This window comes from Dama dama, chromosome X (assembly GCF_033118175.1).
Source record: "Dama dama isolate Ldn47 chromosome X, ASM3311817v1, whole genome shotgun sequence".
NCBI lineage: Eukaryota > Metazoa > Chordata > Mammalia > Artiodactyla > Cervidae > Dama > Dama dama.
Genome location: NC_083714.1, coordinates 32715818 through 32787739, shown reverse-complemented (window position 1 = coordinate 32787739; position 71922 = coordinate 32715818). Strand labels below are relative to the sequence as shown.

At 43.7% G+C, this 71922-nt stretch overlaps 2 protein-coding genes across 2 annotated transcripts; both read right to left on the bottom strand.

The window, feature by feature from the left end:
* Positions 1–21896: 21896 nt before the first annotated feature.
* UTP14A (UTP14A small subunit processome component) lies at positions 21897–39320 on the bottom strand. Its single transcript, XM_061137886.1, has 15 exons — positions 39172–39320; positions 38180–38258; positions 37280–37350; positions 36736–36800; positions 35136–35278; positions 34679–34834; positions 30145–30264; positions 29952–30046; positions 29193–29316; positions 29033–29110; positions 28175–28565; positions 25061–25458; positions 24135–24328; positions 23906–24005; positions 21897–22333 (listed from the first exon to the last, which is right to left on the bottom strand). Exons 1-15 carry the CDS (start codon positions 39195–39197, stop codon positions 22061–22063), a joined length of 2313 nt encoding a protein of 770 aa, XP_060993869.1. The 5' UTR covers positions 39198–39320; the 3' UTR covers positions 21897–22060.
* Positions 39321–68442: 29122 nt separating this feature from the next.
* CCDC169 (coiled-coil domain containing 169) lies at positions 68443–69084 on the bottom strand. Its single transcript, XM_061136422.1, has one exon. The coding sequence runs from the start codon at positions 69082–69084 to the stop codon at positions 68443–68445; it is 642 nt and encodes a 213-aa protein (XP_060992405.1).
* Positions 69085–71922: the final 2838 nt, after the last annotated feature.

Here is a 71922-nt window from a genome sequence, read left to right as displayed (position 1 = left end):
GTTTCTGTCACCCATGCTATGCTGGACTATGAGTGTCTCAGTGACAGGGTCTTGATATGTATTATGTTATATGTTATCTCAGTGCCTAATAAAGTGCCTGGCACGTGGACATCATTCAATAAATGTTACTTTCTTGAACAGTAGAAATCAGGAGTCCAGACTCCCAGCTCTTTTCGAGTCAAAATGCTCTCTTATCTACCCATCTACCTGGCTTAGAAGTACTCCTTAAGGGGTAAGATCTTTCTATTGTCACATACCCCTGATGCTGGAGTCTGCACTTAGAGGGGCTTTCAAGAGTAGACACAGAGGGTGAGGGGCCGTCTTGGGCTGGCTGGTTAGCTCACCTCGTCAGGGGCAGGCTCAAGCTGCCCAGTTACAAATCTGTTATGTATGTTCTGTACTCTGGTGCCCTTCTCCCGAACCAAAATATAGCAGGCAGTGCAAACATTTATGCAAATGAGCCAAGAGCCCTGCTGCTTTCAAAAATAAATGATGGAGCCCATATCAGTAGTTGCAGTGTGTCTTGGCAGGGCTCGGAAGGGGCCCTGCCCGCCCCTCGCTAGTTCTCTCGGGAAGCCGGCACAGTGAGAAGCAGTGTCCCCTACCCACGTAGTTTCCCCCTGCTTTCCAAAACTACAAACAGCCACAAACCACATGGCCCACAAGCAACAGAGATTTGTGGCCTTTGGAACCTCCCAGGGCAGGGGTCAGTCAGGAGGTCAAAGGGGGTGTAGGCATCACACAGTCCAGAGTCATTACTCTAATGCCCTCTGGGAGAGTTTCAAATCAATGGACCTATTTGTCCTCCCTCCAGGGAGGGCTGGGGGTAGGGCAGTGGGGGTCCATTATCATGCCCACCCCACCCCCCATAACACTGCCTTCAAGAAGCTCACTCCAGGCCTGGTATCCTGCAAATCTCCCCACTACCAGAAAAAGCAGAAACCGGAAGTCGGACGATTTCTGTGGGGATGGGCAGGCAGGATGCGTTCTTTGGATTCTAGGTTTTAGGAATCTAGGAGTCTGGACTTTTATTTGGGAGTCTGTGGCATTTGAAACGGCAGTGGGGTAACCTATGGGCCACTGTTAACCCGCCACATTTTTGTAGCCAGCCAATTTCCAGCAAGACTGTGCCCTGGCCCATGATTATCCCTGTTCCTTTTGGGAGAGTTTTAGAATCACTCCCTGTGGGAAAGAGGTGAGATAGTACAGTGAATGGATGAGGTCCTGAACTTGGGCGTTGGCCAGACCTGGATTCCAAACCCAGTTCTGCCACTAACCAGCTGTGTGGCCTCTTCAAGTTACCTTCTCTGAGCCATAGTTTCCTTATCTGTTCAAACAGGATAATAATAGTACTCACCATAGGAGACTGTTATTGGGTTAAATATGATGTGTACTGGGCTTCCTCAGAGGATAAAGAATCCACCTGTAGTGTGGGAGACCTGGGTTCAATCCCTGGGTTGGGAAGATCCCCTGGGGGAGGGCCTGGCAACCCCCCCCCCCCAGTATTCTTGCTTGGAGAATCCTATGGACAGAGGAGCCTGATGGGCTACAATCCATGGAGCCGAAATGAGTCGGACACGACTGAGCGACTAAACACAGCACAGCACATGATGTGTACTATGCACTTGGCAATTTCTTTTTTTAAACAAAATTACTTATTTTACTTTTGGCTGTGCTGGGTCTTGGTTGCTGTGCAGGCTTTTCTCTAGTTGCGGCACGTGGGCTCAGTAGTTGTGGCACACAGGCTTAGTTACTATTCAACATGGGATCTTCCTAGACCAGGGATCGAACCCCTGTATCCTGCGCTGGCACAGGGATTCTACCACTGAGTCACCAGGGGAGCCCTTGGCGCTTTCTTAAATGCTCATTAAGTTGTAGCTGTGGTGACCATTCTTATTTAGTGTTGTTGTAAGTAAGTAATGTTCTGCCTGTTACCTATCAAACCTGGGGCATTTCTCAAGTCACTCCCTAAGATCCTGGAGAGATGGAATTGCTCCAGGCGCCCCTCCCTTTCCAGCATTTGGGTAATCATTATCAGGATTGACTTGGGAAGTACCTAAGATGCTGCAAGGATGGCGTTGGCCACAGGTAGTATCCTCTGAGGGAATTTAGCTTTGTTGACTAAAATGGTTTTAAGTGGTCGGCTGGGGGCTTAGGGGAACTGTCCCTCCCTGGGCTCTAAAACACAGGCTGGCGATTTCTAAGGCCAGGCTAGTACCGTGGCTCTAGGCACTAGCTAGGTGTGTATTTACAATAAGGCAGCTTTGAAAATGTTTTGCCTGATTTACTTGATAACTTCGATCTTTAAATGGCCTTTGTTTAAAAATTTACCCTGGTGTGGAATGAGAGAGAGAGAGAGAGAGAGAGAGTTCACTTTTAATTTCAAATTTTGGAGGCGGGCACTAGCAGGCCGGGGAGCAGCGGCTCCCTCCGTGCTGGCCAAGATGGGCAGGGACACACAATCTGGTTCTGCCAGAAGTTCACGAATATGTAGCTCCAGCGCTGCTTTTGCAGGGCACTTTCATGACACTTTTGGATTCATCCTTTTTTTTTTTTTGGTGAGTTTGTACTGCAAAGGGGAGGGAGGCTGAGTCCCACCAGCCTCTAGCTTCCTGAGGTTGGAGACCTTGTCATCACCCCCCATAGGACCAGGAGCTTTCCGATGGCGGGGTCCTAGTCTCCCCAGTTAGGCTGGCGGTTCCCCAGAGTGGGAACCGAGAGCGCAGCCTCGGTCCTCGGAGCATCTTCCCCCACCGGCGTCCGGTGCACTCGTTGGTATTCGAGGCGCCCGGAGGCTCAGCACCCGCGGCAGAGCAATTGGCGCGAACGAGGCCCGGAAAGGATGATGCCTCGGGGGCCCTAACTCCCCAGACCTCTGCTGGGGAGGGGAGAGGGGAGCCGCACGCCGCCCGCGGAGGGAGGGGCCACGTGGTGGGAAGCTGCAGAGGGGACGCCCCCGGAGTCCGTCCAAGACCTTTTGTCTGTCCCCCGCGCAGAAGCCCCCTCCCCAAAGAGGGATGGCACCGGGGAAAGAGCGAGGCAAGGCGGTGGCGGGGTGGGGGGGAGGCGGGGGCGAGAGGGGAGGGGAGAGGAGCGGGAGGGAGCACCATGGGGGCTGGGAGAGGCTGGAGGGGTGGAGGGCCGGAGGCCGAGCCGAGAGGAGCGGCCGGAGCTGCCCCAGAAGGCGAGGAGGAAAAAGCGGAGGAAGGAAACCCATCCTGCCCCCAACCCCCGAGTGTCTCCTGTTACCAACCGAAAGGTGCTGCCTCAGGAAGAGGTGATCGGAGCCGTTGAGAGCAGTCGGTCACGTGAACCGAGCCGAGAGAGAGCGAGAGGGCTGGAGAGCCAGTGCGAGAGCGAGTCGACAGACCGACCGACCGACAGACAAAGAGCCCGAGAGGGAGGCCGGCGGGGACCGCGAGAGGAGGAGGAGCCGGAGGAAGGGCAGCGCGGCCCCGGGCCTCCCCCTCCCCTTCCCTCTCCCCCTCTGCAGCCTCAACTCTCCGGTCTCCCACTTGGGGAGCCCAGTGATCGAGGGAGGCAGCCCTTTATTCCCCTCGCTGTCTCAGTCTGCCCGTGCAGCTGGGCTTGACGCTTCCCGTTCCCGGAGCGACAAAATCAGCTGTAACTGGGCCTGGTAAATACTCCTTTCTAGATTGCAAACAAAATAAGGGCAACTCCCTGTTATCCGCAGGGGGGCTTCCCAGGGGATCTGGGAATCCGGAATCTTCTAGACCTCAGAGCTACCCCTGTCTCCCGGAAAGTCCGTTGGGACCCCGCGGGGTAGGCACTGTTGTCCATCGGCAACGAGAAAGGAGGCTTGGTGAGGAATCCACGGGGTCAGGCACTGTGCTGGGTCCGGGGGGCCGCTGAGATGGAGAAGGCTGTGCCTTCCCTTCTGGGAGCCTCCACTCTGGAAGAAGAGGGGCTCACAGTGGGACAGTCAGAGCTGACCCTGAAAGGGGCTCTACCCAGAGCTAGCAAAGAGCTAGAGGGAGTATGGAGGAAGAAGTGACCGAGGAACTGCAAAGCTTCTTGGAGGAAGGATTTGAACATGGCCTTGAAGGCCAAGGAGGGGTTTGGGGGATGTAGGTACAGGTGGAGGGATTATTCTGAGCAGAAGGGCTGGAGCCAGGCTGGGTCCTTCTAGCAGGAACATGCACTGGTTCATAATTATAAAGGTAAATCTGCTGTTTTAAAACAAATTGGATTGTAAACATTGCTATTTTTCTTTATCTAATTGCAGGCCCTACTGCTGGCCCCTTGTTCATGCTGATTACGGGGAACTGGCTATAATTTTACAAAGTGCTACCAGTTCAATGAAAACTTTCCTCAGCCCGCTTTTTCCATCGGGGAAGCACGGCTAGGAGGAAATGAAGTCAGTATCCTGTTCCCTGTCCCCCTTCCCCACAGGGCTCGGAGGTGGCCACCCACTGACAAGTCTGGACCAAGGGCACAGAGAGATCTGCCTTGGCCTGCCCTCCCCTCTCACTGCCCACTGGGCCTCACCACTGGACTCACTGGGCAGGGATTCCAGGTCCCTCCGAGCAGCTCTGGCGTTCCTTGGCTATCCTGGGCCTTTCTTATTGGTATATTAATCATGTAAATTCCTTTAGCTTTGTTTTTTAGCTTGCAACATGCAGTCAACTCGCTGTTATTCTCAGGGTCTTCCAGGATGCTCTGAGATTCCAGTATCTCCCTGACCTTAGACCCCCTCCCAGGTCCAGCCCGCTAGGAGCTGGGGCCTAAAAAAATACAGGGGTGTTTTAGTGGAAGGAAAGACATGGTAGCTGCAAGCCTTGGGTGGCAGGCCCTGTACATGGAATTCCCAGGATTAAGTATATGACTTGAGATATGGCTGACTGGGTTGCTCAAGGCAAGGGGACCCAAGTCACATAGGAAGGCTATGGTCCTAATGGCACCCTCCTCAACATTCTGGTGAAAAGGCTGTCCCTTCCCCAAGCATTTTGCAGACACAGGGCATTTACATCATCAGCATGATGAACTTTTTCATGACGGTTACTCATTTGTTCCTTCATTCAGTGCTTTATTCCACAAACATCTCTTCAGCATCTGTGTGCTCCTCTGTGTTCAGGGCTGGGGATCAAGTCCCTCCCCACCAGGAACTTCTGCTCTCCTGACAGAGAGATCACAAATTCTGAGAACAGGAGAGACTGTCCCTTTGTTCCTGATCCAAGAAGGATTAATTAGTCGAAGAAAAGGACAGTTGGGGAAAGGGGAAAGGTAGAAAGCACATTTGTAAAAATTTGTAAAAAAAAAAAAATTTGTAAAAAAATTTGGAAAATAGAGAAAAGAAGAAACATCATTTTTATTTTTTAAATACATTAATTAATTAATTTATTTATTTATTTTTGGCTGTGCTGGGTCTTCCTTGCTACACGGGCTTTTCTCTGATTGCAGTGAACGGGCCTACTCTCTGTGGTGTGACCCGCTCATCGTGGGGGCTTCTCTTGCTCTAGGGCACGTGGGCTTCAGCAAGCTGCAGCACGTGGGGCCAGGAGTTATGGCTCCTGGGCTCTGGAGTGCAGTAGTTGTGGCACACGGACTTAGTTGCTCTGTGGCATGTGGGATCTTCCCAGACCAGGGATCGAACTGGTGTCTCCTGCACTGGCAGGCAGATTCTTTACCACTGAGCCACCAGGGAAGCCCAGAAACATAATTCTTAGCCAATCATTTTGTTATACTACTCCTGAGCTGTATGGCATTGAGTCTCTGGGAGACTAAATTTTCTCACCTGTAAAGTAGGAGTAAATGCCTCACAGGGTTGTTGTGTAAAGACATGTGATAATTTATCTAAGTAGAATGCCAAGCCCAGGCCTGATATTTAATAGGTCCTTGATAGTTTGCCTGTACCTAGTATTGTTTTTTAATATTCATTTTTATTTATGTATTTATTTGGCTGTGCCGGGTCTTAGTTGCGGCATGGGGGATCTAGTTTCCTGTGTGTTTGTGCTAAGTCGCTTCAGTCGTGTCTAACTCTTTGCACCCCTATGAACTGTAGCCCGCCAGGCTCCTCGGTTCATGGGATTCTCCAGGCAAGAGTACTGGAGTGGATTGCATTTCCTTCTCCAGGGGATCTCCCCGACCCAGGGATGGAACCTGGGTCTCCTGCACTGCAAGCAGATTCTTTACCACCGAGCCACCAGGGAAGTCCCATTGTTAAATAACTACTATCCGAAGACAGTTAACTGTGGTTAACATTTTGGTGCATTTTCTTCTAGTCTTTTTAAAAATTCATAGTTTTCCCACACAGTTAGTGTCAACTCAATATACCACTTTATAGCTGGCCTTTTTTTACTTTTACTTAAAATTATAAGAATTTCCTCATGTTATTAAAAAGTCCTTGTAAACATCATTTTAGTGGCCATGTAAGAGCCCATTGTGTCATCCTGTTGCTTTTTAAAAGCTACCAGGTTATGTGTCAATTATTTTCAATAAAGCTGGGAAAGAGAAAATAAAGAAAATAAATGAAAGTTCCCAGGCCTACTGTCTCCTTTCTCCTTTACCCATGACTAGCCCAGCAGCACTGTGTCTTTGCTGAAGACAATTAGGAACCACCTGTTTCCCACCCCTCACACTCAGACTGTTACTTCCTGTGACAGGTATTGGTCCTTCCACAAGTATTTATCCTTCCACACACTCATTGGCAACCAGACATTCTCAGGCCTTGTGGTACCATTTTGTCAGTCAACACAGTCTCTACCTCAGATGACCCTATCTTCCCCGTCACCACCTTTGCCTCCCAACTCGCAACTCTTTGGATGTCAATTCTATTTTCACCCTTCCAGCCAAAGATGGCACCTTCACTGCATTACAACCTCAGTTTCAGGTTATTTTGTGTGTTTTTTGCTTTTTAATTTAATTTTATTTATTTTTTGTGGCCACATGTCACAGCTTGCAGGATCTCAGTTTCCTAACCAGGGATTGAAACCTAGCCACAGAAAGCCCAGAATCCTCACCACTGTGATACCAGGAAACTCCTTACAACCTCAGTTTTGATGTCACCAAGAAAGTAGGCCAGGAGGCAAGCACTGTAGCCACTGGTCCCCTTCTCTCCTGGGCTGTGCTGGAAAACAATTATACAGAATAAGGAGCCAGTGGTTGGGGGGTGGGTGTGGAGTGGGGAGTTGGTGCTTGTTTTGGGCCATTTATTTTTTCATTACATAAGGTCCTCTAACCCCTCTGAGTTTCTCCAAATTGGGGCTGGAATCATCAAATTGATGGCTTGCTGTGGGGAGACCTAAAGTCAGCAGATGTGTTTCTTAATGCAGTCCTCCAGCTTAAAAAGAGGGACATTCTTAGATATCCAGAGTATTTAGTATAAAGCAGGCAGTATGGGGTTCTAAAACAGGAGACTTCCCTTGGGGAGAAGAGAATGAAAAACTCTCTGGGGTTCTAGGAGAGACAAGGAGTTGTAGTCAATGAGAGAGTTTCAAGGGCAAGGGCTCACTCAGTGAAACATCTCAGGCATTTCAAATTGGTGGGAAGAGAATGGATTATTTAGCAAATGATTTGTGGATATCTGATTGTTCGGGGGGGGGATGTTAGCACCTCATGCCATCTGCCAATGTAAATTTCATAGTTAAATTGTAGTAGCCTGATGAGTCAGGTTCTTGGTTGCAAACCACAGAATCTGATTCGAACTGGCTGAAGCAGGAAAGGAGTTTGTTGGAAGGCTGTTGGGAATCTCACCGTGACTATGTTAAAGAATTAGCCTCGAACAGCATTGAAACAAACAAGTATACTATCAAGGGTGAAACAGATCACCAGCCCAGGTTGGATGCATGAGACAAGTGCTCAGGACTGGTGCACTGGGAAGACCCAGAGGGATGGGATGGAGAGGGAGGCAGGAGGGGGGATTGGGATGGGGAACACATGTAAATCCATGGCTGATTCATGCCAATGTATGGCAAAAACCACTACAATATTATAAAGTAATTAGCCTCCAACTAATAAAAATAAATGCAAAAAAAAAAAAATGAAGTTAAAAAAAAAAAGCCTCAGGAAAAGGGTGGGAAGCAGGTGAGGCAGGCCCGGTCGGGATCATGCCACAGGACAGGCTTGCTCAGGATGCTGTGACCGCATGGTCTCCTCCGAGGCTTGCTGCTCTTCTGGATGTCTGGGTGCTGAGACCTCCAGGAATAATTGCTGTTCTCCCCTGCAGTGCTGTATGCTCAAGTTCCAAAGTCCAAAGGGAGAGAAGGCATCTGACTGGCAGATCTTGGGCTGCATCCCTGCTACCTAGCTGCCAGCGGGTAGAGAGACGGAGTATCTCCCTTCATGTGTCTTAGAATTTGCTTCAAACCATTAGTGCTTGTATACTGAGCAGCTCAAAATAAAAAAAAAAATGTCCAAATACAGTTGCTGATGTTGCTTGAGCATTGTCAATTTGCTATACATATTCCCCTCACCATCTTTGCCTCTCCCCACTCTCTAACCTTCCCCCTGAGCCTGGGATGGGGGTTCTTTAAGGACTCTGGATGCCAGTCTCATTTCCATTCTTCCAGCCAGAGATGATACTCTCATTGCTCTACAAATTATTTACATATATTATTTCATTTAATCCTGAAAACCACCCTGTAAGTTGGAAACTATTATTATCCTCACTTTATAGTGGAGGAAGCTGAATATGCCCTTGGTTACAGGGCTAGTAAGTTGATTTTGGTTCCAGCTCCATCTGACTCCTGAGTCAATGCTTGCACTACCGACTCTGCTCCAGAGTGGAAAAGAATGGCGAACAATAAGACCATAAGAAACCTAGAAGAAAACAGGGGAATATTCTTCTGGTCTTGAGAATAAGGAAAGTCTTTCTAGGCATAAAGGTAAACGAAGATACAATAAAGGATGTGAAAATATATTGTTATGTAAAAATATAAAACTTCTGTATTAAAAAACTAATAACACCACAAGGGCTTCCCTTGTAGCTCAGTCAGTAAAGAATCTGCCTGCAATGCAGGAGACCTGGGTTCGAGTCCTGGGTCAGGAAGATCCCCTGGAGAAGGAAATGGCAACCTACTTCAGTATTCTTGCCTGGAGAATACCATGGACAGAGGAGCCTGGCAGGCTACAATCCATGGGGGTCACAAGAGTCGGATACGACTTACCAACACCACAAGCGAAATTACAAGGCAAAGAGTATTTACAATATATGACAAAGTTTAAGAATCTTTGGTGGAGAAGGAAAAAAACCCACTCCAGTGTTCTTGCCTGGGAAATCCCACAGACAGAGGAGCCTGGCAGGCTACAGTCCATGGAGTCATAAGAGTCAGACACGACTGAGCGACTGAGCACAAGAATCTTTGGTGTATAAAGAAGTCTTACAAATCCACATGAAAAACACAAATACCTAGTTAGAAAACTAGGCAGAGGACATGAAGTGGCAATTTGCAAAACAAGAAATACTATTGGCCTATAAACTAGGAAAAATATTTAATATTGCTGAAAAAATGCAAATTCAAGTTCAAATCCTGGTATATCAACATAGAATATTTTACCCATATAAATGTTTACATTTTACTTTATTTTAATAATATTTGTTTAAATAATACACTGCTGGTAAGAGTTAAGGGAAGCATGTTTTAAAAATCTGCCTGATTGAAGGATAATTAGCTACAATTAATGTCCATTTAAATTGTGTAATTTATTGAGTTTCAGTATATATCCTGACCCTGAAAATCGCTCAGTTGTGTCCGACTATTTGCAACCCCATGGACTGTATAGTCTGTGGAATTCTCTAGGCCAGAATCCTGGAGTGGGTAGCCTTTCCCTTCTCCAGGGGATCTTTCCAACCCAGGGATGGAATCCAGGTCTCCCGCATTGCAGGTAGGTTCTTTGCCAGCTGAGCCACTAGGGAATCCCACTAGGGAATCCCGAGAATACTGGAGTGGGTAGCCTATTCCTTCTCCAGAGAATCTTCCTGATCCAGGAATTGAACCGGAGTCTCCTGCATTGCAGGCGGATTCTTTACCAACTGAGCTATCAGGGAAGCCCTATCAGTATATATACCTACCGATAAAACCAGTGCCACAATCAAGATACAAAACATATCCATGGCCCCCCAAATTTTGCTTTTTATAGTCCATCTCTTCCCATACCTCTCTCCCCTGCTTTATGTCACTATAGTTTTGTTTGTATTTTCTGGAATTTCATATAATTACATTATACAGTATGTAGTATTTTAGTCTGATTTCTCTCACTCAGAATAAATGTTTTTGAAGTTCATCCACATTGTTACCTGTATTTGGATTTATTCCTTTGCATTGCTGAGTGGTATTCCATTGTAATAAATATACCATTAAAAAATTATTCACCTGGTGATAGTTATTTGGGTTGTTTCCAGTTTGCAGTGACTGTGTTATTATGAATAAAGCTTGTCTGAACATTCTGGTGGGAGCCTAAACTAGTAAAATCTTTTAATAGCTCAATATGGCTCTGTATGTCAAAATATTAAAAATACACCTACCAAAATTACATGATGTACAAGATTTGCTTCTAAATAATTTCCATTGGCAGGAAGAAATAAGAAATAAGTAGGTGAAAAACTATTGGTCGTCACTTGATAATTATTGAAAAGAGGAGATGAGTACATGGGGTTTGTTAAACTACTTAACTTTTACACATGTTCCAGTCATAAAATTTTAACATGCATACCTCTTGATCTAGTTTTTTGTAAAGTCACATATGCACAAAGAATGTTCATAAGAGATTATATTTATTTAATAGAAAAAGCTAAACAATCTGTACACCTAACAAAAGAGTGGGTAAATAAATTATGGCACACTCACTGAACAGAATACTATGAAGTCTTTAAAAATCATGTTTTCAAAAAATATTTAATGACATTGAAAAATATAATATACATTTTATATAAAAATATAGGTTACAGACCAATTGTATATAGCATGATTCTGTTTTGTTTAAATAAAATATACTGTAAAATACAAAAACTGAAATGTTAGCAATAGTAGGCTATGTGGTAGGATTATGAATTTTTTTATGATCTTTACAGTTTCCTGTATTTTATTTATTTTTTATTTATTTTTTTTTTTAGTTTCCTGTATTTTAAAAATTTCTACAATGAGGTGTGATACTTTCATAAAGTTTTTAATGGAAGAAGAATAGTATTTCATTTTTCTCTTTTATTTTGCATTCCTTCCAATTCTTTTCCCCTTCATTGTCTTCTTTTTAACTCTACAAGATCAATGGTGGTAGTTTAGTTGCTAAGTTGTGTCCGACTCTTGCGACCCCATGGACTGTAGCCTGCTGGCTCCTCTGTCTATGGATTCTCCAGGCAAGAATACTGGAGTGGGTTGCTATTTCCTTCTCCAGGGCATCTTCCCAACACAGGAATCGAACCTGGGTCTCCTGCATTACAGGTGGATTCTTTACCCACTGAGCTATGAGGGAAGCCCAGAAAATTGATAGAACAATTTTTTTTAATACTCCCACAGGCTGGAAGTAGTACATTCTCAGAACTAGGTGGAATGTTAGAGACTAAGACCGATTCCATTTTTTTAGATGAAGAAATTGAAGGTTAAAGAAGGGAAGTGGCTTGTTTAAGGCCAGCCACACAGAAAGTGGGTATCAGAACCAGGACTAGAAATCAAACCTCCTGAGGCCAACTCTAGGGACTTTTCTTTCACTGCCTCCTCAAGGAAAGGGTCCCAGTTAAACCCAGCTGCTGGCAGAGCAGGACTAGGCATTCTTTAATAGGAGGCTCTAAATAGGAGACACTTGCTCTGATTTCTAATCCTGGCCCTACTGCTGGCCACAGACAACCCTCCCCCATTATTCCAGGCCTCAATGGACCTCCCAGCTCCACACACTGACCAATCCCCGCAGCCCTGGCCAGAGGCTAAATTAGGATCTGTGCTGCAGGAGGAGACTTTTGTTCACTCCCATCTCCCAGATCCGTCTGATGGAAAGGCGGACAGGGGCAGAATAGGGGTGAATCCAGAGACCGTCCTCCCTTCAAGGGTCAAGGGCAGCACTTTCCACATAGGCAGTCAGGCAGGCACCTTTTCACTAGAAAGACAAGGGCAAGTCCAGGGCTCCAATGGAGGATACTCAGAGTCGGCGTTCTAACCAGGGGCGAGTCTGGCTTCTCTTGAGACATCTCTCCTATCAGCCTGCGTGGTTCTTTGGGGCCCTCAGCCTGCTGGATCAGTAGGGCCAGGCCTGGAGGTCCTCCTGGGGTCCCCGAGTTAGCTTAGGGAAGGGAGTGGCCCAGTGTAGGGTGGTTCTTGAAAGGCCTTTGGGAAACAGGGGCGGGGCGCCGGGCGCAGGGAGTGTTGAGAGCTGCTGGAGGAGAGCCAGAAAAGATCGAGATGCCACCCGTGACCCCCGGTTAAAGGAATTGGAGCGACAGGAAGGAATGGACCATCCTCTCTCCACCTTCATTCCTGGAAGCTCTGTCAGAACTCCTCCGTGCTGGGAACCCCAGCGGAGAGGACGGGGACTCCCTCAGGATTAAGAGGGGGTCCCCAAAGCTGAAAAGGAATTTCTCTTCCTGTGAGATAATTGGACTTGTCCTGTCTCCCTCGGCGCCTCAGTTCCCCCTTTCTGTAAGATGGAGCAGCAATAGCCTTCCTGGCCGCACCTCCTTGGGGAGAGAAGTGAGAATGCGTGAGAATCAGGTACAGCATTGTCGAAGCATCTCTGGTTTCAGGCTCAGCACGGAGGGAGGGAGGCGTCACACTAAGAGAGTTACAGCCCATTTTGGTACTTTTACTGACAGGTACTGCAAGGCTGGGCATTTAGCTCTGGGCTTTTTCAAGACTAGGACATTCTTCAACACCTTCACTCTTAAATTTCCAGGGTTGTTTTGGGAGAAAGGGAGGGGGCTCAAAACTTGCCTCTCCACCCTCCCTGGCCCAGTAGGGGGAACTTGCTCAAAGATGAAAGTGATCCCTCAGTGCTCAGCATCTTTCCAAGTGGAAAGAATTCCTTTGGTGGCATGAGGGGACCCTGTCTCTAAGTCTGTGGAACATTGTCCCAACCTTCCTTGCTTGGAGTTCCTGAGATCTGGAAAATGAGCTGTCTCTTTCTAGCTGTAATACTGTGTGTGTGTTGGGACAGTTTGTGGGGAGAAGGAGGGGGAGAGGGGCAGGCGAAGTAGGTAAAGGGGAGGGAAATGGGAAGTGATGTTGCAGGTATTAACCTGCCCAGTAGATTTTGTTTCCCCTCCCATGAATGCTTAGGGAAAAAAAGACCCTCAAAGCCAGAGAGTAGCTTCAGAGTGAATTTTCTGTGTTTAAGGCTTTTCAGACCCAGGTAGCCCTCTGCCCACCTAAGCAAATGAAAGATAAGAGTGAAAAAATAAAAAGAAGAGGTCAAGGTAAACATGTGACTCTCCTTTTTACCTCATGATCTTTGTAGAAAAGATGCCAGTGGCAGCAAAGCTAGAAGCCTAAATGACAACGTGGAGGAAGCAAGGACCAAGGGAAGAAAAAGGAAGCTGACCACGTGTCTTTCTTGAAAGACTTTCCTTTATTTCTCTGTAGCCAAAACTGTGAGCTCAAGGGACTTACAGTGTGGGCAAGGAAACAGATGATAAGAAACAGCTAGAGAACTAGGCATGAGAGCAGAGCATCAAGATTTAGCAAAAAACAAAAACAAGAAAACCCCAAAATCAGACTGGATGAAAAAGCTGAGGTGGTTGGAATCAGGGGAGACTTCTCAGAGGAAGTGAGTCTTGAACCCTGACTTGGAAAATTGAGGTATGGAAAGAGGTGGGGAGGGTATCTCTGACTCCAGCAACAGGAGGAATCTGAATCCTTGTGTAGTGGGAGGGTGCTGCAAAAGGACAAAGGCTGCAAAGAGCAAGATTTGTTGAGGGAGGAAGATATGGCTGAAGAGGAAGGTGCAGGTTTCAAGGTCATTGTGGAGATCTGAAGAGAATGTACTGTATTGGTGGGATGGAGGAAAGAAACTATTTCCCCTTTGAGAACACGGAAGCTCCAGGATATGGTGGGGGAGGCTCTCCCAATTTCCTCAACACTTGCAACAGAAGCACTGCTCAGGCCTCTGCCCCCTGGTGCCCCCTCTTCCCTCCATGCTTGCAGGGCTAAGGGGTAACTTATAAGGTAAGAATATTGATCCCACAGACGAAAAATCAGTGCAATTATTTTACAATCCTACTGTGAATGTGCAGGTCGCTGCGTGGGTGTGTATGCTTGTGTGCATGCACACGTGTGTGTGCTACTCTACAAGGACACACACAAAGCATGTCTTGTATTCTGTAAAGCTGAAGCAGAGCAGGTGGCAGTCTGTCTGGCACTCTGAGGCAGACTGCACGGCATAGCGAGCAGGGCACAGGGCTTGGATTAGAATCTCGGCTCTGCCATTGTCCATCTGGGGGAACTGGTTAAGTCTCTTCATCTCTCTGAGTCTCATGGCCTCACCTGTAAAATCAAGATAACAGTACCTGCCCCATGAGGGGAGGGTGAAATGAGATCAACCATAAAGCACATGGCTCATGTGAAAGTCACTCAGTCGTGTCCGACTCTTTGCCACCCCATAGACTATACAATCCATGGAATTCTCCAGGCCAGAATACTGGAGTGGGTAGCCTTTCCTTTCTCCAGGGGATCTTCCCAACCCAGGGATCAAACCCAGGTCTCCCTCATTGCTGGCGGATTCTTTACCAGCTGAGCCACAAGGGAAGCCCAATTCATAACCTGGCTCATAACAGGTGCCCAAGCATGGACAACTTTCTATGTTAGTTACCCACTCCCCCAGCCTGCATCACCCCCGGGGAACTTGCTCTGCAAGCCTAAATGCCCACCACTTCCCACCCACCAAGCCCCAGCTCCTTTGTTGAAAGAGCTGTTCAAGGCAGTGCAAGGCACTGTTTGAGTGGGATGGGGGATACAAACATGAAGCAGGCAACATCTTGATAGCTGTGGAAACTAGGTGATGGGGTTCACTGTACAATCCAGTCCTTTCTAGGGGATTGAAAAGTTTGAAACTCAAAGTATAAAATGAAGCGGAAGCAGTCCTTGTCTACAAGAAGGTTACATCCATCCCATAGTTACAGCAAGCCAGCAACTCACTTGTATGCCTGCCTGGCAGAATGTGCAAGGAGGCCCTCGAAGAGAGACTACTGAGGCTTCACCTGAGACACCTTTCAGAGGTGAGCAGCTTTCCGGAGCTGGGGTGGGGGGGTGGGGGTTGGAGGGACAGTTGGGCTCGTCCTTGGAACAAGAAAATTTGATTTGCAGAGAACAGGGCAGGAGGGGGGCACTGGTTACAGGGGTCCAGAGTCAGAGAATAGTTGCCAACAGCATGGACTCCGGCACAGATCTGACTAGTGTGCTGGGAGAACTGCAGTCTGGTTGGGTGTGGCTAGAGGGACAACACATTAACCCCTTAGCATTCAATAAACAGTTGTGGAGAAGGCTTAATTGATCAGGTTAATCTGCTTTTGGCTAGTGAATTGCCCAGCCTGGAGGGGGCCTATTTCAGGGCTCCGGCTGGGAGGTGTGGATGAAGGAGCATGGAGCTTGAGGAATAACGTGGTTGCTTGGGTGTGGGAGGTACTCCAGGTGTAGAACTGGAGAGGATAGGGCCTGGTGGAGTTGGGTGGGTCTGCTTGGGGCCCAGAGTTCAAGTTCAAGGCTAAACAGAGCATCACGGACAATGAAGGGTAAAAGATGTCTCCTGCCCAGGCCACCTCAGCCTGTTGCAGGCCCAGAAATCCCTTGCCATCTGTCTGCATTCTTTTCTAGGCACCTTGAAGCTTTGTTTTCCAAATTAAAGAGGTTCCTACAGAAACTCCAAGACCTGGGGAGGGAGTGGAATGTTAAACCACTAGTAGCTTAACTCCTTACCTGTGCAGAGAGAGAGCATGTTCTAAAGTGGTACTTGGTACTTCCCAACCTTTCAAATTGAGAGCAAGACTCTCCTGGAACAGGAAGAGACAAGGGGAGATGGGATATCAGTGGAGCAGGCAGGTGAAGAGGGAGACTATTTGGCTGAGGGCAGACTTCCTTGGCAGGTGACAGGGAAGACAGCAGGCTTCAAAAGGAGAGGCTGGGGCAAGAAGCAAAGGCCACCAACTTTGACTGGGTCACAGTTATTTCTCCTGAGGATCCTGTGGCCCCCCACCCCCACCCCTTTCCTCCTCACCCTGGGCCCTGTCAGTACTGTGGTCCCCACCTGTCTTGACACACAACAGGAAGAAGGCAACCGAGAACAGCCTAGAATACTCTCTACGGGATGGGTCTGGTTGGCTGGGGAAGGATGCCCAGGACATTACCAGGCTGGTCTCCACCCGGAAAGGCCAGCATAACTCGTCTCTTAGTCAGGTGCCAGGACAGAAGGCCCTAGAATCCAGCAACTATGGAACAGGGCAGTGATCATTAAGGACTGACACTAATCCCAAGTTAAAGAGACATCCTTAAGTTAAAATTAATTAACCAACAGCATGCCTTTGCCAGCTGTATCTGGTAGGTTCTGGGGACACCAAGGGTCCAAGCTCACCTTTCATGGCTATTATCAAGCAACCTTAAGTAATTTCTTTTTCATCTTCACTGGTACCACTTTTGGAGTGTATACCATGTGCTAGGTACTTTATTGTTAACGATAATAGCTAACAGGCATTGAGCACTTAATGGTGTGGCAGGCTCAGAACTTGACTTGTATTATCTCAGTTCATCCCCACAACAGTCCTGTGATACAGATACTGTACTGGTCCCCATTTTACAGAATGGAACACAGAAGTTCAGAGAGGTTTGGCAACTTGACTCATTGAAGGCCACACGGTTAACAACTGGGAGAGGCAGGATTCAAACTCAGGTCTCACGGGCTCCAAAACCACCTACTGTGTGCTTTAGCAGCCTGCTCCACAGTCCCCAGCATGCTTTGCTTCTGACTGGTGATGCCTTCTCCCAATTAGTAGATTAGTCATGTGTTGACACTTGTAGTCTCCGTCTAATGGCTTGTTTATTTAACTGATGGATGCTGCTCCCCATTTGAGGCCATTAGCATTTAAACAAAACAAAACTCTTGAGCCTGGCAAAGTGACACTGTGTTTACTGTTTTTCTCCCAGTGTTAATTGTGGGTATTTTCCAAATATGTATTTTGGTGTGCTAACGGTCCCTAAAGAGAACTTTGGAACAGTGTAGTAATCTCCTCATGTATAGCTCCAGCCCCACTTTCCTTCATCTCCTTGGTGAGGGGGACAAATGGTCCAGGGGGCCAGTCTTGACTAGGATGGGGAAGAGAGATGGTGACTGTTCCATTATCAAGAATTAGGGGGCAGAGAGACTGGGTTGGGCTAGAAACTCTCTCCTTGGGGGCTAAGCCCTGGAGCAGCCCCCCTCCACAGCTGGGGAGGGAATTTCGTATTTCTTTCCAGGACAATAAGAACATTTGTGCCAAGGCAGAGGAGGAGGCCGGGCGCTCCGAGGCATCTCTGTCTGACTCTCTTGACACTGTCCAATTGTTACGGTTTGAGTTTCTGCTTGGATCACTGACCATGTCCATTTAGAGCAAGCTGGCTTGGGTAAAGACAGTGTGGGGCTGAGGAAGGACAGAGAGGACCTGTCGGACTGTGGGCGGGGGTGTGAGGTGGGCAGGGAACTGGGCTAACTCTAAAGTGACCACATTACAAATAAGCCGCTGCCAAGTACAGGGTGAATCTTGCATCCCTAAATGAGAGGAAGGAGTGCTTCCACTGTCCCTCCTCCCCTGGGGTTGACTGCTGTTGATTGGGTCCAGTTTGTTTGTAGCTTCCTTCCTCTGACACAGTGGGGTTCTGTTTGACCTTGGGGTAAATGGATGAAGAGCTATAGGTTTGATCCTTATATGGGACAGTTAGCTTCACACTGAGAAAAAAAACTGGCTACCTCCCTCCTCCCAGCTCCATCTGCAAACGGATGGGAGTTAAACTGGGAATTTTACGGTTCTCTGCAAACCCACTCTCAGTCTTGGAAAGGCACATCATCCGGTGTGTTCTGATAACAAGTGTAGAGGGGTCTGGTCCTAGGAAGTCAGCCTGGGACTGGGAATGAACTAAGGCCGCTCCTTATTTTCTTCCTTACTCAGGCCATCCAGCTCTGGACCTGGGAGTTCTCAGGACCAGGAGGAGGTAGGCATCTGCCTCCTGCATAATTAACTACACCAGTCTCAAAAAGCGTTGATGGCCCATCTCTCTGGGCATCATGCTGTGCCTGGCACGAGCTAGTAATCCGGACCTGGTCCTGTCCCTCCCGAGTTTACAACCTTAAGTCACACGATAATGACAGATCCCAAATGCGGGCAGTTAACAAATACATCCACTTGTCCGCCGATCACAAGGGATCCATTGAGGGAGCCACAGAGATAAACAGGGCCCCCTTCAAAGAGCTTCCAGTCTGATGGGTAAATAGGTAAGACAGAGTGGGGAGTGGGGTGGGGGGAGAGGTTCAGGCGAGGAAACGCCTTCAACGTGGGCATCGCAGGATAGAATTTTTTTTAAGTGCCCATTGGCCTGTGTTCTCTTGAGCCGCATCTCCCGTCCCGACTGAGGTTTAATTCCAGTGCTCCACGCGAGTAGGGTGGATACAAAAGGCTAGAGGCAACATCGCTCGCCTTTTCTCCTCGGGTGGCCGGGGCGTGTCACTGGCCCATGCCTCTCTGAGCCTCACGGTCCCCTGCTAAGGTCCCTTAGAGTATTTTCGGGACAGTCCCCCTCCCACTTCATCCCGCTCGCTGCCGAGTCCCCGCTGTGCGCGTTGAAGGCACACAGGTTTAGGGCGGGAGCAGGGAGGAAGCTCCGAGTAAAGTCATCCCGGGCGGTCAGGTCGCAGCGTGTCCCTGCGGCGCACTGGCCAGGCCCCGGTTGCGGGAGACACCGCGGCCCACCGGGTCCCTCAAACACTTCCGACGGGCGCTTGCGTCCCGGGCGGCCGCCGGGGGCCGGCCTGGGTGGGTGAGGGAGCGACCTGGCCTGGGTTCGCGCTCCCGAGCGGTGCGCCCGCCCGCGAGGTGCCCGTGGCCGCGGGACGCCGAGGCTCCCCCGAGGGCAGCCTGCGCGCCTCTCGGGGCCGGGCCACCGCAGGGCCGCCCGGGCGAGGTGGGGCGGAGGGAGTGCGTGTGTGTGCGGAGGGGAACTGCGCTGGAGCGCGAGCCGCCGGCCCGGGAAGGGTGGGTCGGGGAGCCGCGGCGGCCGTGGCGGTGGCGGCGGCGGCGGCGGCGGGAGGAGCGAGCCGGGAACCCGGGAGGTCGGCCGGGCTGGCGGGCCGGGAGCCGCGGGGGGGAGGGCGGAGCGCCGAGGGCGGAGATGGGGCCGCGGGAGGGAGGGGGCCGGCGGGGCGCGGCCAGGGGGCGGGACGCCGGGACCCGGGGAAGATAAGAGCGTGCTCGCGGGGAGCGAGGGCGGGAGTGAGGGAGGGGCGGGGGACTTAGAGACCAAAGAGGAGACAAAAGGACGGGGTGGGTGGGAGGGGCGTAGACAAGCGGGGGTAGGGGAGGGGCGCCGGGGGACGCCTCGGAGGGAGGGGTACGTGTGTACGGGTGGTGGGGGGGGCTGGGCTGGGAGGGACTTAGCGAGGGACGTGAAGGGACAACATAAGAAGGGAGCGCGGGGTACGGAGGAAGGGGGGGGTGGGCCGGGAGTGCTCCACCACGCTGGCCACGAAGGGGAGGGGAAGCCGCGAAGGGGAGGCCGCTGCGAGGAAGGGCCACACACAGGGAGGGGGATCCTGGGGATGGACAGTCTGCGAGGAAGGCGGGCCGGGGCTTCGGCGGGCTTGGGAGGGGAAGGGTGAGCAGACGCGGCGACAGAGTGCTGCAAGAACCCGAGGGTGGAGGCGGATGGGCGTGTGTGGAGCGCTGAGGGCAGCGATTTAACGCTGCCAATCGGGATGACCTAAAGACCACGAAGGGGGCCGCACAGACGGGACGGGACTACCGAGGCTGGACGAAAACTGCCCAGGGGAAAGTGGGACCTACGAGGGCTGCAGAAGGGTGGCGGGGGCGGTCTCGGGCTCGGCAGGAAGGCGCCACCACCGCCCTCTGCCCGTCCCCAGCGTGCCCCGCCCCGTCCGGGGGCCCTAAGGGCAGGGGCCTGGGCCGTGGGGGAGCCGAGCCAGGGCGGTACCATTCGGAACAGAGAGGGGGGCTGGGAGGGAAGGGAGGAGCCAGGGGTCAGAACCCTGTTGGGGGCGGGGGGGGGCCACACCCTGGGAAAAAGGCTTGGGCACATCCAGAATGGACCAATCAGCGAGCAAGGCCAGGGTGGCGTCAAGGGGCAGCTCTGGCCAATGGGAAGGGAGAACACTTCGGAGGTTCGGAGGAAGAAAAGAAAAAAAAAAAAGCCCCACGAAACAACAATCGAATCCGTTTGGGGGCTTGGAAGGCAGGGAGTGGGCGTCGTTTATAGCACGTTCCAGCGCCTGCCCTCCCCTTGGAAGGATAGGGTCGTTTGCATCACTCGTGGGCCGCGGGGAGCACACGGCGCTGAGGAGGGTCCCGAGAAAGTAGAAAGGGATTGGCCGTTTACTGGGGGCACTTGATTGGGTGCTTCGATTTTGGGGGGTGGGGTGGGACAGAAGTGGCAGCTTTGTGCTCAAAAGAGTGCAAGAGAAGGTTAAGGTCTCTTAAAGAGAGGCAGGAATTGGCAGGGGTCCCCCATTCCTCCTCACGGGCAGTGTCAGCCAGCAAGTGGATCGCAGATAATTTCAAACCAGTGGATAATTTAAAAATACCCCTTGAGCTCTGAACACGATCAACATACTCAGTTCCTTTCTAGCACCGGGCAGGTTCTTGAGAGGATGAGCAGTGTTAGCCGGGGTCCACAGCTGCCCCTGGGAATTTGAGACATGTGTGGCGTGACTTTTGGCTTCAGAGTTAAGTCTAGGGTCCCAGTGCTTACTCGGTCACTAACTGAAATCTTAAACCTATAAAATAAAGGCTTTGTGACTAGTTACCATTGAGGTGGAAACTGACTTGGGGAGTGATGGTCTCAGAAAAAAAGAGCCATGCTGGTGGGAATTGCAAAAGAAAATTCGTGGAGGAGCAGAACTTTTGACCCAGGATTTCAAATGTCTGCAAAGCTCCTGAAGCTGTATATAAAATGGTGAAGGTGTTTGTGTTTTTCTGGTGAGGGTTCATAATTTAGAATTCTCATAAGGTTGTGACATAAAAATTGAAAAGGTCTAAAAAGGCTGTGGGGACCTATCTCCAAGACAGGAGGTGAAGTGTGCTAGTGGCTATGTCCTTTCTGTATCAGAGGGGGTTTCTCCAATTTCTTGTTAGGAATCTCTGGCTGCAGGGGCTCTTTTGATACATATTTTCATCCAAAGAAAGGCAGGTTCCTCAGAGCTGAGAAGCTGACCATGAACTGCCATATAGCAAAGTAACGCCTGAATAAAGCATAAACAATGGTGAGGAGTTGGCCCTTCATTAGGAAGTAAAGGGAATAGAGCTTTATTTCTGAAAGCTCATTTACCTCATCTGTAAAGTAAGACTAAAAGTGCTAACTACACTAGACTGCAACCTGTGAGCTGGGAAGCTCACACATAAATTCTCCATACTGGAGTGTTTGCGATGCCTTCCTCCAGGGAATCTTCCTGACCCAGGGACTGAACCTGTGTCTCTTGTGTCTCTTAAATCTCTTGCATTGGCAGGTGGGTGCTTTACCACTAGCGCCACCTGGGAAGCTCCAGACTAGCCCAGAGCAGAATCCAATTGCCTGATTTGTGCATACTGCTGCTAGGTTCAGAGGTTGAGAATATACAATATTTAGTTACTATCTCTGACTCTTTAAACTGATTATTTACCGTTATATCTGATATGGACTTAAGGTCACAGGCTAGGGTAACTTCCCTCCAGTCCCATTTAGGACAACTTAGTCCTTGGTAAGAAAATAACAACATAGTAAACATTCCAGTTAAATAGATAAAAATGCCTTTATTTCTAAAACATGGCTTAACTACACCCACGGTGTGCTAAGCTTGTTTTGGAATCATCTTGCAGCTCCAAGTAAAACCAGGCCAGTGGAGGAACAGTCGGGGCTATAGGTTCCTGGCACCAAGGTGTCACTACTTCAGCAATTCAATCCACACAGTTATTCTCCAGATGTTTTTTGTGACGTATGGAGAGTCGTTTTGGATTCCTCTGTACGACAGAGAGGTCCGACCTTGAGGAAGATCGGTAGCCCACATCCTCTGCTTTGATAGGCTTAATGATATGGCCTGGTTTGGTGACAACCTTGGGCATGGTCAGCTTTTGGAAGGCCCTCTGGGTGTTCCATGTAGATCCTATGGGGGTCTGGATGGTCCTCTCAAATTGTTGATGGTGTGTGAATGGATGCGGAAGCACCTGCACCTGGAAAGGAAGGCAGAGTGACTTGGCCTGAGCCAAGGCTGTAAACTCTAATGGCACCTGGCCAGGTAGTTTTAGCACATAAGCCTCAGTCCTACATGATGGCTGTGGTGAGTGGAGCTAGGTATGCCCTTGCACCCATCCAACTTTAGGAGTGCCAAGCTGCTTGATGACATTTGGGAGGGGGCCTAATTGGGATCAGAAACACCCTTCCCCCAGGCTTGCCCAACAATGGAGGAATGAAAAACCATCCCAACAAGGTCCCTGTGGCAAGAGGAACACTAATTAGCTGCAGGGTTGCTGGCCCCCAGCGGGTCTTCCTATATAGCACTGTGACCGACAGACATCTAAGTACGGATGTATCTGCGCCTCTCCTGCCTCTTCATCCCCCTCCTTCTCCTCCCCTTGATTCATAGCATTGATGTTTTAAGGAACCCAAAGATTTACTCCCAAATCCTGAACTCCACCAGGCTACTACACTCAGCTTCATGCTCTTCCCAAGTCTCATTTCTTTGCCCAGGACTCTTTTGCACTCCACCAAAGTGCTGGTTTCAGACTTAAATAATCTTTAAATGCTTCCCCAAAGGCCAAAGAGGAGGAAAAAGACATAAGCAGAAAAATGGGGAAGTTACAATCAGTAGTCTCTGGAGATACTCAATGGAACACTCAAAGAGAAGCTTGAGTACTGCTAGGCGGTCCTGGTGGTAGTGAAGGACACAGATTCTTTAGGTTAAGGGAGGGTCTTAGTGGGGTTGACAAAGTATTATTGAAATCATATTTTTCTCCTCTCTTCTGTACCTATTAAATAGCTCCCCCCTCTTTAGAATGAAAAATACAACTTATTTCAATATTAAACTGACTAGGGTAGATGGTCATAGATTATCACGGGGTCATAGATTTTCAGAACTGAAGGGAACATAAAGGTCACTGAGTCCCATCTCATTCCCAAGTCCCCCCTATGTATGCTCACACCCCCAGAGCAACCCTTTCTCTTTGGACCAGCAGAAAGTTTTTCCTTGAATGGGAATCTTACTTTTCCTCTAACTTCTATGTTATGTGGCTGCACTCCACACGAAAGCCTTCAACAGAGTTGAAGGCCATGATTGTGCTCGTTTGCTCTTCTCTTGGGTAAACATCCCTAGCTCATTATCATATGATACAGTTTTACATCCTTTCACTGTCCTGAACAAGTTGGTCTTCATTTTTCTTAGGACGTAGGTTAAACCTATAGCCTCCAAACATTACCTGGATTATAAGCACAAGCCTGAAGAATGGCAACTGTTAGTTTTGTGAGACCCATTTGCATTAGCATTTTCTGGGGTACTGGCTGAAAATGCAAATTTGGGGGCCTCACCAATGCTGCAAAGATTCAATTTTAACCCACCCACCCAGTAATTAAAACAGCAGAGTCAATCTGGGGAATTATTCATCTCAGAGTCAGTGAAAACAAGAATAGATCTGATCTGTGGTCAAGATCACACACCCCTCTTGACCACAGAGCAGTAGGATACTCCTCCCAAGGAGCAGAGCCAGGCAGCGGAAGAGGAGGCTGCTAAATTGCTCTCTATCCCTCACCTGATGAGCTGCTGCATGGATGTTCCGCTTCTCATTGATAATCACATTTGGCAAATTCTTGTCTTTCCTTGGAGGACCCTCAGGGGCTTTAATGAGAAACCTGGAAAGCAGAACAGCAGGGTGTCTGACTAAGAGCATTAAGGACTTAGTCAAAAGGGCAGAGAGGACACGTGAGGGTGAAGTGGGAGAACCTGGTGCCCTTCTGACGGGCTTTCTTTCCTGTTCTTACCGGCGTCTCTTCTTGGCACTGGGCTTCAGGCCCATACCACCCCACTCGCCCCAGCCAGGCAGAGTCAGGTCCAGGTCCTTCGGCTTACTCGCCTCCACAGCTTCCCTCTTCTCTTTCAAGAAGTCTCTGATGACATCATCCCCAGCAAAAGCTTCCTTTATCATCTGCCTTTGATCTCTCTCTCCTTCATCTTCCTGGGAAGAAACAACAGTTAGGTCTTGCCTCCTGAGCCGAGGTTTGTGGCAAGATGGTTGGGTTGTGACATTTTAGCGCCCTCTAGGGGGAAGTGCGGAACAACGATGGTCTTGCACTACAAACACATCGGCAGCCAACCAAGCTCTGATCTTCTCTCTAGGGTAAATATCCCTAGCTCATTATCATAGGACACAATTTAAAACTTTCAAGAAGGAAGCTGTAGGGTGGAGGAAGGAACCAGTCAGCATCAGGAGGGGGAGCTCCAAGTGGGCCTGGCCAGAATGTGGGAGTCCTTCAGTTTATATCCCTGAAAAGACCGGGTCTCCTCACTTGAGCAGTTTCAATGACTTAATCAGGGAACCCCAGACCATTTGAGATCCCATTGAGTAGAGCAAAACACCGTCAACAGCTCACTGACTCACTCACCTTTGAGTTGTCCTGCTTGGCATCTGGTCAGAGCTTTGAGTGAGTCCCTCTGTCCTCTGAGGGCTTTAGAGTCACCCCAGGGAGGATGTGGTGGCTCAGAATTTAAGATGAGGGAGTCTCAGCGGCACTTACGTATTTGCATCTATGAAGCTGTCGCTGGGACCAGCCTGGGCAGTACTATTCCGGACCTCTCAACTACCGCCATGTGCCCCCAGCACAAAACTTCTGATTCTATTGCTCGCGCAGGAAGGACACCTTCCACGCCAGCTCTGATTCCCGCCCCCCACGACCCCGGCTCTGCTCACCAACTCCTGTACAGTCGTAGGAACTGCCAAGGACTTCACGGAAGGCGATTTTGTGGTTAGGAGGTTCTGGAGATCAATCATTTGTTCCTTCCTTTTCTTCTCCTTGGGGGCGCCAATATGATTACTTAGATTCTTCTCCAACTGCAGCCCTTCCACTGCAGTTCTGGGAAGCTCCTTGTTTTCCACACACCCTTCTCTGCCCAGCTCCTCCAGCTCGTCCAGAGTCTGAGCTCTCTCTGGCCTCTGCAGCAACATGGGCTCCTCTTCCTCCCTGGCAGGTTCCTCTCTCTGAGCTGTCCTCGCTGAACTCAGTTCTTGCTTCCCTGACTGATGGTTCTCCGTGATGAGCTTCTGAGACAGTGCCCTTAATTCGGACAGCACCTCCTGGCTGCTAGGATCTGGGGGAAGCAATGAAAGGTGTCAGAAAAGTAGGGTGGGTTGTGTCTCACCAGCATTTATTGACCTCTTGCTGGGCATGGGGCACCAGAGGAGACAGGCTAATGACGACAAATGGGCAAGAGAAGATGCCATTCATTGGATCTCCTGGTGATTTCACTACCTGTCAAGTCACAGGCAATGGAGTTTAGGAGTTAAAAGCAGCACTCTAGGAAGCAGGTGTTCTGGGTCCTGTTTCCAGCTTTGCCAGTGACTCTGTATAAGTGGAGCCATGGCTTAATTTGCCCAGAGAGCAGGCTCTATCTACTTGGGAGGATCACTCCAAATTCCACATTTTTATTAAAAAAGCCGTTTTAACTGAGGAAACCAGATCTGAAAGAGACATGTGCACCCCAATGTTCATCGCAGCACTGTTTATAATAGCCAGGACATGGAAGCAACCTAGATGCCCATCAGCAGATGAATGGATAAGGAAGCTGTGGTACATACACACCATGGAATATTACTCAGCCATTAAAAAGAATTCATTTGAACCAGTTCTAATGAGATGGATGAAACTGGAGTCCATTATACAGAGTGAAGTAAGCCAGAAAGATAAAGAACATTACAGCATACTAACACATATATATGGAATTTAGAAAGATGGTAACGATAACCCTATATGCAAAACAGAAAAAGTGACACAGAAGTACAGAACAGACTTTTGAACTCTGTGGGAGAAGGTGAGGGTGGGATGTTTCGAAAGAACAGCATGTATATTATCTATGGTGAAACAGATCACCAGCCCAGGTGGGATGCATGAGACAAGTGCTCGGGCCTGGTGCACTGGGAAGACCCAGAGGAATCGGGTGGAGAGGGAGGTGGGAGGTGGGATCAGGATGGGGAATACGTGGAAATCTATGGCTGATTCATATCAATGTATGACAAAACCCACTGAAAAAATAAATAAAAAAAAGTAAATAAATAAATAAAAAATAATAATAAAAAATAAAAAAGCCGTTTTAGCAACTGGCTTCTAAAAGCAACTTCGTTGTCATTTATTGAGTTGGCCAAAACGCTCAGATTTTTCTGTTGCAGCTTATGGGAAAAACCCAAAGGAACTATTTGGCCAACACAATATTATTTGTAATTTCTTAATTTCTAAAAACTGTGACGTCCTATTTGTAATTTACACTGTAATTTTCTACTTGTAAAAACTGAATCCAGCATTGTTTTACCTTAAAGCAGCATCTCACAACCTGCTGTGGCAGTCAAGTAGCTCGCACTTTCCAGCCACCAGGGCTATCTGAGCAGAGCAAACACCACTAGTCCGAGAGCCCCGAGGGAGACATGGCCGTGACATGCTTCTAGACTGTACCCTGCGTTGACTCAAGTCGCTCCTATTCCCAAGTTCATCCTTCTCTCTAGCTCTGGCTTGAAGTCAATGGCGCAAGCTACTTAAGATCTGGCCTGAGGATGTGTGTGTTTACTGTCAAGGATCAACTTTCCTTGCTCATTTTGTTTGGGGTCCATGCCTTCCCACTATTTTAGGATACTATTTCCCCAAAGGTTTGAGATCTTTCATATTTATCATCTGTATGTGCTAAGTTGCTTCAGTCATATCAGACTCTTTGCAACCCCATGGCCTGTAGCCTGCCAGGCTCCTCTGTCTGTGGGATTCTCCAGGCAAGAATACTGGAGTGGGTTGCCATGTCCTTCTCCAGGAGATCTCCCTGACCCAAGGATCGAACCCACGTCTCTTATCTACCTTTCATTCCACAACCAACTGTTTGATATATTTCACTAGACAGGCAGTTTTTGAGGGGTCTGGGAGGAACCATCCTGGCCTGTGGCTAGTGCTTTCTACAATCCTCTTGGAAGTGGCTGCTTATAAATTCTAACCCTGGAACTCTTTAGCTGAAAACCTCAAGTAAAGGTCCCCTAATACATTCTAAACAACAGCTTAAAAAAATTTTTTTTAAGCCATGGAAAAACAGAATCTTGTTGTCATGTAAATGCATCCATTATTCTTACATGAAATATAAGTGGACCAGAGAATCTGACAAGACCAGGTGATTACTGAGTGCAGTTAGTTTCCTGAGCAGGCTTTATAACGCCCTGCTTTGTCCCCAGAATGGGAACTCCAACCTGCCTCAAAGGTGCCAAGGTTGCTAATATATATAATATGCAAATCGAGTCTGAGCATGGGGTAACAATTCTAATTTACCCTGTACCTTGTAGTCAGTCATTCACTCCTGTCAAGAAAGTCGCACCCCACATCAACTATCAACCAGCATTAACAGAGTGCTAAAAATGCCACTCCTCCTCCCCGAACAAAGCAGACAACTGCAGTGATGATCTGAAGACATTTCATAATATCTCAAAATACACCTTTGCGTCTGTGGGCGTGAACGATTTTCAGATTTGCCAGCCCACCACATGCACCGCTCTCTGGCTTGCGGGTCCCAGTGATGTTAACTCCCGCCCCTCCTTCAAGGATGGGGTACTTCTGTCTTTCTGAAGACTGAACACACACTCTAGAGCCATGCGGATGCCCACTTATGAAATGCCTTTGAAGAAAAACGGTCATAATGAATATATTTTCTCTTCAGGGACCCATGGCACTCTCTTGAAAGGCCCTAGAGCCTAATCTCTGCAGCGGGTGGGCGGGCACAGTTTTCCTCTTTGGCCAAGAGCAACAGCATCAGGCAGCCCCCCCTGTGGTGTACCACTGCTCACCCTTTCTTACAGGCCTGTGCACTGGCTCCGCCACGTGGTTGAGCTCAGACTTCTGTCTAAGTGATCGCCGTTCCTCAAATTCTTTCAAGAGAGTTTCTTCTTCCACCACTGCTCTTTCTTCCTCACTTTCAGAAGTCTGCTGGGCTTCAGGCTCAGCAGGATCTTCCAGGTCTTTCTGGACCTCAGCCTCTTTGGCATCACTGAAGTGATTCCGCAACATCCAGGGGTTCAGTCCATTTGCCTTTATCTGCACCCCATTCACCATGTCAGGGACAAGAGGTTCTTCCTCTTCCTCCTGGCCTTCCTCCTCTTCCTCACTCTCAGAGGCTGCCCGGACCTTCTGCGTCAGCTCTTTGTTCCTGGCCAGCTGTTCCTGCATAGCCTGGCGAGCCTGGGGGAAAGGCATAGCACGAGCGCCTGTCATTAGTGACCGCAGTCACACCTCTCCCAGTCCATTCCTCAGAGCTTCCTCCTCTCAATCTTCCTGGTACCTACCATTTAAACTGCTTATACACCATTGTGTTAACAGGTATGGAACAAAATGGAAGACAAATTCTTTGTTCTCAAGGAATCGACATGTGAAACAAGTGTTTATTTTTTTTTTTTAAACACACAACTCCTCTCTTCTTTAACTGGACTTGCCTTTGGTGCTGTTTCCCTTTCATCTCTCCTTTTCCACCTTGTTTCTGGTCATTTTCCTCTCTGCCTTAGAAATTTTCTGATGCCTTTTTAGATTCCTGGTTTTCCATTCATCCACATGGTTTTTTTTTTCCCAACTCTGCTTCTGCTAGCATCCTTATGGACTGCTTTGCCTTTCCTCCCTCCAATTCCATATCTTTCACCCTGATGGTGTCTTACCTCCAGGTCATATTTGGCCATAATTGCCTTTGATTTTGCCCATTTCCCACTGTTCTGGTGCTTAAGGCTCATTCGCTCCTGGAAAGAAAGGGCACAGTGAGCTCCTTATTGCTTTCTAGGGAAAGCAGGTTCAAGGGTTGGGGGCCAGAGGCAGCCTCACCATCATTCTGGCTTTGTCAAGTTTTTTCAGTTCTTCCAGTGCCGCAGCAGGATTGACCTTCTGTAGCTTCTCAAACTCTTTTAAGGCTTGCTTGGCCTTTCCTTTCTTCAGAATTCTGTGATACCTATAGGGTGAGAGAGGCATGAAGGAAGAGATAGAGCTGAACCACTGGTGCCACACATGTAAGCTCCCCCACCACACGAGGGGTCTTCTAGTGCCAGGGATGGACTGGACGTCACAGAGCTAGCTGACTTCAGGGAGCCGGCTGGAGACCTGCGAGGCTTGGTGGGACCCTCAGTCCCTGCAGCCCCCAGGGGCAGACCTCCACAAATGAGTCCCCTCCACTTCTAGAGCACAAACACAAGGGAAGAGCAGAACATGATCCCAAAAGGCAAAAAAAGCAGGAAGGAAGCCCTATTGGCTTCACAGCTGTTGAAGTCACAGCTCATTCAGCAGAACCACTCCGTGATGCCCTGGAAAGCAGTGAAAGTAACTTAACAGTCCTGTTCATTTATTTATTTAACAGTCCTGTTTTTAGCAAATCCAAGATGGGAAGCCAAAGCCAGAGGAGCAGGCACCGCTGAAGTGGGCAAAACTCTCTGAGGTTGGTTTGAGGAAAAAAGAGGCCAGTCACCCCTCTTTGGGACTTTTCCTACAGGACCCCACAGCTGCCATGGGAAAAGTTCTCTCCTAAGGACTTGTGGTTAGCCATGCCACTTTCCCATGGAACCCAAGGCTGGTTCACAGGGGCTTCCTTACTTTTTGCTTTTGATTCTCTTCTCTCTTCGAGCCCTGGCCTCATAGTAGGACTGCAGGGCCCGGGCCCTTTGAAGCTCTGCTCGGCGCATCTTTACCTACAACGAATGACATTTACAGTGACCCCTAGGATTGATGGCAAATGCCGGGAGAAACAGAGCATGCCTGGGTGGATCAAAGGGCTCAGCACACTTACCTCTTCCAGGCTCATAGCTTTGAGAGAGGCCTTTTCCACGGGAGTCAGTAAAGGGTCTGTCACGGGCTGTTTGTTCTTATGGAGAAGATTAAAAATCTCCTGCTCCAGGGGAGTTCCTGCCTTAAGGAGGTAACAGAACACTCTAAGTCTTAAGTCATGCTCCTAGAGTCTCCCTCTTTACAATCCTTTGGCCATCTACTCTGACACAGTGACTGGAATCACAAACTGGACAGGATGGGTTGTTACAGAAAAAGAAGGGGGTTCTAGGCTTGCTGTTCAAGGGTGCAGATAAAGCCTTACATTTTATTCTGATTTAAGGTAACTTCAGCAAGGGGCCTCTGAGGTTACTCTCTAATATTACTGAGGGAATCACTCTGTGTTCAGATGAACAATGTATATAAAACAATACCATTCTCTTAAGAATCAAAGCAGGATGCTCTTAAGGTAAATGCCTGCAGGACAGAGGAACAGCAGTACCAAATTGTCAGTCTAGAGAGTTGCAAAACAAAACGGTCCCTGAATTCTTATGTATATTTGAAGCAGATTACTCTTAACACAAAGTTAGGGACCTCAGATCTGTATCAGTCTCCCTTTAAGAATATTTCTAGAGGAAAGGGGAGGTTAGGTCTTAAGATGAGCACAAAAAGACACCGCCTTTAACAAAATGACCTCCAGGTAATTAGCCTGCTTCCTGACAGTTCAAATTTAACTCTAGTCAATTTTTAACTTGGCTCTGATGCCTCACTTCCCAGATAACTTTGCATGCTAGGTGGTGTCTACGCTAATGAAACAAAATGGACTGTGAACCAGTGACTTCACATGTCAACAAAAGACCCCATTTGCTGCTTGACTGATATTGTAAGGATGGCTAAAATAATCAGGCTGATCATGTCATGGTCCACTTTGGCAAGGCATAAAGATAGCCCTGGGCAAGAGCCAGTTTCAAACCTCATGCACATGTTTTATGTGGTTTTCTTGAAAAGCCATATATATCACAGTCAGTGTTAAACTTACAAATATCTGAACAAATGCATAAACACACATCATCCCATGTTACACTACCCTACTGATCGAACCATAAACCTATTCTACTGAATAGTAAAGGTGCATGTTCTTCCATTTTTAGTATTTGCAGTAGTGATCAATCACAGGCTACAAAGTGATTTATATTACAATGTTGTAATCTCCCTCTGATTCAATTCAATTTACAAACACTTATTGATTGTAGCTACATTCCAGGCACTTGTGTGGGGTGCTAGGAATACACAATTAATTAAGATAGTTCCTGTCCTCATAGAGCTCATAGCCTTTCAGAGGAAAGAGCCACTGCACCACCACCAACATGATGGGTTAAAAGTTCATAGGAGTAATCACAGAGGAAGGAACAATTCTGAGTAGGAGATGGGGTAGGCTTGGAGAATGAAGAGACTTTTTGAATTAGGCTTTGAGGCATCAGCACAATTCTACAAGGAGGGGAAAAAAAACTAAAGGGAGAGATGTGTATAAGCAAAACACAGATCTAGGGAAGGGAAAGATATGTTAGGGAACAATGCATTGCCTAGTGTAGCTAAGATGCGAGGTACTTCTGTCTTATTCTGTAAGTGGAGAGCCTTTTGAAGGATTTTAGGCAGAAAAGTGACAACTGGTGCTGTGTTTTGGAGAGAAAAGCCTGGTGACTGTGTAAGGGGTTCTATGGAAAGTGTCAAATGAAAATGAGACAAGGAACCAGGGCTGTGAGACAGAATTACAGGACTCACACCCTGTGTGGGCTGGCAGTTGAGGGGAGGAGTTATGTCGCTGACTGAGGGACAGCATGAAGGTCATAGTACAGCTTAGGTATCTGGGGAAGGAAAATACTAGGCGTACTTTGTTGTGTGTCAACTTTAGGTGCACTGGGGAGACCCAGGCGAGGCCTGTGAGTCACGTGGAACAGGGGTCCAGAAATCAGGAGTTGACAGTGATCTGTACCGTATTTACAGCCCAAGAATAAAAAAGGACTAAGAAAGTCAGATAAAAACCAAAACAGACACGAAAACAACGACAAGCCTAAGTTCCAAGGCAGCAGTTTTAATCACGATATGTTAACGGTGTCAAATAGGCTGAAGACGCAGAGGACCTGGGATGTGGCCATTGGGAGGCCCCTCACTAATGCATTTGGAAAGAAGTTTCAGGAAGGTAGTAGGGAAGAGGGAGACAGAACAGGGACCAGCGCTTTCCAAAGCATGTTCTTCATCAGCTGACAAGGTTTACTTCATTTTTGTAAAGTTTAAATTCAGTGGATTTGATTTTTAATAAAATCAGTTTGTCCTGTAAGTCAAAGAGGTTTCTTTACCATCTTTTCATAGCATTTAAAAGGCTGTCTGGCGTATACTGTGGTCTGCCCACCTCTCAGAGGGGCATGTGCTATTTCCTAGCAACCAGACCCTGCCAACACCCCCCAGCCCCACCCCCAAGCACGCTGAGAAAGGAAGGTTTTGAGGAGACACTTCTGGAAATGGTGGTGCCAGCTGCTAGGGGAGGGAAGGAGGGAGAGGGTGGTAAATTACCTTACCTCATTTCTAGCACTTTGCCGTTTACAAATGCTTTCTCACACATTATCCTCTTTAACGCTTCTCAGCTAGAGTCAAATGGAATTTTAGGTAGCTGGACCAAAACTGTAAGTGCTGACTTTTTAGATTCTTTATTTCCAGGAACACTAGTATACTGCTAGCCCCTGGGCTCTGGCCTCTAAGGTGCTACTAGCCACCAAGGACCCCCTGACTTCTCTGTGCCATGTTGGTATAATTTCTCAAAAATGAACCTCAGACTGGCTGCACCATTCTCAGTGCAACCCCTCCCCGACCATCTCATCTTTAATGACCAATTTGGCATTTGCCTGTCACCTCCAAAATCACACCAGCATTTGGAAAAAGCAAGGTGCAGAACAGTGTGGAGTAGATTACTACTACTTTTTTTATCTTAAAAAATGAGATAAACATAAATATATCCATAAAACTTTTAATTTAATAAGAACAAATAACTTGTAGGAGTGGTGACCTCTGGGTGGGAGTATGGGGGTAAAAATGAGCAGATGGGGGACAGGGGTGGGGTCAAATGCTCATTTCTTCTATACTTATTTTCAAATCCTGCAAATTGTATTACCTCTTTAAATTTTTTTCCTAAAGTCTCCCTTCCATCCTGCAGCCACACTTTAAACCTGATCTCATTTTCATGTGGAAAAGGAAGCATCCTAGAAAGAGAATGGTGGTGACTTTCAATAACAACATCAGAAACAGAGTTTATCCCCATAATAAGCAACACCTTGCTCAATGTCTAGCTATGGCAGCAAGCCATGTTTACTTTGATGAGCTTTACTTATCTCAACTTCCTGACACATACTACACCATTTTGGGATTTACAGAAAGCAGAGAAACCATCTATCCGGGGTTTAGGTGCTGCTGTTTTGGACTGTCTTTCTGCTGAAAACAGAACACCCCCTTATAGACTCCATAACCAATGGTGTATTGGAAAAGAAAGGCTATCTGTTCTGAAGTTGTTCAGACTAAACACTGACACTTCACGGACAACATGGGATTACTAACTTTAATTTTGCCATTGGCATAACTACTGTTCCACCTCTGGCCCCATCATTTACCACCACCACCATTTCATAACAGATAAGCTATTTCAACACCATTAAAGTGGAAAGAATAACTTCATAATAAAAAAGAGCTGACAACCCCACATCACCACATTCACAATTATCCTTACAGTTCAGATGATTGAAAAATTTGCCTGATATCAGTGCTTGGGAAACCCAGCTCTAAAATATAATTTTTATTTTCTGCAGCTCAGTCATAATGAGTTACTTGCTAAGATTCTAGTCATTATCACCAATCTGCTATATTTTAATGTGGTGTTCCTTTTCAAGTGAACTTCGGTTCTGCTGCTCATATATCCCGCCTAAGGCATCATTAATGCTGCCAGGTTCCTGACTCTCCCCAGATCAGAATGCTGGCTGTAAAAGCTTTTAAAAAACCAGCGTGTGAAAAAGAAAACATCATGATGTTCCTTCTCTATTAGCAACTCAGATATCGTCACACAAAAACATGGAGATAATCATGTGTATGTTGGGGGGGGGGGCTCCCTGGTGGCTCAGACTACCTCTCTGGTGGTAAAGAATCTGCCTGCTACTGCAGGAGACGTGGGTTCGATCCCTGGGTTGGGAAGATCCCCTGGAGAAGGAAATGACAACCTGCTCCAGTATTGTTGCTTGGGAAACCCCATGGACAGAGGAGCCTGGCGGGCTACAGTCCATGGGGCGGCAGAGTCAGACACAACTCAGGGACTAAACAACAACAACCATGCAGGGGGCACGCCAAGCTGAGGAAGGGTGAGCTACTGCCTATGAATCTTGCTCTCCCACCCCCTCCCTTTCTAATCACTCAACCAAAATGACCACAGCTGACCATTCCTGCTTAACATGTCTAACAAGACCAACGGCAGGCTCTGCAATGTCCACGCTGTGTGACCTCACCTTTCAAGGGGCACTAACCTTCCAGCCACTGACCACATGTTCGATGGGAGCAAAGGCTGACTGGGGCTTGCTCAGGGGAAAAACCAGCTGCTCTGCTTGCCGGTTCTTCAGAACGACAGGATCCCATTTGGAGAGGATTTGGGAGCTTTTATTGAATGCCACTTCTCTGTGTATCTGAAACAGGCAAAAGCACACAGAAAGAAAGAGCCACGAAATGAATCATTAAACTTAAAAGAACCAGCAGGAAATTAGGAGGCCATGTTACTCAGTCCAAGAAAGAATCAGGATGCTAGAGATTAGCTCTTACTTACTTCTCAGGACTGCACTTGCCCTGAGATTAGTTTTAATCTTTTCCAAGGTGAGGCAACCACAACTTGCCCCCCTCCCACTTCTCAGGCCTTCCCCGCTTCTCATCTTGCCCTTTTTTTCTTGGTCAGTTTCTTCCCCTTGGTGGACCACATTTTCTTTGACTTACCCGCTCAATCTCTTCTTTGTGAAGTGGTAACTCTACAGTCTTCTTCGATTTCACTCGATTCAACTGCTTTTTCACAGCAGCCAATGAAGATGAAGTTTTAACAGGCTCAAGCAGATCTGAAACGACCAGCTTTTCTCCTGATCCTGTAGAAAGGCCAAACTTTCTGGTCAGACTGAGAAGTGAGGCAAAACCTCAGGATCACCTTAGCAGAAAGTGCTGGCAGCCAGGCAAGTGTGCAGGGAAGCAGGAATAACCCTTTTACTTCCATCACTAGCCAGAGTGATGGCACTGCTTTCCTACATCCCCAAACGTGTTTAAGTGTAGAAGAGAGAAAACTATTTAAAACAGTCATTTGATTTTCTCCTGGTCTTTCTGGTTCCACGATTGCCCACTGCAATTCATTCTTCACACAGCAGCCAGTGTTTTGAAACTGTAAATCACAGGATGTCATGATACTGCAGAAAGTCCTCCAATGGCTCCCCATTATTCTCACGGCTCAGTGGGTAAAGAATCTGCCTGCAATGCAGGGGACCCAGGTTTGATTCCTGGGTCGGGAAGATCCCCTGGAGAAGGAAATGGCAAACTACTCCAGTATTCTTGCCTGGAGAATCCCACGGACAGAGAAGCCTGGCAGGCTACAATCCATGGGATCACAGGAGTCGGACACGACTCTTAGTGACTAAACCACCACCCTGTGGTTTAGTCTGCCTCTCCAACCTCAAGTTACCTGCAAGTGGAGGATGGTCCAGCCACACTGACCTCGCCCTTCTTCTTCAAACATGCCAACCATGTTATCTCCCTCAGCGCCTTTGTACCAGCTGCCCCCTCGCCTGGAACATTACTCCCTCTCTCTGCATACTTGACTTTTCTTGTTATTCAGATCTTGGTTTAAGTTTTGCCTCTTCAGAGGCATTTCATTCATGCCTAGCCAAAGGAAAGTAGCCGCTTTGCCACCCGACTGTATCATTTTGTTATAATTCACTTACTGTTTCACTGCCTTAGAATATAAGCCCCAGGAAGTCACTTATTCTTTACTCTGTAGCTAAACCAATCCTGAAACTTATACACAGTAGAAGTACAGTATTTGCGGAATGGGTAAGCTTGGGAGAATACATTGTTACCAGTGCTGAAAGGGTACAGTAATGATTACTGGAAGTGCCTAACTCATTCACCTTGCCTAAGTTGTGAATACAGTAGGAAAGATTTGGCACCTAGACTCAGTATCAAGTGAAAATCTCAACTCTGCTATTTACTAGATCATATATTCTCAATTGGGGTGATATCATTTCCCCACCCAGGGGTAAAAATTGGTTCTTAGGTGAGTGGGCATAAGAAAAAAAAAAAAAAAACACCTTAGATACAGTTAGCTCATCAAGCTCTATGGCAGATCTTGACTGTGGCCTTTTCATTTTCTTTTAGAAATGGAAGAAATTCAAGAGCATCTGATTACCCTTCTTCATCTACTCATGGGTTAAGTGTGTATGGTATGATTCACTAACCACATCAAAAATAGCTGGAGAGAGGGCGCCAAGGGGAAGTAGACCATTATGCTTTTGGAATTCCACAAGGTGCATGCAGACAGTTTCCTTTGTTAACTTACCTTCAGAACTTACACTGAACTCCGACACCTTCAGACTAGCCTCAGACCTCTCAGCCAATTTCTGCCTGAAATTAAGCAAAACAGAATACATAGAGAATGGATACATTCTGCTGGGGAACAAACACCTCTCTTCAAACAATGCTTTGGTTTCATGTTTATTCTAGAGTTAGGTTTTGTCACAAAATAACCAGGAAATCTTTTCCTAAGCTGGACACAGTAGTTTAACCATCTCTTAATGAAAACAGCCTCTCAAAAACACAAGGCAATGCAAGGTAGGCATGGTGAAAAAGGTATTGGGCTTGGATTCAAACATGTCTGGATCTGAATACCCGATCTGTCACTTATTCTAGTGACTTTGGGACATGTGAATCTTATTTTCTATTTGAAGAAGCTGAAGTGCAGAGGATTTGCCTACAGTCTCCAAAGTACATGCTCTTAACAATGATGCTGAAAAATGTTGTCTTCGGCACTGAGTAAATGTTAGCTGCAGATAAGTCCCATGGAATCAGCTAGTTAGAAATGTCCATATTGAAGGGAATGCTACCTATCCTTTCCATTAAGTGAACTGATTGATTCCAGAAGCTTCTGATGCTTTCTTTCTCCATCATTGTCCCCCTGGAAACAGAAAAAGGAAGAACCATCAGAATGATGAGGGGAGGGAAAAGACAGTATGAAAATTGAGGCCCATGTAAAATCTCCCATTCTTTTGGTCAGTGGAGAACTGGGAAATCAGATGAGGTCTGGCATGCAAGCATTCCAGCTCAAACAGGAAGAACTGCTTCAAAAAGCCAGATTTCCCCACTGTAAGGAATATAGAGCCTTAGTAATCAGGAGCTAATGCCATACTTCTGTCTTAACTGGTTTTAAGAAAAGTGCCATGAGAATAATATTTCTGTATAGAATATATAGTGTGATCTGACATGGGAATCTTGCCATAAAAAAAGCCAATCTAAGTAGTTTTCTCAAGAGAATAAAGAGCTGGAATTCATATAGCAGCTGCCCAGCTTAATTATGCATGTATATATTTCAGTCAGAAAATCAAGTAACTCTATGGAAATCCAAACTTGGAAATAGTGAAATCATATGGCACACACACTCCAAGTGGCACCACTGAGCCCCCTCCCCAGAAACTACACTTAGCATCTCAGCATCAAGCTGCCATAGCTTTAACTGTGTCTGTGAGCATCTACACTTTATCTTGATTTATTTTGTGTTTCCATTAGCCAGGTATGTCCTAAGGTAATCACTTCTTTGTTTTACGCCATTTTGGCTTAGGTTTCATAGGAATGCTCTAATTTGGAAACCCATAACTGTAATTTATTTGTGAGACCTGAACAAGTACAAACAATGTTGCCACCCCTTTTCCTTCCATAAAGTGTGCCCTCTACCCTAATTTTGAAACAGAAGGGAAACTGGAGAAGGCAGTTTAGCAGGTGTCACTCACTTCATCTTCACTGGTGCTCAAGGGGTAGTCTCTTGGCAAATCCTCTAGTTCTTTCTGTTGGTTCAAAGCCAGAAGGTTGCTAAAGGAGATAAAAAGAGATACTATCACTTGAAGCAATTTTTCTTATATTCAAATGATCTCGAAAACATAACTTCAGTTCTCAGTACAGAACAGTCTTATCCCCTGGAAGAGGTGCAAACCAAGTAGTATTGAACATCTTTGGAAATTTTCCAAGACACAAAATCTGGATTGCAGAAGGCAGGCATCGCCTGTTAAAAGGTGAGCAGTGTTAGTAACACCCATATAGAACTGCATGAAAATGGAAAGATCTAACACTCTTCAGTGATTAGGACTGCATTTCCCACAGACCTCTGGGAGGCTATAAAAATGTCAGACCCTAGGTAAGGTGGCAGAAGATGCTGTTGATGGCCCTTGAGGCAAGGCAACTTCACTATTAATATTTCTAAGCATCCGCCACATGGAAGACACCTGTATAGGTGCTGCTTACTCAAAAGTGACATCTTGATCACCCGTTCTCAGAAATCGAAAAACAGGGGATTGGAAGAAAGCAGCTGGAGCTTGCTCAGCAAAGTAGGTACTTTATTAAAATGTCGTGGATGACTCCAATGAACAAAGGTTTCCAAGATAAGGCGAGTTTATAACGAAGTCACTGCCTGCGCAGTAGGCGGAAACGCTCCGCACCGGCGGCATCAAAAGAAGTCACGTGATGAGGAAAGCGCTACATATTAACTTAGCTGGAGAGGGAGAAACCGCAACAGGACCAACAGGGATGAGACTAAGAAGATGGAGAGCGGAGGGGGCAAATTAAATTAACAGGGCTTTAAAGGATGGATCATGGAAATAGTAACGAATGGTGAGATCCTGGGAGGGGAACAACTGTCTCCAGCTAATAGATGGCCTCTGTTTCTCAAAAGCCGGGAAAACCGACCCCCAGCGAGGCTCAGACCCCCTCCCCAATCGCTACCCCTCACCTCTCCGCAGCCTGGTTCGCGCTCATCTCAGCAGCCTGTCTCTCACATGGACCAGGAGCGGAAGTCGAAAAGAAAGCGATTTCCGTACCGGCCGCAAAGCAATTTTGGCTTCCGCCAATCACGCGCGACTAGCGGCGTCACTTCCGGCCCGCCCCGAGGTGTGCAAGGAACTAAGCAGTTCGGGAGGCGCCCGCGGGGAATCGGGAGTCTGGAGGAAAAAGCGTGTCAGCGGGTGGAGCTCTGCTCTCCCCACCCACCTCTCAGCTCTTCAGCGCGTCAGCGTCCGCCTTCCCGGCCCCGGGTTTCCAGGCGGCCCGGGCGGGTGAGGTTAGCTCGAGGGTGCCGCGCTGTCGGGGACCGGGCTGAGCCTTCGTGGCCCTGCCTGATCCAAAAGGAGAGGCTCCAGCGTCTGTCGGTGATTGACAGCGTCCTGCGAGCCTGCCGCCAGCCAGCTCGAGGCGTTATTGACCGCCGGGGAAATGACCAGCATTGTGCTAAGACCCTGGCGATCCGCCGGTGGACAACAAAGCAAGTTTCCTGCCCTCTTAAGGAAAAAATCCTTTGTCACCCCGCTTCCCCTTGTAATTGCAGCTCTGGGTTCCTACTTCCTACATAAAGTTTCATTCAAGAATGGGCTGTGTCTGTGGCTGCAGCTTCCTCCTCTCCCATCAACCTTTAAGAATTTTTCCTTAATTAAAAGTAGAAAAGTAATACACGGAAAAATACACTCTTTTTTCGAAGCCTCTCCCATTTTGTTTTCACCCCACCGTTCCGCTGAACCTACTCTGGACAAGATCGTCTTGTTACTAAATAAAAGGGACACTTCTCGGTCTTTGTCTTCCCAGAAGTCTGTGGTATTAGATACTGTTGGTTTGTGTTCTTAGTGATATTCAGAGAATGTTTTGGAGCAACTACTGTATGCTAGGCCCCTTGGCACTGGCGATACACTGGTGAATAAAACACATGTTCCATGGCCTTATACAACCTACTTTCTACTGGGGTTAAAGACAATTTTGTCATGGTTGCAACTCCATCCTAGGCTCCCATGACTCCACTCTCCTGGTATCTTAGCTTTATGACCATTTCCCAATGTCTTCTCTGCTGGATATCTCTTATGTACGAACTCCCTAAATGATGATGTTCCTTAGGTTCTGTACTCAGTGCTCTTTGTTTAAACCATGTGGTCTTCTTAAGCCTTTAACACTTGTATCAGTTCAGTCCCTCTGTCATATCTGACTCTTTGTGACCCCATGGACTGCAGCAGGACAGGCTTCCCTGTCCACCAACTCCCAGAGCTTGCTCAGACTCATGTCTATCAGGTCCGTGATGCCATCCAACCATCTCATCCTCTGTTGTCCCGTTCTCTTCCTGCCTTCAATCTTTCCCAGCATCAGGGTCTTTTCCAGTGGTCAAAGTATTGAAGTTTCAACGTTGGCATTAGTGCTTCAGTGAATGTTCAGGACTGATTTCCTTTAGGATTTACTGGTTTGATCTCCTTGCTGTCCAAGGGACTCTCAAGAGTCTTCTCCAACACCACAGTTTAAAAGCATCAATTCTTTGGCACTCAGCTTTCTTTATGGTTCAACTCTCACATGCATACATGACTACTGGGAAAAACAATAGCTATGACTAGACGGACCGTTGTCAGTAAAGTAATGTTTCTGCTTTTTAATATGCTGTCTAGGTTTGTCATAGCATTTCTTCCATGGACCTGGAAAAGGGAAAGACTACCCACTCCAGTATTCTGGCCTGGAGAATTCCATGGACTACAGTCCATGGGGTCGCAAAGTCGGACACGACTGATTGACTTTCACTTCTTCCAAGGAGTAAGCATCTTTTAATTTTATGGCTGTAGTCACCATCTGCAGTGATTTTGGAGCCCAAGAAAATAAAGTCTGTCACTGTTTCTTTGTTTCCCATCTATTTGCCATGAAGTGATGGGACCAGATGCTATGATCTTAATTTTTTGAATGTTGAGTTTTAAACTGGCTTTTTCACTCTCCTCTTTTACTTTCATCAAGAGGCTCTTTAGTTACTCTTTGTTTTCTGCCATAATGGTGGTATCATTTGCATGCCTGAGATTATTGATATTTCTCCTGGCAATCTTGATTCCAGCTTGTGCTTCATCCAGTCTGGCATTTCACATGATGTGCTCTGCATTTAGGTTAAATAAGCAAGATGACAATATACCGCCTTGACGTACTCCTTTCCCAATTTGGAACTAGTCCATTGTTCCATGTCCACTTCTAACTGTTGCTTCTTGATCTCCTGCATCTCAGGAGGCAGGTAAGGTGGTCTGGTATTCCCATCTCTTTAAGTATTTTCCACAGTTTGTTGTGATCCACACAGTCAAAGGCTTTAGTGTAGTCAATGAAGCAGAAGAAGATGTTTTTCTGGAATTCTCTTGCTTTTTCTATGATCCAGCAGATGTTGGCAATTTAATCTCTGATTCCTCTGCCTTTTCTAAATCCAGCTTGAACATCTGTAAGTTCTCAGTTCACATGCTGTTGAAGTCTAGCTTGGAGAATTTTGAGCATTACTTTGCTAGTGTGTGAGATGAGTGCAATTGTGTGGTAGTTTGAACTTTCTTTAGCATTGCTTTTCTTTGGGATTGGAGTGAAAACTGACCTTTTCCAGTCCTGTGGCCACTGCTGAGTTTTCCAAATTTGCTGGCATATTGAGTATAGCACTTTAACAACATCATCTTTTAGGATTTGAAATAGCTCAAGTGGAATTCCATCACCTCCACTAGCTTTGTTCGTAGTGATGCTTCATATCAGGACTTGTATCAGCACTTGTATCAGGACTCCAAAAATCTACATTTCTAGCCCAGATCTCTTTCTTGAACTCCAGACTAGTATTTTAGATTGCAATCTAGCAATTATTTTTGTTCCTCAGGCACATCAACTGTGAAGTATTTGGTGATTTCTCTCTTTTCTGTCAGAATTTTGTATTTCCCATCTCTATGACTGGCACCATCAACTATCCAGTTAGGCAAGTCTGAAATCTGAGTCACCTTAGATTCCTCTCTCCCTGATGATTTACAGTGATTCCCTTGCATTGCCAGTTCTACTTCCTAAATCTCTCTCATGCAGCTCACCACCTTTCTACCATTGGAAATTTAGACATTGCCATTGTGTCAGACCCTTGCAATTTCAAGCCTGTGGTATTGCTGTAATCTGTTGTAGAAAAGGGGAGCTTAAATCACACTGATGAAGAGCATGGGTTTTGAACTAGACTCTGTGTTTGAATTTTATCTCTGCTGCTTGCTAGTTTTGTAATTCTTGAGTAAGTCATCTCTCTAAGCCTTTGTTTCCTCATCTTTAAAGTGAGAATTCTAATAATACATTGGATAGTTGTGAGGACTAAGTGAATTAGTATACATAAAGCACTGGAATAAATGGCAAGCCCTTAGAATAGTACCTGTCACATTAAAATGCTTGATAAATATTAACTAATAATTAATTTTTTGGTGGCTCAGATGGTAATGAAACTTCCTGAAATGCCAGAGACCTCGGTTCAATCCCTGGGTTGAGAAGATACCCTGGAGGAGGGCATGGCAACCCACTCCAGTATTCTTGCCTGGAGAATCTCCATGGACAGAGGAGCCTGGCGGGCTACAGTCCATGGGGTCACAAAGAGCTGGACATGACTGAGCGACTAAGCACAGCACAGGACAATTATGTTTTACTGGCTTTTCAGTCATTAGTCTCTCCTCATCTAGTCACATAAGTTGGACCATGTCATGCCCCTACTTAAACAATACAAATAGACCCTCATCACTTTCAAGATAAAATGAAAAAACTCTTTAGTCCTGTCTACTTCTTCATCTATTTGGAACTGCTTGCTCCTTCCCCCAAGCCAATTCAAATTATATTTTTATGGGCAGATGATGCTCTCTTAATCTTACATAAAGTATGAATAGAAGCATTTTAAGAAAACATTGACATTTTTTATTGATTTATACTTAATCTAAGTAAAGACAGTGTGTTTGCTATGCAAATGCAGCTTTGAGACAAGTCCCCTAGGTACTCCTCTTTCGTAGCTCTAACCAGATTGCTGCCCCATTTCCCTCTTATGTGAAATTATGGCACAGCTGAGACCTAAAGGAGGAGAGGGGGCCAGCCCTGCGGGAACCTGAAGATGAGTGTTTGGGCAAAGGAAACAGTGTATACCCAGGACTTCTGGATTAGGAAGAGCTTGTTATATATTCTAGCAACTGAAAGGCCAGTGTGCGACTGAATGGTGGTGAAAAAAAAAAAGGTAAATATAGCAGCAGATGGAGAGGTAGTCAGGGTCCAGGTCTTGTAGGCTATGGGACAATTTGGATGTTACTCTACATAAAATGGGTCACAAATAAAGGGGTTATGTAGGAGAGTGACATAATCTAAATTTTGATAACATCACTTTAGCTGGGGTGTGAATGGATGAGTTGGGCACCAGTAGAAGCAGAGAGACCTGTCAGGAAGCTATGGTGTAGTATAGGGAGAGAGGATGATGGTTTGGAATATCGTGGTAACTGTGGAGATGGAGTCATTGGTGGGCTCACCAGAGACATGTGGGAGGTGAAGGAAAAAGGAAGATTATGCCTACATTACTGGATTGAACAAGCCCAGTAGATTATTAAGATGGGGAAGACTAGTGATGGAGAGACAGATTTGGCGAGTGAGACCAAAAGTTCAGTTTAATACTTTTGAGGTTTGAGAGCAAGATATCTAAGTGGAGAAATCAAGTGTGTAGTTAGGTAGAAAAGTTGTGAAAGATAATTAGTCAAGAACTCTTGATCTTTTTTGGGGGGTGGTGGGCTGTACCACACAGCTTAGAGGATAGGATCTCAGTTCCCTGACCAGAGATTGAATCCAGGCCACAGTAGTGAAAGTGCCGAATTCCAACCTCTAGACCACCAGAGAACTTAATAAGAACACTTGATCTTGATTAGAGCTATTAGTGATTATCAGTAAAATAAAAGTATACCACCCCCATGCACAAGTATGTTTGTATTTCAACTGGTTGACATTTCATAAAAAAAAAGACCCAGGCTCACTCAAAACTTGCAACATGGCCAACAGTTGTGATTTTACCATAAATTCATGATGTTGTGTACCCTACAGCATCTAACCTATTCCTTGATTATAGTAGGGGCTCAATAAGTATTTTTGAATTAGTGAATGAAAAAATTCATGCTAGTCTATGTTATTCATTCTTGTAAAAGATGTATAATAATAATAATAATATTTTAACTTTAGAATTTACAGAGTGCTTGCTATGGTCTGAATGCTTGTGTCTCCTCAAATTCATATGTTGAAATCCTAATCCCCAATATGATGGTATTTGGAGGTGGGGCCTTTGGGAAGTGAATAGGTCATGAGGGTGGAGCCCTTGTGAATGGGTTTAGTACCCTTATAAAAGACACCCCAGGGAGCTCCCTTGCCCTACTCCACAATGTGAGGACATAGTGATAAGGTGCTGGCCCTGAATCAGGAAGAGGGCTCTCACATAACCATGATGGCACCTTGATCTTGGACTACCAGCTTCCAGAATAGCCAGAAATAAGTTTCAGTTCTTAATAAGCCACCTTGTCTGTGATCTTTTGTTTTGCAGCCTGAATGAACTAAGACAGTGCTTTTATATCCCTTGTGCCATTTTATATTTTTTGTATTAAACTTTGAATTTTAAGATAACTATAGATTCACATACAGTTGCAAGAAGTAATACAAAGATTCAGTGTATCCTTTACCCAGTTTACCCTAATGGTTATATCTTGCAAAACTCTAATACAATGTTACAACCAGGATAATGATATTGATATAGCCAAGGTACTGAAAGCTTCCATCACCACAATTATCAGTTATGTTGATTTTTTACAGTATACCAGCTTTCCTCCCACCCCTGACTCCTCCTTAACTCCTATCAATCACTAGTCTGCTCCCCATTGCTATAATTTTGTCATGTCAAGGATGTTCAGTTAAGTTCAGTTCAGTCACTCAGTCGTGTCTGACTCTTTGCAACCCCATGTTATATAAATGGGATTATATAGGATGCAACTTCTTGGGTTTATATTCTTCCACTGGAGATTTATTCAGATTATTCTGCATATCAGTAATTCATTTCTTTTTGTTTTTTAAATGTGTAATTCAATGGTTTTTAGTAAAATTACACAGTTGTGCAGTCACCATCACAATACATTTAGAACATTTTCATCACCTCCCAAAACAGACCTTGTACCCTTTAGCTATCATCCCCTTGTATAATTAGAAATGTATTTGATCTTTGTCCCTGGATCCTGGCACAAAACTCCCAACCTCCTTGGAATTTTCTGTGCCATAGGAATGCCTTTTGCCATTCATAAGGAGACCCTTTCAACCATACCTGAGTTTATGTTGGTGAGGTGACTTTTGGAAGTGTGTTAGTTGCTTAATCCTGTCCAACGCTTTTGCAACCCCTTGGACTGTAGCCTGCCAGGCTCCTCTGTCCATGGAATTCTCCAGAGAAGAATACTGGAGTGGGTAGCAATTCCCTTCTCCAGGTGATTGTCCTGACCCAGGAATCAAACCCAGGTCTCTTGTGTTGCAGGCAGATTCTTTACCATCTGAGCCACCACTTTTGGAAAGCCCCTAAGTAACCTAAAGGTGGGGGCTGGTTGCCAAGAAACCAACCATGGTTAAGGAGTTGGAACTTTCAGCCCCACTCCCTGACCTCTGGGGAAGGGACGGGGGCTGGAAGATGGCGTTCAATCTCCAAGAGTCAATGATTTAATCAGTTATACCTGTGTAATGAAGTCTCCATAAAACCCTGAAAGGTCAGGTTTTAGAGAACTTCTGGGTTGATGTGGGGAGATGGATGCATGGAAGCTCCATGCATCTTTCCACATACCTGGCACATAGCATCTCTTCCAATCTGCCCATTCCAGAGCTACATCCTTTTTACAATAAACCAGTAATCTAGTAAGTAAACTGATTTTCTTAGTTCTGTGAGTCCCTCAAGCAAATGAGTTGAACCTGAGGAGGGGGTTGGAACCTTCAACTTATAGTCAGTGGTCAGAAGCACAAGTAACAATCTGGGTTTGTGATGGGTAGCTAAAGTGGGGTGGGAACAGTCTTGTGGGACTGAGCCCTTAACATGTGGGATCTGACACTCTCCCAAGGTAGATAGTGTCAGAACTGAGTTAAATTTGTAGGACACCCTTTCAGTATCCAGGTCTTCCCTGTAGCTCAAATGGTAAAGAATCTGCTTGCAACACAGAAGACCTGGGTTCGATCGCAGGGTCAGGAAGATCCTCTGGAGAAGGGAATGGCAATCCACTCCAGTATTCTTGCCTGGAGGATCGCATGGACAGAGGAGCCTGGCGGGCTACAGTCCATGGGGTCACAAAGGGTTGGACACAACTGAGCTACTAACACTACTACTAATGTCAGTATCTACTGATAATTGGAAAATTGCTTGATGGTGTGGGGAAAAACACCTGGACTCCTGGCCCAGACCCTTCCAGCTGTAGGCATTCACTTAACCTATTTTTTGTCTCTATAGATTTCTCTATTTGACATTTCATATGAATGGAGCCATACAATATGTGGTATTTTTGTGACTGGGTTCTTTCACTTAGAATAATTTTCAGGGCTCATCCATGTTACAGCATGTCTCAGTACCTCATTCCTTTTTACTTTCAGAATAATGTTCCATTGTATAGATGTACCTACCCTATTTTACTTAGATAGTATTCATCAGTTGATGGATACTTGGATTACTTCCATTTTTTCACTATTATGATGTATCATGATGGTATTATTTTTTACATTATATACATGATGAACATTTGTGTACAGGTTTTTGTGTGGACTTCTATTTTCATTTCTGTTGGGTATATACCTAGGAATAAGATTCCTAGGTCTTACAGTAATGAACTGCCAACCAGTTTTACAATGTGACTGCACAATTCTACAATGTATGAGGTTTCCAGATTTCCCACAACCTTGTCAAAACTTTCTTGTTTGTTTTTGATTATAGTTGTTCTGGCGAGAATGAAGTAGCAGTAGCAGTATCTCAATGCAGTTTTGATTTGCATTTCCCTAATGACTAATGATGGCCATCCCTGTGGCTCAGTTGGTAAAGAATCCGCTTGGCCCCAAATATGGTGTATATTGGTAAATGTTTAATGTGCATTAGAAATATATATGTATTCTGCTATGTTGGTTGGAGTGATAGACATCAGTTTGGTTAAGTTGGTCAATAGGTCAAATTGATATGACCCTCAGTCATACAGTCACAGGAAATAAATCCCAAGGTCACAAAGAATTTTTCCTATGTTTATTTCTAAAAGTTTTATAGTTTTACAGCTCATACAACTCAACAGCAAAAACCCAGAAATCAAGAAAGAAATCAAAATATGCATAGAAATTAATTAAAATGAAAACACAACAACCCCAAGCCTATTGGACACTGTAAAAGCAGTGCTAAGGGGAAGGTTCATAGCAATATAGGCTTATCTCAAGAAACAAGAAAAAAGTCAAATAAATAACCTAACTCTACACCTAAAGCAACTAGAAAAGGAAGAAATGAAGAACCCCAGGGCTAGTAGAAGGAAAGAAATCTTTAAAATTAGGGTAGAAATAAATGCAAAAGAAACAAAAGAGACCATAGCAAAACTCAACAAAGCTAAAAGCTGGTTCTTTGAGAAGATAAATAAAATCCAAACAGAATCCAACAACATATTAAAAGGATCATACATCATGACCAAGTGGGCTTTATCCCAGGGATGCAAGGAGTCTTCAATATTTGCAAATCAATCAATGTGATACACCACATTAACAAACTGAAAGATAAAAACCATGTGATTATCTCAACAGATGCAGAGAAAGCCTTTGACAAAATTCAACATCCATTTATGATAAAAACCCTCCAGAAAGCAGGAATAGAAGGAACATACCTCAACATAATAAAAGCTATATATGACAAACACAGCAAACATTATCCTCAATGGTGAAAAATTGAAAGCATTTCCCCTAAAGTTAGGAACAAGACAAGGGTGCCCACTCTCACCACTACTATTCAACATAGTTTTGGAAGTTTTAGCCACAGCAATCAGAGAAGAAAAAGAAATAAAAGGAATCCATATTGGACAAGAAGAAGTAAAACTCAACTGGTTGCAGATGACATGATCCTCTACATAGAAAACCCTAAAGACTCCACCAGAAAATTACTAGAGCTAATCAATGAATATAGTAAAGTTGCAGGATAGAAAATTAACACACAGAAATCCCTTGCATCCCTATACACTAACAATGAGAAAACAGAAAGAGAAATTAAGGAGACAATACCATTCACCATTGCAATGAAAAGAATAAAATACTTAGGAATAAATCTACCTTAAGAAAGAAAAGACCTATATATAGAAAACTATAAAACATTGGTGAAAGAAATCAAAGAGGACACAAATAAATGGAGAAATATACCGTGTTCATGGATTGGAAGGATCAATATTGTGAAAATGACTATACTACCCAAACCAATCTATAGATTCAATGCAATCCCTATCAAGCTACCAACGGTATTTTTCACAGAACTAGAACAAATAATTTCACAATTTGGATGGAAATACAAAAAACCTCGAATAGCCAAAACAATCTTGAAAAAGAAGAATGGAACTGGAGGAATCAACCTGCCTGACTTCAGGCTCTACTACAAAGCCACAGTCATCAAGACAGTATGGTACTGGCACAAAGACAGAAATATAGATCAATGGAACAAAATAGATAGCCCAGAGATAAATCTACGAACCTATGGACACCTTATCTTTGACAAAGGAGGCAAGAATATACAATGGAAAAAAGACAGTCTCTTTAACAAGTGGTGCTGGGAAAACTGGTCAACCACTTGTAAAAGAATGAAGCTAGAACACTTTCTAATGCCATACACAAAAATAAACTCAAAATGGATTAAAGATCTAAATGTAAGATCAGTAACTATAAAACTCCTAGAGGAGAACATAGGCAAAACACTCTCTGACATCAATCACAGCAGGATCCTCTATGACCCACCTCCCAGAGTAATGGAAATAAAAGCAAAAATAAACAAATGAAACCTAATTAAACTTAAAAGCTTTTGCACAATGAAGGAAATTGTAAGCAAGGTGAAAAGACAGCTTTCAGAATGGGAGAAAATAATAGCAAATGAAGCAACTGACAAAGGATTAATCTCAAAAATATACAAGCAACTCCTGCAGCTCAATTCCAGAAAAATAAATGACCCAATCAAAAAATGGGCCAAAGAACTAAACAGACATTTCTCCAAAGAAGACATACAGATGGCTAACAAACACATGAAAGGATGCTCAACATCACTCATTATCAGAGAGATGCAAATCAAAACCACAATGAGGTACCATCTCACGCCGGTCAGAATGGCTGCTATCCAAAAGTCTACAAACAATAAATGCTGGAGAGGGTGTGGAGAAAAGGGAATCCTCTTACACTGTTGGTGGGAATGCAAACTAGTACAGCCACTATGGAGAACAGTGTGGAGATTTCTTATAAAACTGGAAATAGAACTGCCATATGACCCAGCAATCCCACTGCTGGGCATACACACCGAGGAAACCAGAATTGAAAGAGACACGTGTACCGCAATGTTCATTGCAGCACTGTTTATAATAGCCAGGACATGGAAGCAACCTAGATGTCCATCGGCAGATGAATGGATAAGAAAGCTGTGGTACATATACACAATGGAATATTACTCAGCCATTAAAAATACATTTGAATCAGTTCTAATGAGGTGGATGAAACTGGAGTCTATTATACAGAGTGACGTGAGCCAGAAAGAAAAACACCAATACAGTATATTAACGCATATATATGGAATTAAGAAAGATAGCAATGATGACCCTATATGTGAGATAGCAAAAGAGACACAGATGTATAGAACAGTCTTTTGGACTCTGAGAGAAGATGAGGGTGGGACGATTTGAGAGAATAGCATTGAAACATGTATATTATCATATGTGAAACAGATCGCCAGTCCAGGTTCGATGCATGAGACAAGGTGCTCAGGGCTGGTGCACTGGGATGACCCTGAGGGATGGAATGGGGAGGGAGGTGGGAGGGGGGTTCAGGATGAGGGACACATGTACACCCGTGGCGGATTCATATCAATGTATGGCAAAACCCACTACAATATTGTAAAGTAATTAGCCTCCAATTAAAATAAATAAATTAAAAAAAAAACCAAACAACCCTTTTCCCTAAAAATAGGGAAAATATCTGAATAGGCATTTTTCCAAAGAAGACATAAAGATGGCCAACAGGCACATGAAAAGATATTGAATATAACTAATCATCAGAGAAATGCAAATCAAAACCACAAAGAGATATCGCCTCACACCTGTCAGAATGGTGATCATCAAAAAGACCACAAGTAACAAACGCTGGGGAGGATGTAAAAAAAAGGAACCCTCGTACACTGTTGGTATGAATATAAATTGGTGCAGCAACTGTGGAAAGCAGTATGAAGATTTCTCAAAAAACTAAAAATAGAACTGCCATGTGATACAGCAATTCCACTCTTGGGTATATATCTGAAGAAACAAAAAACACTAATTTGAAATGATACATGAACCCCAGTATTCACAGCAGCATTATTTACAATTGCCAAAATTGGAAGCAACCTCAGTGTCCATCAAAACATGAATAGATAAAGAAGATGTGATACACACACACACACACACACACACACACACACACAGGAATACTACTCATCCATAAAAAAGAATGAAATTCTGCTATATGCAACAACATGAATGGATTTGGAAGGTATTATGCTAAATGAAATAAATCAGACAGAGAAAGACAAATAATAACATTACTTATATGTGAAATCTAAAACTATATAAAACAAACTAGTGAATATAACAAAAAAGAAACAGACTCATAGATATAGAAATCAAACTAATGGTTACCAGTGGAGGAGGAAGTGGTGGGCAAGATAGGGGTAGGGGATTAAGAGGTAGAAGCTACCATGTATAAAATAAATAAGCTACAAGAATATATTGTACAACACAGAGAATATAGTCAATATTTCATAACTATAAATGGAATATAACCTTTAAAATTATAAATCAGTGTGTTGTACACCTGAAACATATGATATTATTTATCAACTATACCTCAATAAAAAATAAAAGTTTTATGACCTTATCTTTTACTTTAGCTCATCCATTTTGACTTCATTTTTTAAATGTATGGTGTAGATAAGGGCCTAAAATTATCTTCTTGCTTGTGACTCTCTAATTGTCCTAGCACTATTTGTTGAAAAAACTGTTATTTCCACATTGAATTGCTTTGGCACCTTGATCAGAAATAATAATTGACCATTATATAAGGGTTCATTTATGGACTCTTCATTCTGTTCCATTGATTTATATTTCTATCTTTATGATATTATCATACTGTCAATAACTGTGACTTTATAATAAGTTTTGAAATATGGAAATGAAAATTCTCCCATTGACTCCTTTTCACAATTGTTTTGGCTATACTGAATCCTTTGCATTTTCATATACATTTCAGGGTAAGCTTATTAATTTCCAAGAAAATAAAAAAGCCTAGTGGACTTTTTTGAGGGGTTTTGTTTTGGCCACACCTAGCGGCATCCAGGATCTTAGTTCCCCAACCAGGGATTGAACCCACCCCCACGCCCCCTGCAGTAGGAGCATTGAGTCTTAACCACTGGACCACCAGAGAAGTCCTGGACTTTTTATAGGGATTTCATTTTATTGATTTCAATTTATAGATCAATTTGGTAAGAATTGCCATCTTTCATGACATGGAATGTCTCTTTATTTATGTAGATCTTCAACTTCTCTCAACACTATTTTTTATAGTTTTTGTGTAAATTTATTTCTAAATATTTTATTCTTTTTGATGATTTTGTGAATAGAATTATCTTTCTTTTTTTATTTTCACATTTTCATTGCTTGTGTGTATAGAATTGCAATTCATTTTTTTTTTTAGCTTTTTCTCATATCCTTACTGAACTCATTAGTCTCATAGGTTTTTTGTGGCTTTCATTCAACTTTTTATATTAATGATTGTTATCTGCCAAAAAAGCCACTTTTACTTCTTCCTTTCCAATCTGGATGCTTTTTATTTACTTTTCCTTGATTGATTACCCTGGCTTAGAATCTCCAGTACAGTATTTAATGTAAGTGAAAGGAGTGGGCATCCTTGACTTGTTTCTAATCTTAGAGAGCATTCACTCTTTCATTGTTGATGCTAAGATGATGTTATGATGTGAGCTATAGAGTTTTCTCATCTCCTTTATCAGTTTGACAAATTTACTTCCTATTCTTTGTCGATAATTTAAAATAATTGTGGTAAACGATACATAAGATATAATTTACCATTTTAACCATTTTTAAGTGTATGTATGTGAGAAATGGACTATAAAGAAAGCTGAGCACTGAAGAATTGATGCTTTTGAACTGTGGTGTTGGAGAAGACTCTTGAGAGTCCCTTGGACTGTGAGGAGATCAATCAATCCTAAAGGAAATCAGTCCTGAATATTCATTGGAAGGACTGATGCTGGCTGAAACTTCAATACTTTGGCCACCTGATAAGAAGAACTGACTCATTGGAAAAGACCCTGATGCTGGGCAAGATTGAAGGCAGGTGGAGAAAGGGACAACAGAGAATGAGATGGTTGGATGGCATCACTGACTTGGTGAACATGAGTTTGAGCAAGCTCTGGGAGTTGGTGATGGACAGGGAACCCTGGCGTGCTGCAGTCTATGGGGTCATAAAGAGTTGGACATGACTGACTGACTGAACTGAACTGAGAGTATATACTTCACTGGCATTAAGTACATTCACATTGTCATACAGTCATCATCACCATCTGTTTCCAGAACTTTTTCCTCTTCCTAAACTGAAACTCTGTAAACAATAACTCCCCACTTCCCCTTCCCAAGCCCCTGACAACTACTATTCTATTGATAGTTTCTGTCTCTACGGACTTTGACTACTCTAGGTCCCTCATATAAGTGGAATCATTTATGTGTCCTTTTGTCACTGGCTATTTCACTTAGCATAGTATCTTCAAAGTTAATCCATATTGTAGCATGTGTCAGGATTTCCTTCCTTTATAAGACCGTATCATATTCCATTGTGTATATATATCACGTTTTATTTATCCATTCATCTGTTGATGTATACTTGATTTGCTTGCCCCCTGTGAGTCCATTCAGGATGCTGTAACAAAATACCACAGACTAGGTAGCTTATAAACAACAGACATTTCTTTCTCACATTTCTGGAGGCTAAATGTCCAACATCAAGGTCCACGTATGTCCAGGTGAAGGCTCCCTTCCTGGTGATAACTGGCACCTTTTCTCTGGGTCCTCATATGGTGAAAGGAACTAAGGATCACTGTGGGATCTCTTTTATAAAAGCACTGATATCACTCATGAGGGCTCCACCTTCATTATCTAATCATCTCCCAAAGATTCATCTACTAATAAATGAATATTACTAAATATGAATGAGGGAGGTGATGGACACAGCCATTCAGACCACAGCACCACCTTTTGGCTATTGTGAATAATGCTTGAATATGGATATACAAATATCTGTTGGAGTCCTTGCTTTCAATTTTTCTGGATATATACATAGAGGTGGAATTGCTGGATTGTATGGTAAACCTATGTTTAATTGTTTTTGAGGAACTGCCATATCATTTTTCACAGCAGCTGCACCAGTTTACCTTCCCACCAGCAATGACACAGGTTCTAATTTCTCTAAATCCTTGCCAACACTCTATTTTCTTTTCCTTCCTTCTCTCCTCTTCCTCCTTCCCTCCCTCCCTCTCTTCTTTTCTTCTTCTCCTTCTTCCCCTGACCTTCTTCTTCTTCTCTCTCTTTCTTTCCCTTTTTATTTTTTCTCCTAAGTGCCATCCCAGTCAGTATCACATTGTTCTGTGCCTGGGTCTTCATTTATAAAGGTGGCTGAATGGTGGCATGGAGAGGACAATGCCATTGAAGGAAAAGTTTAATATTACTTACAGTTCCTCTAGAAACAAGAAACAATAGTCCTCTGCCTTAATCATCCCAGGGCTGGATACTAAGCAACTGGAAATCACCCCTATAGTTTAGGATCCGCCAAAATTATTCAAACTAGCCAATCGGAAACTGTTTACCCTGCCCTGTCTTGCCTTTCCCTCAGAAATCCCAATAAAGGCTGTGGCCGATGTCTATTCCTCCCTCAACACTCAGTCACCTTTATGAATTAAGTCTTGGGCAGAGAACCATTGGTGCAGTGTGCAAGGTGACTCAATGTTCATTGGAGAGGGATTGCCTCTAGACTGCTCTTGGTTTACTAACTGGATTTACCAAACAATGAGTACTTCCCAGGTGGCGCTAGTGGTAAAGAATCTGCCTGCAATGTAGGAGATGCAAGAGACAAGGGTTTGATCCCTGGGTCAGAAAGATCCCCTGGCGAAGGGAATGGCAATTCACTCTGGTATTCTTGACTGGAGAACCCCATGGACAGAGGAGCCTGGCAGGCTACCATCCATGGGGTCGCAAAGAGTCACATGACTGAGCACACACACAGTGAGTACTGCCTGGGAAGGCATGGCTGACTGTTTGCACACTGGCACTCTTGCTGCCACTGCTTCATGCCGTATCTGCTGTGTGCTGCCATGATCCACCAACTAAATCCAAGAGGACTTCAAAGGCCTCTACGGTACTCCTCACTTAGTTTCAGGTGCTGAAGTTTGCTTTGGTTGTTGCCAAAATTCCATATTTGTCATCTTACCTTGGATAGCTGGGTCCACTGAGTCAAACCTGATTTCCCTGGTTTGACACATCTAAGTCCTGGGCAGTGACATTGGGGGTGATTAGGATCACTGGCTAATTTAGAAGATCCAGCTCCCTGCCCAAGGGAGTGAAGAAAGACTTCCTCTGATGAGACCAAGTTGGGTGTCACTCTGACCCATTGACCCAGCAGGGCTGAAGTCAGCAGTGGGCTGAAGTCTCCCCTCCCAATAAGTGAGTAGACTCTAGGCATTTGTCCCTGGTACACTTTACAGATGTACTGGCAGTACAGCTCAGGGTTCCTTTTCACAGCAAACCATATATACGTGTATAGTTGTATATGTGTATAGTTGCTTCAGTTGTGTCCAACTCTTTGCAAACCTAAGGACCCTAGCCCGCCAATCTCCTCTGTCCATGGTGATTCTCCAGGCAAGAATACTGCAATTGGTTGCCATGCCCTCCTCTAGACGATCTTCCCAACCCAGGGATTGAACCCGTGTCTCTTATGTCTCCTGCATTGGCCGGCAGGTTCTTTACCACTAGCATACCTGGGAAGCCCCAAACCTTAAAGTTCATTTCAAAGGCAAATCCTTTTGTTGTTGCTTGCTTTGATGCTGTCATATTTGTTCTTCAACTACGTGGGATGTAAGAAATCCATCCTTGGTGACCTGTGGCTCAATGTTTGTTTTAAAAAAGGAGATATGAAGGAAAAGGGGCACTTGAATCCCACTCCCTATAAAACACGTGAGTAGGAGATGGTAAATGTCCAGGTCCACGTGCTTGGGCTGCTTATGGATATGCTGAATCTCCTCTTTAAAACAAAACCACCCCTCCAACTAATAAAAATAAATGGAAAAAAATAAAAAACAAACAAACAAACAAAAAAACAAAACCACTACAAAACAAAACACTGAAACGATAAAGCCGAGGTCACCATTGCTCTCCTAGATGTTACCCCTTTGAGGTGGGGTACTCTAGAAAGAGAGGCCACTACTCACAGCAGAGGCTACTGGGGATCGCCAAGAGCTTACCAGGTAAATATCCAGAAGAGAAAAAAGAAGGGGAGAAGTTTAGCTGCCTATAAATTCTATAGACCATTCAGAAAAAAAAAAAAAAAGAGTCCAGTGGGGATAGGGGTGGTCCCAGGGAGAGGTTGCTTAGATACAAGAGGCCCCCTTTTTCTCCCCTCTTTCTCTCTTCTCAGTTGGAAGCAAAAACTAGACTGTAGCTTTGGTTGGGTGGCGACAAGCCTAAAACAGAAGACAGAAAAAAAGATAAAGATAAAAGACTGCTGCTTTATGTGGCTACAAGCCCGAGGGAAAATAAAGGGGAACTTTAAACCTTATGTACTAAGCAAAGGCCAGTTTTAACAAGCATAATGCTAGTACTAGATTACTTACTGATTTTGAAACAAATCCCTAGCTAGACGCAGGAGGAGAAAATAGAAGGTAATTAAATTAGGTAAACATAATATTTTAATATCAATATATAATATATGAATTGTGGATATATAAAATATGTAGCTAAATTAAAACCAAATCCCACAATTTGACCCAATTGGAAATTTGAAATTTATATATTAAAGAATTTATGTAGCAAAATGATAGAAACAATGCTAATTGGCTTTTGTGCCACTATAGCCTTGGTTCTAAACTAAGTTTAACATTTGCTAAACTACATCAATTGACAAGAACTTTTATGAACTTAATCCAGATGGGGCTTAAATTACAGTTGTGCCTGGGGATCCCAGTAAATTTACACATTGTGTCTCCTAAAAATCTAAAGAAGGTAGTTAAATATAAAATGAAGAAAAAAGGAGTACACCTCACTCTAATTGTAGCCTTGGCTAAATTTCCAGTCACAATACCTATTGCCCTAAAATATTCTATATTGAGCATAGATGCTCGACGCAACATAATAAATTCAAACTAAAGTAAGTCTTTGAGAACTTACAATTTGGCTTAATAAAATGGGACCCATGGACCCCCAGATAAAATAACTTGGTTCAATATAAGTTAAAACAAGGAACTCAAGGATTAAAACTTATTATTTAAACTTATTAGTGAGAAAAGCTAATTAATAAAGGAGTGGTTATCTGCATTTCTTCTCCCTTTGATAGCCCAATTTTGCCCATTCTTAAATCTAAAAAAAATAAGAGGGGATGTACCTCAAGGTGGATTATCACTACCTTTATGCTGTGGGCCCCTCCACCAAGGACCCCATACAAGTTATCCAATATTATCAAAATCACTGATTCTATTCATTTGACAACTGGGAAATATTTTTAAAAAATATTTTTCTTTAGCTCTGGCTATCATTTTCTGTCCAGTGCCCATTCAACAGCCTCTGAGTGGTCATTTGCATTTACCCTAAAGGGACATTATACATCTTCTCCAGCCTACCCATGGGGCACCTCAGAAGCTTTGCCATGACACACAGTCCTTACAGACAAGATCTTAACTACATCCACCTTTCTCCAGGAGCACAGGTATGGCATCCCATTGATGACATGCTCCTCCAGAGTAATTCATTAGACACACTCATTAAGGACATACAAATTCAAATATAAATTTAGCCCTTCTTGGGTTCTAATGACAACATATATCTCATTTACAAATTTTACTCCCAAATGAAAATCAACAGGTACTCCTGTTAATGCACCCCCTGCAAGCGCCTTCACTAAAGGGACTTTAGCAACCTCTTCTAATACCTCCCATCATCTCTGCACAACTTGTTTTTTGAGGGGATGTGGTGTCCTAGTTCCCTTACCAGGGATGGAACCCAAGCCCCCCTGCAGTGGAAGTGCAGAGTCTTAACCACTGGACTGCCAAGGAAGTCCTGTCTGTACCATTTCTGATGGCCATAGGTGGCCCAAGGGTTTCTGGTACAATATACGTACATACGTGAAATTGTTTCAGTTGTGTCTGACTCTTTCCAACCCTATGGACAGTAGCATGTCAGGCTCTTCTGGCCATTGGATTCTCCAGGCAAGAATACTGGAGTGGGTTGCCATGCCCACCTCAAGGGGATCTTCCTGACCCAGGGATTGGACTCACATCTCATGTCTCCTACATTGGCAGGCATTACCACTAGCGCCACCTGGGAAGCCCTCTGCTGCAATATACTGCCCCTGAAAAAAAGATGCCTGGCTACCTACTGGGATTTTCTAAAAATAGGTTCTCACAGATCTTGAGCCTGTGACTTTCCATACTCAGTTGCCCATTATGCTTTGAGTCATGGAAAGAGCACCCCACCAACTCAGCACAGCTATGGGGGCCTTCTTAATCAAGATGCCACCATACCTGGGCCCTGTGACATGTTCTACTTGCAGGAGGGGATGGCTTCCTTTGTCCTTAGTCCCTTGCCAGATTCCAGGGTGCTAGAGGAAGTCACCCCTCCCCCAGGCCCTTGGCTACCTAGGAAACCCCTTGGGATCAACTGTACAAGCAACAGTAGACTATGCAAATAGCCTTGCTAACCATCCTACAAAATGGAGCTCAATGGAATGTTGCTGTTTTCTATCCCTTAATCAGGATGGCCCTAAAAAAGGACAGGACTCCCCAAACCATGCACTTGGCCAAACTTCAAGCAGCCATTTTAGCACTGGATGCCCTGGCTAGCAAATAGTTCCATCTTTAAATTTATTATAAACTGGTGGGCATTGTCTAAAAATCATCTCTGTCAGGTTAAAGAACTCTGGAAAATCTTACCTCACAGATACCCAAAATATAAAATCACATTTCTCTATATATTCAGATCAGTTCAGCCCAGTCGCTCAGTCGTGTCTGACTCTTTGCGACCCCATGGAGAAGGAAATGGCAACTCACTCCAGTGTTCTTGCCTGGAGAATCCCAGGGACGGGGGAGCCTGGTGGGCTGCCGTCTATGGGGTCGCACAGAGTCGGACACGACTGAAGCGACTCAGCAGCAGCAGCAGCAGGACTGCAGCACGCCAGGCCTCCCTGTCCATCAACAAGTCCTGGAGCTTACTCAAACTCATGTCCATTGAGTCAGTGATGCCATCCAACCATCTCATCCTCTGTTGTCCCCTTCTCCTCCTGCCTTCAATCTTTCCCAGCATCAGGGTCTTTTCAAATGAGTCAGCCCCTGGCATCAGGTGGCCAAAGTATTGGAGTTTCAGCTTCAACATCGGTCCTTCCAATGAATATTCAAGACCTTAGGATTGATTGGTTTGATCTCCTTGCAGTCCAAGGGACTCTCAAGAGACTTCTCCAACACCACAGTTCAAAAGCATCAATTCTTTGGTGCTCAGCTTTCTTTGTAGTCCAACTCTCAAATCCATACATGACTACTGGAAAAACCATAGCTTTGACTAGACAGACCTTTGTTGGCAAAGTAACGTTCCTGCTTTTTAACATGCTGTCTAGGTTGGTCATAACTTTCCTTCCAAGGTCACAATATAAGGCTTTGCCAAGAACTCAGCACTCATTATCAACACTATTAATATTAGCCAAGGCACACATTTCACTACTCAAAATGCACAATGTTGGGCTCTTGGAAAAAACAATAGAACATGTCCCTCCTGCAAAGAGTCAGACATGACTGAGCGACTAAGCACACACACACACACACATATATCATGTACCCTATTTAAATTACACTGCTCACTCTTTTCTAAATATGATATACATTTCCATTCTTCTGTGTTATTGATCATGTCTCACACATATGTAAAAATATCAAATATGCACAGCTTTCTTAGGTGAAAGCGTTAGTTGCTCAGTCATGTCCAACTCTTTGTGACCCCATGGACTGCACCCTGCCAGGTTCTTCTGTCCATGGGATTCTCCAGGCAAGAATACTGGAGTGGGTTGCCATGCCCTTCTCCAGGGGATCTTCCCAATCTAGGGATTGAACCCAGGTCTTCTGCATCTTCCCGCATTGGCAGGAGGATTCTTTACTACTGCGCCTCCTGGGAAGCCCACCCCTTAAGATATTTGAATGTTAAACCAACTGGACATTCCTGGGAAAAAAATCTCATTTAGTCATGGTGTAAAATACTCCTGATATATTGTTGTGCTTAGTCGCTCAGTCGTGTCCAACTCTTTGTGACTCCATGTACTGTAGCCCGCCAGGCTCCTCCGCCCATGGAATTCTCCAGGCAAGAAAACTGGAGTGGGTTGGCATGCCCTCCTCCAGGGGAATCTTTCCAACCCAGGGATTGAAACCAGGTCTCCCATATAGCAGGTGGAATCTTTACCCTGAGCCACCAGGGAATTTGGTTTAATTTTCAAAGGCATTTTTGCCTCTATTCATGAGGGATATTGATGTATAGTTTTCTTTTTTTATGCTACCTTTGTCTGGCTTCAGTGTGACCTAATATTGGCCTTGTAGAGAGAGTTGGGAAGTGTTCTTTCCTTTAGTACTTTCTAGAATATGGTTATTATTTATCCTTTAAATGTTTGATAGAATTCACTAGTGGACTCATCTGGTTCTTGGGTTTTTTGTGTGGAAAGAATTTAAATTACAAATTTAATTCCTTTACCTATTACAATCTTTCAGATTTTCTACTTTTTCTTGAGTCAGTTTTGGTAAATTATGTCTTCCCAGGAATTTGTCCATTTCATCTAAGGTATCTAATTTGCTGGTATAAAGTAGTTAAATAATATTCTCTTATAAACTTAAAAAATATTTATTTACATATTTATCTATTTTTGGTTGCACTGGGTCTTTGTTGCTGTGTGTGGGCTTTCTTTAATGATAGTGAGTAGGAGGCTACTCTTCATTGAGGGGCAGGGGCTTCAGCACTTACAGCATGTGAACTCAATAGTTGTGGTGCAGAGGCCCAGATGCTCTGTGGCGTGTGGAATCTTCCTGGACCAGGGATCGAACCTGTGTCCCCTGCATTGGCAGGCAGACTCCTATCTACTGTACCACCAGCGATGTCCATCTTATAAACTGTTTATTGCTGTAGAGTCAGTTGTGATGTCTGCTTCTTCCTTCTTGATTTTAAGAATTTAAGTCTTTTTCTATTCGTTGTCTGTCTAGCTACAGGTGTATCAACCCCGTTGGTCTCAAAGAACTAACTTTTGTTTTCATTAGTTTCTCTGTTTTTCCATTTTCTATTTTATTGATTTCTGCTGGAATTTGATTATTCTTATATTTTAAGAAGCATATTTATTTATTCTTATTATTTTTGGCTGTGCTGGGTGTTTGTTATGGTGTGCGAATCCTCTCCAGTTGTGGTGCATGGGCTTCTCACTGCAGTGGTCTCTCTTGTTGTGGAGCACAGGCTCCAGGGTGCCTGACTTCATTTCTTGCTACACATGAATGAGCTCAGCAGTTGCAGTTTGTGGGCTCTAAAGCATGGGCTCAGCCCAGTTGCCATGTGGCATGTGGGATCTCCCCGGATCAGGGATTGGACTGCTATCCCCTGCATTACAAGGCAGACTCAACCACTTGACCACCAGGGAAGCCCTTATTATTCCTATCTATGCTTGCCTTGTGTTTAGATTGCTCTACTTTTTCTAGATGCTTAAGATGAAAACTTAGATTATTTATTTGCAATGTTTCTTCTCTTACATAGTCATTTCAAGCAATAAGTTTCCCTTCAAGCATGGCTTTAGCTCAATCCCATACATTTTAATATGTGTTTTAGTTTTTATCCAGTTGAAATTTCTTTTCAACTCCCCTTGTGATTTCTTTTACCTATGGGTTATTGGTAATGTATTGTTTAATTTGCAAATCTTTCTGGATTTTCTAAATTTCTTTCTGTTGCTGATCTCTAATTTAATACCATTGTGGTCAGATATATACACTATATGATTTCAATCCTCTTAAATTTATTGTGGCTTGTTTTATGGCCTAGCAGAAACCATAAACATGAATGATATAAAATGTTCCATGGACACTGAAAAGATTGTGTATTCTGCTACTGTTGGATGGAATGTCCTATAGAAATAATTTAGGTCAAGTTGAGGTCTTCTTTATCCTTGCTGATATTCTCCTCTAGTTCTTTTGTCTATTGTTGAGAGTAAGATATTGGAGACTACTTTCCCTTCACTTCTGTCAGTTTTTCTATCATTTATTTTGGGGCCACTTTGTTAGGTGTGTATTTACAATTGTTATGTCTTCCTGGTGAATTGACCCCTTTTCACTGCAAGATGTCTTTTTCCCTCTAGTAACACTTTTTGTGTGTGTTAAAGTCTGTTTTATCTGATATTAGTTGTGGTAGGCAGAATTCTAAAGATGGCTCCACAAGATTCCTGTTTCCTTCTTATTCAACCAAATACCATGTGATTAACGCAAAGTGATTAATTTTCCAGATATGATTAAAGTCCCACATCAGTTAAACTTACTATACAAATATTATCCAGTGGGCCTGACCCAATCAGGTCAGCCCTTTAAATGCAGAGTTTTCTCTGGCTGGTGCTAGAAGAGGTGATTAGAAATTCAAAGCACAAGAAGGATTTGATGTTCCGTTGTTTGCTTGAAGGTACTTGGGTCCATGTATCAAGGAAATGGGGACCTCAGCTTCACAGCTACAAGGAATAGCTGTTGAATTGGTGCCAAGAACCTAAACTTGGAAGCAAATTCTTTGAACTGTGGCAGTTGATGCCCTTTTGTTGTTGGAAGCAGATTCTTTTGTAGAACTTCCATATAAGAAGACAGCCTGTCCACACCTTAATTTTGGCTTCTTGAGACTTAAGCAGAGGACTTGTCTGGTTTCATGATCTACTGACCTATGGGCTAATAAATGGGTATCATTTTAAGGTGCTAAATTTGTGATCCTTTGTTACATAGCAATAGAAAACTAATGCATTGATATGGCCACTCCAGCTCTCCTACGGTTGCTGATTGCATTGGAAATCATTTTTTATCCTTTCAGCTTATTTGTGTCATAAATCTAAAGTGTGTCTCTTCTAGACAGCATGCAGGTGGATGCTATTTTGTAATCTAGTCTGATAATCTATTCTTTTTCCTTGGCTGAGCCACATGTGGGATCTTAGATCCCTGGCCAGGGATGGAACCTATAAACCCTGCAGTGTAACTGTGGAGTCCTAACCAATGGACTGCCAAGGAAGTTCTGATAATCTATTTTTTGTAATGCTTATTTCACTTACATGTAATATAATTATTGATTATAATATAAATATAATTATTTATAGCTGCCATTTTGCTATTTTCTCTATGTCATGTATTTTTTCCCTCTTTTTCTCCTTTACTGCCTTTTTTTCATTAAACAGATATTTTCCAATGTGCCATTTTAGTTTCCATTGTTTACTCTTCTTGTTGAATTATTTTTTAGGGGTTGCTCTGGGCTTCTCTTATGGCTCAGTTGGTAAAGAATCTGCCTGCAATGTGGGAGACCTAAGTTCAATCCCTGGGTTGAGAAGATCCCCTGGAGAAGGGAAAGGCTACCCACTCCAGTATTCTGGCCTGGAGAATTCCATGGACTGTATAGTCCATGGGGTCTCAAAGAGTTGGACATGACTGAGGATTGGGTTTCATTGAGGATCCTCCTTTCACTGAGGATTGCAGTAGATGTCTTAAAACAATGTACTTCACATTGATGCTAATTTATTTCTCGTAGTGTATTGAAACTTTGCTCTAACATTGCTCCCTTTCCTCTGCCCTCTTTTGTGCTGTTATTGTCATATACACTACATGTTATATATTCTCAACACTATTTTTTAGGCCCTAACCTGACCACCTTCACCCCTCACAGCTAAACTCGGGCCCCTGGCTCTGCCACTAATTTCTGAACAATGTTTTAATAATATTGTTTCATGCAGATATCTTTTAAATCAGTTTTGAGAAGGAAAGAAAAATATATTTGTATTTTGTTTTCCTATGTAATTAACATTGAAGTGAAAGTCGATCAGTCATGTCCAACTCTTTGTGACCCCATGGACTCTACAGTCCATGGAATTCTCCAGGCCAGAATACTGGAGTGGGTAGCCTTTCCCTTCTCCAGGGGATCTTCCCAACCCAGGGATCAAACCCAGGTCTCCTGCTTTGCAGGTGGATTCTTTACCGGCTGAGCCGCAAGGGAAACCCTAATTAACATTGCTTATGCTTAGTCACTTCAGTCGTGTCCGACTCTCTACGACCCCATGGACCATGGCCCGTGAGGTTCCTCTGTCCATGGGATTCTCCAGGCAAGAATACTGGAGTGGGTTGCCATTTGGTGCTCTATTTCTTTGTGGGGACTTCAGTTATAATTCCTCTTCAGCCTGATCAAGCAAGTCTGATAGCAATTTGTTTTCTTAGGCTTTTTTTTCCCCCTGAGACTGTCTTTGTTTGTGGGGCTTTTTGATTTTTAAGGGTTATTTTTCTGCATATAGAATTACTTTTTAAATAACAGAATTATTGAGACATCAATCATATTACATATGATTAACCCATTTAAATTGTACAGTTCAATGGTTTTTAGCAGTATATTCACAGAGTTATGCAGTCATAACCACAATCAATTTTAGAAATTTTCATCATTCAAGAAAGAAACCCTGTACACTTTGCAGTCACTCTTCATCCTCTCAATGATTCTACCAGCCCCAGGCAACAGCTCATCTCCTTTCTGTCTTTATGGATTTGCCTCTTCTGGACATTTTATATAAATGGAATTATGCAATGTGTGGTATTTTGTGACTGGCTTCTTTCACTTAAGATATTGCTTTCAAGGTTTGTCCATGTCATAGCATATACCAGTACTTCATTTCTTTCTACTGTTGAGTGATATTCCATTGTTTGACTATACTACATTTTGTTTATCCAATCATTAATTAGAAGACATTTGAGATGTTTCCACTTTTTGGCTATTATAAATAATACTGCTATAAACATTTGTGGACAAGTTTTTATGTGGTCATAGTTTTTTCTCTTGGCTGTATACATAGGAGTAGAATTGCCTGGTCATGTGTTAACTCTGTGTTTAACCTTGTGCAGAATTGCCAGACTGTTTTCCAAAGTGGCTTTACCATTTTCCATCTCTACCAGCAATGTATAAGGGCTCCCATTTCTCCATATCCTCACCAAGACAGTTATTACCTATCTTTTTGATTATAGCAATATTTGTTTTATAAATGATATTTCTTGATATCCTGTGATACATTTAGATATTTTAGATTTTGAAATATATTAAATATTAACTGATTTTTTGCTTAATGAATTCTGAGCTTAAATACTGATATTAATACACATTTCAGTGTTAAGCCAAAAGGACCCCAAATTTTCATCTTTGCTCTGATTATTACTGTTATTTTTAATTGAAATATAGCTGACTTACCACATTATATTAGTTTCAGGTATAGAACATCGTGATACAATATTTTCATAGATTATACTCCCTTTTATATTTATTACAAAATAATGGCTTTAATTCCCAGTACTGTACAGTATATCCTTGTTGCCTATCTATTTTATACATAGTACTTTGTATCTCTTAATCCCATTCCCCTATATTGGCCCCTGCTCTGATTATTGCAGTAAATAACTGCATTTTCTTATAAAACCTCACATGGAAAATTATCTTCAGAAATTAGAACTAGATTAAACTTTTCATTTGTTTGTATATTCCTTCTACAGAAAAAAGAGAGAGTTGTGTAACTTGTTCCTTCTTTGTACTGGCTGCTAGAAACCTTAAAACGAGAGTTTTTCTCAATCTTGAATTCTTGCAAAACTTTTAGTTTCATCTTTTGTCTTATGGGTGTTGTTTTTATACCTCAAAATTTAGTAAGAGCTAACTCACTTTTTTTAAAGTGGGAAAAAAGTTACAAAGAAATAGATAATTATTTACTAAATACCCTTGACCTGCACTGCAATTACAAGACAGTAGTTAGAGTAAATATTCCCTCCCAATTCTATAAATGATAAAAGTGAGTCAATGAAAAGCGATCTACTCAAAGTAAAAGCTTAAAAGTGGCAAAACTTCTAACTTCTGATACCAGAACACAGATCTGACAGAGTCTCCCATTTCAGTTCTTTATATTATCCCACCAGCATCTCATCACTCTGGTTAAGACAGAGACTTAAAAAAAAAAGATAATTTGTCACATTTGAAAGTATTTCAACATAGCTCTTGCAGAGCTAACACTTAAATGTGATAGAGTCCCCATGATAAGATGTTCAACTAATACAACCATCACAATGATTGAGATAATTTTAAATGTTCCTCAATCTAATCCCTACAATGGCCTACCTCTGTCTGTGTGATATTAATAGAAACAAGCTTGTTAATTCTTCAGTGATGATCTGTGGTAGTTATACTTATTACTAATATTCAGAGTATTAATTTGCTGCTAATGATATGAAAGATAATACATAACATAAAAATCTAGTATTTGTTTAATAATATAGGTCATAGTGGGCTTCCCAGGTGGCTCAGATGGTAAATAATCTGTCTGCAATGCAGGAGACCCCGGTTCAATCCCCAGGTTGGGAAGATCCCCTGGATAAGGAAATGGCAACCCACTCCAGTATTCTTGACCGGGAAATCCCATGGACAGAGGAGCCTGGCAGGCTACAGTCCATGGGGTCACAAAGAGTTGGGTACGACAGTGACTAACCCATCAGTTCAGTTCCGTTTCAGTTCAGTTGCTCAGATGTGTCCCAATGGACTGCAGCACGCCAGGCCTCTCTGTCCATCACCAATTCCCAGAGCTTACTCAAACTCATGTCCATTGAGTCGATGATGCCATCCAACCATCTCATCCTCTGTTGTCCCCTTCTCTTCCAGCCTTCAATCTTTCCCAGCATCAGGGTCTTTTCCAATGAGTCAGATCTTCGCATCAGGTGGCCAAAGTATTGGAGTTTCAGCTTCAGCATCAGGCCTTCCAATGAATATTCAGGACTAGTTTCCTCTAGGATGGACTGGTTGGATCTCCTTGCTGTCAATATATAATATCTGTAGTTAGCTTAAGAATGGAGAAATATTTCCAAAAACTCCAATGTGGAATAATTTATACAAAGTTGCTTTATATTTCACTGCATTGCATTTTAAAGTCATATAAAAGAATTACTTGGCTGTATGAAATTTATGCATTCTTCCTTAAAGAAAGAAAGTGAACATCTATAGAGATAGTTATAGAAATGTATTTGGTAGTCAATACTGGCAATTCTGAATAGAAAGAATTTAGGTTTTAGGATATCAGGTGAGAACAACATAAGCTAGAAACTATAATTACCATTGGATGATTTCTGGAAATTTAAAGGCTAACAGTTTTGTTTATTATTAAGTTGGGAGAATAAATTATATTTATGTTGCAGACCTATGTGACAATTGCAAAAATAGTCTAAACATGAATAAGAGAATTCAATATATTTTCTAAATGCCTTAAAAGAACCTTTTTCCTATCTTTATTCAATCTCCACTTCTTGAATATTGTGAACACTTGCAAAGTTTGCTCCAAAAATCTAGGCCATCACTATGAATTAATAAGCATCCCAAAATGACATATATCACCCACCATATACTAAGTGGCAAGTCCTTGCAGTAGTTGAATAAGTTGAATAAGTATTGGTTTTCTAGAATGGTAAGAAGCCTTAGAAGTTGCATAGTTTGCCTCATTTATTTTACAGGTGTGGAAAATAAAGACGAGGTGAAGAGACATTCTCAAGTTCTCATAATTTCACAGCAGAAGGGGACTATGGCTTCCCTGGTGTCTCAGTTGGTAGAGTCTACCTGCAATGCAGGAGACCTGGGTTTGATCCCTGGGTTGGGAAGATCCCCTGGAGAAGGAAATGGCAACCCACTCTATTCTTGCCTGCAGAATTCCATGGACAGAAGAGTCTGGTGGGCTACAGTCCGTGGGGTCACAAAGAAAATAAAGATGAGGTGAAGAGACTTTCCCAAGTTCTCATAAATTCACAGTAGAAGGGGACTATAGCCAAGCTGACTCCTGATTGGAGACTATTTCCACAGTACCATGAGGCTTCAAGTCAAAGTTTAAAATGCGTTTGGTTTCTAGCTTTGCTGAAACCTTGGGTTTAAAAAATGAGCATGTCAATGTATGGCAAAAACCACTACAATATTGTAAAGTAATTAGCCTCCAACTAATAAAAATAAATGGACAAAAAAAATGAGCATGATATAGCCTAAAATAGCACACAGTTTTGATGAACTCACATTTTTAAGCTAACAGCCAACTAGAAACCAAATATAATAACAATATTAGTATCAGTAGATAAGGGATATATTATTAAAATCAAGTATAAGATAACAGCATTCAGGTTTCCTAGGATATTTTATGAATCACAAACAGTGCTACTACATATTTTAGGGTCACTAAAATTACTTTCTAAGATAATTTTTGTAACTAGACTAAATCACTAAGAAAATTTCTTTTAGGTAGACAAAAGAACACACTACTGGAAGAGGAACTTAAAGAGGTTTAATAGCTCTTTCTTATCTATCTTGTTCCCTGAAAAATGTGTTGAACAGTAACTTCACAGTTTGAATATTACAAATGAAAAAAGGGAAAAAATAGAGAAATCCATCCAGTTCTGGAATCATGGATTTAGTTTTGGAAGATGATTTGATCTTGTAATCTTTTTTGCTGGTTCTCTCTTGGCATTTACCATCTTCTGATTAGCAGGATTATATCTTCCTGTTTTCACTGGATTCTCTTTCATTCTATTCCGATTCACTGGTTGTCTTTTAGAAGAGTGGTGTGAGTCAGAGAGCTGAGACATTTTAGCTAGGTACATACGACATTCATCCTTCACCTTGTGGTAAGCCTTTGATTCTCGTTCCAGTCTAAGTGCATACTCTCTCACTTGACTTTCAAGGCTCATTTTTTCTTTTTCTAGCTGTTTAAGTAATGTACTTAATGATTCCACTGACATCCGCTCATAGACACGAATAGAAGATAGTCTATCTGAAGGATTCCCACGGATTTTTTCCATTTTCTCTCGGAGACTAGCAATTTGCTTTTCTAGTTCTTCATTCAGCTCAAGTTGTGCCTCATAACGGGTTTTCCATTCATTCTCTTCATGGTTAGAATTGAGTTTGTCTTCCAGTTCCTCTATCTTTTGTCTTATTTCAAGTACTGAGATTTGCACTAAGTCTTTCATATGGATTTCTTCCAATAACTCCAGTTTAAGGCAGTCAGTGCTCACACCTGCGAAGTTGTCACCTCCTTCATCCCCCATGGTGTCCGCTCAAGAGCTCTGCCACGCCATTCCCTTCAGCACAGCTTACAGCGGAAGACTTGAAGGGACACTCGGAAGCTGGGGAGGACAAAGTGTTGTCATGAGCTGTTGCTATGGTGAACTGATTCTTAGAATCCTAGGTTGAATTTCTTTCCCTTGGCACTTTAACTACGTCATAAGACTGCCTTCTTGTCCCTACTGTTTCTGATTAGAAATCAGCTGTTAATTTTATTGTGATTTCTTTATATAAGGCATATAATTTTCTTCTTGCTGTTTTCAGGCTTCTCTCTTTGGCTTTGGCTTTCAGTAGTTTTTCTATGACCTCTCTAGCTGTGAATATCTGAGTTTGTGCTACTTGGAATTCATTGAGCTTCTTGGATGTGTAATCTTTGAAATCTGAGAAGTTTTCATCCAATGTTTCTTCAAATACTTTTTATGTTCCTTTTTTCTCCACTCCTCTTCTGGAACTTTCATTATGCATGAGTGGTGTGTTTGATGGTGTCTCAGTGGCCTTTGAGGTTCTTCAATTTTCTTCTTTCTTTTTACTTTCTGTTCGTTAGATTGCTGTTGTTGTTATTTAGTCACTAAGTTGTGTCCGACTCTTTTGTGACTCTTTTGTGACCCCATGGAGACACAGGTTCGATCCCTGGATCAGGAAGATCCCCTGGAGGAGGACATGGCAACCCACTCCACTATTCTTGCCTGGGAAATCCCATGGACAGAGGAGCATGGCAGGGTACAGTCCATGGGGTCCCAAAGAGTTGGACATGACTGAACAACTAAACAACAACAATGACAACAATTTGAAGTCTTTATGTACTAAATCTATCACCTAGGCCCTCTTAGAGACAATTTATATAAGCTTCCTTTTTTTTTTTTTTTTTTTCCCGTGTAAGGGCTGCTTCTTGTTTGATTGTTTTTTAATTTTAATTTTTTGTTTTTGTTTAGTGATGTGTTTGGACTAATTATGTAGTGTCTATTTCCCCTGTAGTGTGTGAGAACTGTAATCTGTGCTCAGTTGTTTTTTTTTTTTAAATTCTTGTTCTTATTTTTAATTTCTTTTTTCCCTTGTTCTCATTTTTAAGCCTAGATACCTAGAGTTAACCCTTGGGTCACCATAGTTTAGTGGTCAGCCAACTATTGGTCCAAGATGTTGTTTAGACACTTTGAGCCAGTAAGATTGTATATTTGTCAGGTCAAGTTGATTGATCATGTTGTTCAATTTTCTATATGTTTAACTGTTTTTTTATTTGCCTTTTATGCCAATTACTGGGGGAGATGTGTATGAATCTCCCAATCTGATTGTGAAATTTAAAAATTTCTTCTTTTAGTTCTGTCACTTTTTATATATTTTCTGACTCTGTTATTTAGGGTACATATAAATTTAAGATTGCTATCATTTCCTATTGAACCAAATCTTCTGTCATTATGGAAAGTCCCTGTTTATAATGCCAGTTCCCTTAAACTCTATTCTGTCTGATACTCACATAGTTATCCTGATTTGTTGTTCGGATGATATTGTTTTGTTATTTGTTTATTCTTGACCATTTTGTACCATGTCATTTAAAATGTGTTTCTTGCAAATAAAATGAAATGTGTTTCTTGCAAGCAACATGTGGCTGACTTTTTCATAAATTGAACTATATTTTTAATAAGAATATTAATCCAATAACTATGATTATTGACACATTAAAGTTTATATCTGCCATCCTTCTGTTTGTTTCCTGTCCTTCATATCTATTGTTTCCTTTTTTTTCCTTTTCTTGTCTACTTTTGGATTTATGAAATTTCTTTTAAATAAACTTTTAATTTCAGAATAATTTTAAATTCACAGAAAAGTGGCAAAGGAATACAGAAAGTTTCCATACACCCTTCACTCAGTTTCAAATTCCTGTAATGCTATCATTTGTTGAAATTTTAAAAATAACATTGTTAACTAAACTTCAGATGTCGTTCTTATTTTACTAGTTTTTCCATTCATGTTCTTTATCTGCTTCAGGATCCGATCATCACTACCACATTGCATTTAGTTATCCTACCTTCTTAATCTCCTCTAATTGGTGACAGTTTCTCAGCCTTTGTTTTTCATGACCTTAACAATTTTGAGCAGAATTTGTCATTTATTAAGTAAAATATCCTTCAGTTTGGGTTTATTTGATGTTTTTCTCATGATTAGATTGGGATATTGGGCTTTGGGAAAGAATACCTCAGAGATGAAATGCCTTTCTAATCACATCATATCAAAGGGTACATGTTATCAACATGACTTATCATTGGTCACATTAACCTTGACTAAGGTGGTGCCTGTCAGGTTACTTCACAGTAAAGTTACTATTTTTTCCCCTTCCCATGCTCTATTATTTTAAAATGAGTCACTAAGTATGATGTGTTTTTTATTATTCTAGTTTCCGTCTTTTAGTCTACTAGTAATATATTCTTTTTCTTAACCATTAAATATTTTTCTTCCAGTTTTATTGAGATATAATGGATACATAGCACTGTATAAGTTTAAGGTGTACAGCATAATGATCTGACTTACATACATCATGAAATGATTATCACAATAAATTTATTGAACATCAATTATCTTATATAGATACAAAATTAAAGAATTAGAAAAACACTTTTTTGTATGTGATAAGAACTCTGAGGATTCACTGTTAACTAACTTTTTTTTTTAACTAACTTTTGTACATAGAGCAATGCTAATTATATTTACCATGTTGACATTACATCCCTAGTGCTTATTTATCTTATAGCTGACAGCTTGTACTTTTTGACTGCCTTTACCCAATTCCTTCTTTCCCCACCCCTTGCCTCTGGTAACCACAAATTTGA

What these genes read in the sequence shown, in the direction of transcription:
- UTP14A (XM_061137886.1), bottom strand. Translation starts at nt 39,197, where the DNA reads ATGAGCGCGAACCAGGCTGCGGAGAG. An exon ending in GCGAACCAGGCTGCGGAGAG is followed by an intron (nt 38,259 to 39,171) that starts GTGAGGGGTAGC and finishes TATCTCCTTTAG; the next exon opens with CAACCTTCTGGCTTTGAACC. An exon ending in GTTCAGTGTAAGTTCTGAAG is followed by an intron (nt 35,279 to 36,735) that starts GTAAGTTAACAA and finishes GCCTTTCTACAG; the next exon opens with GATCAGGAGAAAAGCTGGTC.
- CCDC169 (XM_061136422.1), bottom strand. Translation starts at nt 69,084, where the DNA reads ATGGGGGATGAAGGAGGTGACAACTTCGCAGGTGTGAGCACTGACTGC.